We start from the raw sequence: 60,948 nt of genomic DNA on the forward strand, positions 1-60,948 counted from the left end.
ACACACCAAGTTCTGGTGCAGGTCAGGCTGCTCCCATCTCTGTTTTTGAGGTAAGTGGGGTAACCCTGGAGGGAGAGAAGCAAGTTGGATGCAAACTGGCCAGAGATGGTTCTCCTTCAAAGCTCTGCCTACGCAGCTCTTCAGTCTGCTCCCCTGTCCTGGAGGCTGAGCAAGTACAGGTCATCTTCACAGGAGCTCCCCCTCTCCCACACCTCTGTGGGCTCTTTGTGTTTCAGTAGCAGGTCCCAGAGCTGCCCTGGAACACCTCTGTGCTCCCCAGCAGGAGCCCTCAGGGGAGCAGGGCAGTGAGGGTAAAACAACAAAAGAGTGGTTGCTGCCCGAGGGATCTTTCTTGAGCTTGATGGGCTTAGCAAAAGGTCGCCCTGGAAGATGCTTTCTGCATGCTGACAGCATCTACCATGAATCTCCAGCGTGGTTTCTTCTGTGTAGGGTAAGGCTGAGCTCTGCCTCCCCTCAGGCTGCCCCTGTGAAGCCTCGTTGGGTTGGAAGTGTCTTGGAGCCCTTGGCCGCCTCCAGGCAGGACCCTGCCGGCCCCTTCCCACCTGCCACGCGGCTGAGGTGGAGTTCCCCTGGCTTCTCACCACTTTCTTTGTCACAGAACTTGCAGGGAAAGTGTTTTCTCCCGAGTGGTGTTGGGAGGGAGGCGCAGGACAGAGCACTTGGTCACAGGCCTCTCGTTTCCTTAGGAAAAGGGGCTAAAAATAGGAGAGGAACAGAACGGAGGCTCCTTGACACCCCCCCTGTGCCTTCCACAGCTGGGAACAGGCTTTGTGCTGACATCTGAGGTTTATTGCTCTTGCTGGTGTCTTCTGGGCCCCAGATGCAGCCCAGCCCTGCAACGTGTCTCGGCAGCTTGGCGAGGCAGCGCGGGAACACGGCGGCTGCGAGCGGCTCATGCCCAGAGGGACGTGTGGGGAGGCACATGGCAGCCTGTGCTGGCCAGGGCAGCGCCTGGGGGGCTGTTTGCTGTCCCAGGGCTCCCCTGCTCCAGGCAGAGCCCTGCCCTGGCACCATTAACAGCCCCAGCTCTCCGCTGGCAGCAGCACTGTGGTCTGGGACCCTTCTCCCCAAGGTGAGGCACCCACTTGGGTGCCGGTTGGGTGCCGGTTGGGTGCTGGTTAGGTGCTGGTGTCTTCTGCCAGCATCAGAAACATTTCATTTTCGACTCCTGACACAATCTATCAACGTGGGGCAGGTTTTGTGTTACCCTGAGCACTGTCCAAGGCGGTGTGGGTGGTCTGTGCACCCGGGATGCTCAGGCAGAGAGATCCTCGTGCCAGAGAAATGACTAAAGCCTTTGAAAGGAAACCCAATGCTGAGCACAGGCATTTGCTCTGGGCCCTGGCTCAGGTCTCTGACAGAGCTGGCAGCGCTGGTGGCATCTGTGTCCAGGACAAGCTGTGTCCTGGGGTGTGCTGAGGACAGTGGAGGTGTTGCACACACCCCCACACACCAGCCCTTGCTCTGGCTGCACCCTCACGCTGTTGTTTAACAGCCTCACAGTGCTGCTTGCACCAAAGCACAGGGGAGGTTTGGGTCCAGGCCTGATGTGAAGTCTCAGCTCTTTGGTGCTGGTGGGGATTTGGTCCCTGCTCTGTGTGGAGCCAGCATGCTCTCCTGGCCTTGCAGTGCTCCCAGCCAGCCCTGTGAGGGGAGCTGGGGCTGCACCTGAGGGATGGGATGAGAGGAAAGGCTGGGGGCTAAGCCAGCTTCTCCGGGCTTGGCTTCTTTTGCTGGGACCCCATGCAGGGCTTGGGGGCCAGGCAGCACCCGTGTTTCCTTGTCTGAGGAGCTGCTGCCCTGCTTCTCCACTCTTTCCCCGCTTTGTCCCTTTGATGTGAGCAGCTCCCCGCGGCCCTCGCAGAAGGACTCCCCCCGCAGCTGCCGGTGTGCGGGGAAACTGAGGCACGACGCCCGGGCTGCCCGGCGCCTGCGGAGGGGTGGGGAGGGAAAATGAGGAGGAGGAGAGCGGCGGTTGGGAACCGCCTGCACCGAGCCCGGGGCTGAGCCCGGCCCGGCCCTCGGGGCGGAGCTGGCGGAGCAGCGCCCGGCGGAGCGGGGAACGCGGCGGAGCCCCGGCCCCGGCCCCGGCCCCTTCCCGGCCCCGGCATGAGCTTCCCGCGGCCGCTGCGCCGCTCCGTCAGCCTCAGCCCGGGCCGGACCCTGCGCCTCGTCGTGCTGGGGCAGAGCGCCGTGGGCAAGACAGGTAGGACGGGGCTGTGCGGTACCCCGCTGCATCCCCCTCCCCGGGCGTCCCCCCGGGTCTCCTTCCCCGGGAACAGGCTCCGAGCCGCGCAGGGCTGCGGCCGCGGCGGAGCAGCCCCGGGGGTCGTTGGAGAAAGCCGGGACGGGGCAGGGGCTCGGCGTCGCCCTCGAGCCCGGGGCGGGGGCCCGGGGCGGCTCTGGGGAGCGGAGGCTGAGCTCCGGCTCGTGCTTTGCCGTGTGCTTTGGGTTCGCCGCCTGCGCGTTTCGGGGGGCGCGGGGTCTGCGCCGCGTTGGAGCAGCGGCTTTAGTTCCGCTCGAGGAAAAGTCCCTTTCCCAGCGCTCCGCTCAGCGCTCGCCAGCGGCGAGGATGGGGATTTGGGATGCCGACCCGGCGGCACCCGAGCTCCCTCCTGCCCGGGGCTCACCCTGCCAGCCCTCCGCGCTCCTCCGTGCCGGGCTGGGAGCGCCCCGGCCCCGCAGCATCCCCCGTGCCGGCGGCGGGCGAGGACGGGGGGCGCGCACGTCGGTTTTACCGCAGCGGGACGGGGAGTTGCGCGGCTCACGGCCGGGACACCGCGCCCTTGGGGACAGGGCATCGTCCCGCTGGCATCGCGCCGCGCTGGGGGCACCTCAGCGGCACCTCAGAGCGGCAGCTCTGGCTCTCGGCTGCCCTTGGGAGTTGCGTTTTCCATATACAGTAACCAGCGGAGCCTCTTGCCCGGCGCTGGCGAAAAACCGTCGTTTCCCTGATGAAATTAAAGGAGGCGACTCCCAGCTGTCGATGGGCAGCTCGGCACCGGGGAGGGGGAGCACGATCGGGGGAGGGGGAGCACGATCGGGGGAGGGGGGGCCCTGGGCAGATGGAGCCACCGGCGACGGATGTACAAAGTGTACGAAGCGCTTTGGCTCAGCCCGTCCCCGCCTCCCCCCGAATCCTCCCCCCGCCCCCCGGCCCGAGCAGCCGCGGAGCCGGCGCCGGGGGCTTCGCGCCCCTCCCGCGGGCTGGGGAGCGGCCGCCGCGTCTCCTCCGGACCGTCGCATCCTGCTGAGGGGCTTGCCAGGACCCTCCAGCCGGGCTGGGCCCCGGTGCCCTCCTGAGAAGCGGGGGTGGGCATCGTGTGGGGCTCGTCGGCAGGGTCTGCCCTGCGACCGCCGGGCCCTGTGCGTGTCTGCAGCTGCGTGTCCCGCGGCAGGGCTCGCTCTTTGCCATCCCCTCGGGCTGAAGCCGGGGCAGAGGGGAGAGGCAGGGCACTGCAGGAGCGGGGAGCAGCCCCTGGGAACGGCGGGCAGGCGATGCCCCGCGGGCTGGCCGCTGCCCCGACGCGCGGCTCCGCCGTCCCCGAGCCCGCGGCTGCTGCCCCGCACGGCCCGTCCTGCACAGGGACAGCGTGTCAGCCTCACCGGCTGCTCTGCCCGGCCTGGCGGGTCTGACCCGCTGCTGCTGAGCCAAACCGAGCCAGGGGAGAGGAAACCTCGCTTTTAGGACAAGGGGAAACGGGCTGCAGCTGCCCCAGGGGAGGCTGAGGCTGGAGCTGAGGCTGAGCTGTTTCCTTGAGAGGGGTGTCAGCCCTGTGCCAGGCTGCCCAGGGAGCTGGGGCAGTGCCCAGCCCTGGAGGGACCCCAGAGCCGTGGGGCTGAGGTGCTGAGGGTCAGTGCTGGGCTGGGGGTGGGCTCCAGCAGGGTGTGATGTGTAGGGATCCCCTGTTTTAGGGAGGGGAAGCAGGGGAGGCTGAAGGTGGGTTCTGTCTGAAGCCATCCCTGAGCTGCCAAGCTGCTGGTGTTGGCAGCAGGTGAGTGGACCCTGTGCTGGGGCATCAGCTGGGTGACTGTTGGCATCTCCCCCCTGGGAAGCAGAAGCTGGGTTAGGAGTGCTGAGGGGTGAGGGTGTGAGCGACTGAAGGGGTGATTAAAACTCAGTCAGCTGCAACGGGGGAAAGACCCCACAGTTCTCAGCATAAGAGTTCGAGGGTTTGGAGCTGTTGGGAAACCTTCAAGATGTGGTGAGGTCCCAGGTCCTCTGAGCAGGGCCAGGTTTGGGCACAGCCCCTGTCAGCAGCAGGAAGCTTTGCTTTGGGCTGTGTCAGTCACCTGCAGCAGGCTGCAAACATCACAGCCAGAGCTTGCCTCAGCTTCTGCCTTCTGCTGTTGCTGCTGGCTGGGGCAAACTCTGCTGTGCTCCAGAGAGAGGTTCTGCTTGTGAAACACACCCTGGGTGCTGGGAGCTGGGTGCTGGGAGCTGGGAGCTGGGTGCCATCCGTGTTGTGCAGAGGCATAACCAGAGCAGCATGTGGGCGAGCCCAAGCCCGAGCCTGGAGCTGCCCCAGCCTTGCCACAGCAGCTTAATCCCAACCTCATTCCTACAGACCAAACCCAAGGCACAATTAACCCTTTCAGCTTTGGGCACTTGGGTTACTGATGTTCAGGCCTGGGGGTGGGGGGGGAAATTCCTTCCTCCCAAGGCTGTGTGGAGGTGCTGGTGCCTTTCTGCCTCCATCCACTGCTTCCCATTGGCAGCTCTGCTCCTGTTGTTGCTCTCCAGCCAGTTTTTAATCAATGTAACTGGCTCCTCTTCTCACACACCACCATGAGCTCGGGCTTTGGGTGTCTGCCGAAAGCATGACGCACAGTCAGGTGCTTTCTAGAAACTGAGCCCAGCCCGTCTCCATCATCTGGGGGCCTCTTTGAAGATGCTGATAGGAGCCTCCTGCAGAACCCCTGGGCATCTCCACAGAGCAGCTTGGCTAAATTACTTCCAGAAGCTAAAAGCTTCTTCCAGCAGATCCCTTCTCTGATGGGCAGGGTTTGAATCCCAGAGGCAGCTTGGCAGGTGAGAGGACAGTGAATCCCCCAAATGGGCAGGTGCAGGGGGCCAGGAAGAGCTGAGCTGCCTGTGGCTGAGGTCCCGGGGCTGGAGAAGCTCAGGGGAGAAGCCACATTCCTGGGGCACATGCAGATCCCGACCAGCACCGTGTGGGTGTGCAAGGAGCTGATGGCTGCCTGGGACAAGCTGCCCCCAAACTGGTGTGAGGAAAGCAAGCTCGGTGTGAGAGGGCATCAGTCCTGCTCAGTGTCAGGCTCTCAGCAGCATCCCCTGGTTTGGAGGGGATTTAATACCGTGTGCTGGTTCTGGTGAGGTTTGTTCTCCCTTTGCACTGCTGCTCTGTCTCCTTCCCCCTGCCGTGCCAGCTCCTGGTGTTGTGCTTCCCCATCCTGTCCCTCCTGGGCTCTGCACTCCTGCCTTGCTCTCCCTGGGTGGTTTGTTCCCCCTTCCCACTCACTTTCTGCGATTTTTCCTTCCTGCTCTCAGCCTCTGCGCTGCCTTTCACTCCCATTCCCCGACCCATTACTGCCATTAACACCTCCAAGGGCTTAAGCATCGCGTCCATTAGCTGTGCTCCCACCTCTCTCTGCGCCAGCAAATCACACCCAGGCACCCAGGATGCGTCTTCAAAGCAGCTGCACTCAAAAGCCCAGCATTGGCAAAAGGCCACGTGGAGGGTTTTGCTCTGGGGGAGCGTTTCTGGGCACTCAGGCAGCCTGGAAGGTCACTTGGATTAGCTCAGACCTCGAGGACCAAGTGCGAAGATCAGTTGTGTTGCCTCGCTCTTCCCAAAGGCAAAACCCAACGTCTTGCAAGGGGCTTTGTGCTGCTGCTGCCTTTCCTCCCTGGGGAAGACCTGAGGGCAGGAGGCAAGCTCTGCAAGGCTGGAGGGCTGCTCCTGGGGCTGGCAGCGCTTGCCAAGCCCACCCTCTCACATCCTATGGGCAACTCCCTGCAGAAGGATATTCTGGAAGGTGGGATAGAGATGAAGGTGAGTAGAAAAATGAGCCTTTATCCTTGGCCAGGGGGTCCTTAGCCAGCAGAAGGGGATCTCAGGAGCTGCAGCTGATCACCTGCACTGATCTCTTCCCAAGGCTGCGCCGCTCCTCCTCGTCTCTCCAGTGTCTGCCCTTCAGCCTGAGCATTGCAGCCCCCTCACAGCTCTCTTGGGGCTGTTTTCTGGGGTGCTTGGGGCTGTGTGTGGGGGGAAAGTCCAGTAAAATGTCTCCCTCCCTCTGCCCTTGGGATGCTGCTCACCTCCCTGCGCTCTCTGGCCTGAGCCTCTCACCAGTGGCTCAGTAGCCTCCCCTCTGCTTCTGCCCATTTCCACAAGCACCAGCCTCCTCTTGTCACCTCCCAGGGTGTGGGCACAGGTCCTGCCATGGCCCCAGGAGCCGCTGCGGTGCTGGGGGAGCCTCCCCTGTGTGCCAGCTCTGGAGCAGGAGGCTGTGATAAAGCCCTTATCAGAGCAGGGATAGATGGGGTTGTGTGGCCCTTTGGTGCCCTGTCAGCAGGAGGGACAGGCTTGGCACAGCCTGATGCCCTGTCAGCAGGAGGGACAGGGACCCTCTGGCTGCCTCCCTGCCCCTCTCGGGCCAGCAGCATTTTCAGCACCTCCAAATCGTTTTGTTGCTTAGAAAGTCTTTGCTTTTCCCCCTCATTTGCCAGCTGAGCTCAGCCCTCTCTGCTAACCCCAGGGCTGGAAATACCCACCTGGAGACCTCTCAGGATGGCAAAGCTTTTGCTGCCCCTTATGGAAAAATACCAGGAGCCTCTGGTTGGGGTTTTTATTGCAGAGAGCCTGCCCACCTCAAACAAGCCCTGGCTCTGGAGCTGAGTCCTGGCTCCTTCAGCCTGGCCTGATGGAGAGAGATGATGAGAGGCAGCACTTTTCCCCAGCCAGGAGAAAGCCTTTGGCACGTTTGATGGAGCTGTTGGGCAAACGTCCAGCGTGGGCAGCGCTGCCCCCAGCCCAGCATTAGAGGCTAATTGGGGCTTCTCATCTCCCAGCCTCTGGCACAGGGAGATGTGGGAATTGGATGAGAGGGGATTAATTGCCAGTGCTGCTGCTGCTCCTGCCTTGCCCTGCCCTTGCAAGGAGGAGAAATTGGGCCAAATGCTTGTGTGATCTCTGTCTTGCTGCTGTGCTGGCAGATGGAAGGGCCAGGAGGGGTTTTGCAGCCGGGAGTTCCCTCATCCCCTGCCAGGAGCAGCACTGGCTGCAGGGATGGAACTGAGCCACTGCTCCCTGCTGCCCCTTGTCCCTGTGCTGAGGAGCTGAACTCCTGGCTGGGTCCTGTGTGCCCTGGGCAGGTTAACCAAGCAGTGCTGCAGTTCCCTGGGGCAGGTTAACCAGGCAGTGCTGCAGTTCCCTGGGGCAGGTTAACCAGGCAGTGCTGCAGTTCCCTGGGGCAGGTTAACCAGGCAGTGCTGCAGTTCCCTGGGCTGGGGCAGGTTAACCAGGCAGTGCTGCAGTTGCCCTGGGCTGGGGCAGGTTAACCAGGCAGTGCTGCAGTGCCCTGGGCTGGGGCAGGTTAACCAGGCAGTGCTGCAGTGCCCTGGGCTGGGGCAGGTTAACCAGGCAGTGCTGCAGTTCCCTGGGCTGGGGCAGGTTAACCAGGCAGTGCTGCAGTGCCCTGGGCTGGGGCAGGTTAACCAGGCAGTGCTGCAGTTCCCTGGGCTGGGGCAGGTTAACCAGGCAGTGCTGCAGTTCCCTGAGGCAGGTTAACCAGGCAGTGCTGCAGTGCCCTGGGCTGGGGCAGGTTAACCAGGCAGTGCTGCAGTTGCCCTGGGCTGGGGCAGGTTAACCAGGCAGTGCTGCAGTTCCCTGAGGCAGGTTAACCAGGCAGTGCTGCAGTGCCCTGGGCTGGGGCAGGTTAACCAGGCAGTGCTGCAGTTGCCCTGGGCTGGGGCAGGTTAACCAGGCAGTGCTGCAGTGCCCTGGGCTGGGGCAGGTTAACCAGGCAGTGCTGCAGTGCCCTGGGGCAGGTTAACCAGGCAGTGCTGCAGTGCCCTGGGCTGGGGCAGGTTAACCAGGCAGTGCTGCAGTGCCCTGGGGCAGGTTAACCAGGCAGTGCTGCAGTGCCCTGGGCTGGGGCAGGTTAACCAGGCAGTGCTGCAGTTGCCCAGCCCCGTGCAGGCTGGCTGCAGTGTCGGGGCCGGCCATGCAGCACAGTTGAGCTGACACACTGAGCTCAGCGCCGGAGGCCAGCGAGGGGATCACTCACCCGGCAGAAAACTTAAGCCTGGGCATAAATCTTTGCAGGATCAAAGCCAGAAAATGCCATTTATCAGCCCCAACCACGCAAGGCAGTGAATTCCACGTGTGAGCAGCCGCCCTCGCCGCTGCTGACGCACGGGCAGCTTTGGGCAGAGGTGCCACAGGCCTCATCCTCTGCCCAGGGCATCCCCTCGCCTGCTGCGTTCCTGTCCTCCGTGCAAATGCTTGCAAAGCACCTGCAAAAGCCATCCAGGCTTTTCCAGGGGCTTCCAGTGGAGTTTTGTTGGGATGCTCAATGCCTGTGAGCTCTGGAAGCGTTTCAGGCTGTGGGGGGAGCTGGCAGCAAGGCAGGTAAAGCAAGACCGGGGCCAGCCTGCACAGGGCTGTGTGTCCACTGAGGGCTTTGGGGGCAGAGAAGAGGGCTTGTAACAGAGAATCACAGAATCACTTTGGTTGGGAAAGCCCTTGGAGCTCCTGGAGTCCACCCCCTGCCCAGCCCAGCACTGACCCACAGCCCTCAGCACCTCAGCCCCACAGCTTTGGGGTCCCTCCAGGGCTGGGCACTGCCCCAGCTCCCTGGGCAGCCTGGCACAGGGGCTGACACCCCTCTCAGGGAAACAGTTCTGCCTCAGCTCCAACCTCAGCCTCCCCTGGGGCAGCTGCAGCCCCTTTCCCCTTGTCCTGTCACTGACCCCAGCTCCCTGCAGCCTCCTGTCAGGGAGTGTCAGAGAGTGCTGCTGTCTGCCCTCAGCCTCCTCCTCTGGTCCAAGGCATCCACCCAGGCAGCTGTGTCCCTTTGCCAGTCTGCTTCACCTCCAGCCTTTGCTCCAGGACGTGGCCCTTGGCTGCTTTATCCCAGCCAGGCAGCGTGCCCGCTGTGCAGCCCTGACCCAGCCTCTCTGGGCACCTTTGCAGCTGCATTTCCCAGCCCTGCAGTGCCCTGCCCTCACGAGCCGTGCCCACGGCTGCCAGCCTGTCCTCTCCCAGGAGGCTGGGACAGCTCCTTGCTCCATCCCTCCCGCCTCAGCTCCTCTGCAGTTGGATCTGACAGCTTTAACTGGGTTTGTTGTGGGTTTTCTTTCACAGCACTGACTGTAAGATTCATCACCAGGAGATTCATTGGAGACTACGACCCAACCCTGGGTAGGTAAAGTCCTTCTTCTCGCTGCTTGGGCTCAGCTCTGGTGCTCCCAGCAGAGCCCACTGCTCCCACACCCTCACCACATCCCCTGCTCTTCCTGCTCAGCCAGGCTGGTAGCACCACAGCCAGCAGCCACCGTGGCACCTCCCTGGCTTTGGCATCCTCTTTGCCCTCTCTGTTGGCTTTTGGCCAAGGGAAGCCCAGCGTGCTCAGTCAGCCTGCAGCAATGTGCTGTGACTTCAAGGGGGCAGGAGGTATCTGAGCCACTGGAGCAGTGGCTGATGCTTTCCTGTCTTCTGGGGTTTGGGGTTTTTTTTTTGCCCTTGGGTTTGGGGTTTTTGAGGGCACTGGAGTCACGTCCCTGCCGAAGTGCCCCAGCAATGAGCTCAGGCTGCCTCTGCGTCCTCCTGCCCAGCTCCTGCAGCCACCCAGGGGCTGGGACTCTGGGGAAGTGTCTGTGTTGCTCTAACCCGGCTGGGTCTCGGTTCGAGGCGTGGGCTCAAGTAAAGGCTCTGGGGCCGTGGGTTGCAGCAGGTGAAAAGAGACCTGTCCAGTGTTTGGGAGCTGCTGACACACTGCCCTGTCTGTCCTCCCCCAGAGATGATTTACAGGCACATGGCCGTCATTGACGGGGACATGGTGCACTTTGAGATCCTCGACACGGCCGGACAGGTGAGCTCACGCTGCTGCATCGCTGCAGCCCTGGGGAAACCACTGGGGAACAGAGGAAGAGGAGGCTGGGGGGAGGCAGGAGCTCGCTCTGACACTCCCTGACAGGAGGCTGCAGTGAGCTGGGGGTCGGGCTCTGCTCCCCAGTAACAAGTGACAAGAGGAGGGCCGGGGGAGGCTGAGGCTGGAGCTGAGGCAGAGTTGTTCCCCTGAGAGGGGTGTCAGCCCCTGTGCCAGGCTGCCCAGGGAGCTGTGGCAGTGCCCAGCCCTGGAGGGATCCCAGAGCCGTGGGGCTGAGGTGCTGAGGGCCGTGGGTCAGCGCTGGGCTGGGCAGGGGCTTTTCCCTCGGGAGCTTTTCCAGGCTGTGCTGGATCTGGGAGGTGGTGTGTCCCTGCTGCTCACAGTGTGTGTGCCCTGGCAGGAGGAGGATTCCCTGCAGATCGAGGAGAAGATCAAGTGGGGCGATGGCTTCGCTGTGGTGTACTCGGTGACGGACAGGTGCAGCTTCGACGAGGTGATGCGGCTCTGCTTCCTCATCAACCACATCCACGGCAGCCCCAAGCGCAGCGGCGGCAGCGAGCAGCCCCCCGTCGTCATCGTGGCCAACAAGAAGGACTTGCAGTTCGACAGGATGGTGTCCACAGAGGATGGGCAAAACCTCTCCAAAGCCCTGAAGCTGCCTTTCTACGAGATCTCCACCCGGGACAGCTACGAGGAGACCGTGGTGGTGTTCAACAGCCTCTACCAGGAGCTGATGAGACAGGGGCATTTCTCCCCGGGCTCCTTCAAGCGCAGGACGGTGTCGAAGCTGATGGAGAAGATCCCCAAGATGCAGGCCAGCTCCACCCTGGGCTCGGCGGGCAGGAGCCTCAGCTTTAACTCCTTCAGGGACTACATCCCCGAGTGAGCGTCCCGGGGCGAGCTGGGACCGGGGCAGGACTCTCGTGGGGCTGTGCTGGCTCCCAGGAGGGGCAGGGGAAGAGCTGGGGAGGGTGGCAGTGGGGCACAGCTGCCTCCTCAAGCCCGTGGGTGTTCAGGCTTTGTGTGAGCAGGGAAGATGTTCTTTGTCCGTCACAGCCCCCTGCTCCCTCTGCACGGCCCAAGGCAGGAGCGAATGGGACTTCAGTGACGCTGTGTTGTCCTTTGGAGGCTCAGAAGTGTTTTGGTGGGGATCAGACCCAGCACAGACACGTCTGTGTGGGTTTTCTCCCTCCCTAAGGAAGCTGGCTGGGCCTGGCTGTGCCCCACACTGTGCACCCACAGGCTGGGGGGACCCCAGGGGCTGTGCTGGCTCCGGGCTGTCGTCAGCCGTCCCTGGCCTGGGGCAAACGGGACGTTGCTTGTGCTGCTCGCTGGTGCTGGTGGGTAAAATCTGCTGCCTGCTCAATTCCTGACAATTCAGCTGGGCTGGGGGTGGGGGGCAGCACCCTCCTCCACAGCAGAGCTGGGGCCCTTCTCCCTCCTGGGCTGGCACCGAGGTTAAAAGCAAAACAGGGATCTGTTTACACTGGGAGGGGAACAAAAAGGCCTGTTAATCCCTGGCTTCACTAAAAGCCATGTTTTAAGGTTTGAGGCTCCTTGGCACACTCTGCTTTAACAGCACTGTCAAGAGAATCCCGGGCAAAGGGCAGCAAAGGCAGCAGATGCTGCTGCTCCTCGGCGCTGTGCTGGAGGTGCTGCGCCTTCCCTTTGCATCTCCCTGTGGCTCAGGGCAGCCCGTCTCCCAGGGGAGGCAAAGCAGACAGGCAGAGCTTCTGATGCACAGTGAAGCCTCAGCCTGAGACCTCCCTTCTCCCTGCTGCAGGGTCTGTACTCCCAGGGCAGCTGCCCCTTTGCCCTTGAGCCAAACCATGGGCAGCAGTTGGAAGCACAGATGCAAGGGAGCTGGTGCCAGGAGGTGCGAGCGGTGCTCCTTGCAGGGATCCCCTTCTCTGCTTATTAATTGGCCCATCCCTGAAGGGAAAATTGCTGTGGCCTGAACATTTGTGACTTGGCAGGGAAGGAGCAGGAAGGAGTGGAGCTGGCAGCCAGTGGCACCTCCTGCAGCATCCTCCCTGTCCTGCTGATGGAAGGGACTGGGCTGTAGGACCTGAGGGGTGACCCATGTCACAGCATCACAGAATCAGAGAATGGTGGGGGCTGGAAGGGCCCTGCAGAGCTGCTGCAGCCCCAGCCCCTGCTCCAGCAGGTTCCCCTGGCTCAGGAGGCACAGGAACGTGTCCAGGTGGGGTTGGAAACCTCCTGAGGAGCCTCCACACCCTCCCTGGGCAGCCTGGGCCAGGGCTCCCTCCCCTCAGCACCAAAGGACTTGCTCCTCCTGGGCCAGGGGAGCTGTTTGTGTCCCAGCCTGTGCCCGTTACCCCTTGCCCTGGCACTGGCCACCACACCCCAAACACTGGCCCCAGCCTCCTGCCACCCACCCTGTAGGGACTGAGCAGCATTGCTGAGGTGCCCCTGAGCTCAGGCTTCTCTCCTGCAGCTGAGCAGCCCCAGGGCTGCAGCCTTTGCTCCTCACACACGTGTCCCAGCCCCTCAGTATCTTGGTGTCCCTGCACTGGCCTGTCTCCAGCAGCTCCCTGTCTCTCCTGAGCTGGGCAGCCCAGCACTGGCCACAGGGCTCAGGATGAGGCCTCAGCAGGGCAGAGCAGAGGGGGAGGAGAAGCTCTCTCACCCTGCTGCCCACACTCCTTCATGCCCTCCGGGATGCCTTTGGTTTCCTTGCCCACGAGGGCTCGTTGCTGCTCATGTTTACTTTGCTGCCCACCAGAACATTCAGATCCCTCTCCTGGAGCTGCTCTCCAGCAGGTCACAGCCCACGTCCCATCGTCTGCTGCTGCAGCCTCTGACAATAAAAGCCGAGCTGGTGCCTGCCTGTGATGCTCTTGTGCCTGTGCCTGTGGGGACGGGGTCATTTTATCCAGCTTTCCCCTGCAGGGACACTGCCAAAGGGGTGCTTGGCAGGGAATCACCCTTTAGATCAGGCTGGGCACCTTCTGCCTGAGCCCCAGCACCGTGTGCCTCCCCGGCTCTCTCCCTCCCTCAGTGATGGGGGAAGGGTGACAGAGCTGTGTCTGTGTGTGCAGCCTGTGCAGGGGCTTCCCCCGGAGCATCACAGCCCAGGCAAACCCCTTACCCCAAAGCCCAGGGAGCCCCTGCCCACCTTTCAGCCCACAGCCTCTCAGCTGCTGTAATCAGCAGGAAAGCACAGCAGCAGGCTCAGCTGCTCTCAGAGGCCAGGGGCAGCTCCTCAGGGTCACTGCTCATTGGTGGAAGTGACTGCTGGGGCAGTTTCCCTCTGCAGATAAAAAGTCTGGAGGGGAGCAGGTTCATCATAGGTGGGAAAAAGCTTGGTGGGGAGAGTTCCTGTGTGGGGATGTCAGAGGTTAAAGGTGCCCTTGGGGGGCTGCCCTGGGGCAACCCCATAAATCCTAAGTCCTTGTGGTGGGGCCTGTGCAGGGCTCAGGCAAGAGAAGAGGAGGAGGAAGAAGAAAAGAAGAGGAGGAAGAAGAAGGTCTCTGCCTTCCTCAGAGCAGAGCCTGCAGCTTTAGAGGCTCAGGAAGGTGGGTTAAAGCCAGGTCCCTGGAGAGGAGGTGCCCAGACCTCTGCTTTGTAGTTCCTTTGGGACCCTGTGGGCATGGATGAGCTGCAGCTGCCTCCTCGCTGAGAAGGGCAGCCCTGCCAAGATAACGTTGAAGGTGACTTTTGGGCTGGGTTGTGGGGAGGGAGAGCTGTGCTTTGGTTTGCCTCAGGAGAAAAAGCAGCAGCAGCAAGCCTCACTGTATGGGGGACCAGGGCTGCTTGACAAGCCATGAGAAAGGGAGAGGGATGGAGCCAGAGCATCTCCTGCTGACCCTCTGAGCGTGGGTTCCTGTGTGGTGGTGGAAAGTGCCACCCCTCTGGGGCCCCCTGGCTGCCCAGGAGGTTGTCGTGCCCCTGAGGACCCTCAGCCCTTGGAGCCCTGTGGCTGGGTTCAGCAACGTGGAGACAAGCTGAACGGTTTTGGTCTCGTCATGCCAAAGGCATCTCTGGGGCTGTGGCTTCATCTGGCGACTGTGTGGGCTGCAGATCTGCTCACCAGATTTCTGGGGAGCTTGGAAGAGGCAAATGAAGCAAACATCCTTCCCAAAAGCTCCCTCAGCCCCAGCAGCTCCCTGGCACACCAAAGCTCCCCCTCAGCTCCCCTCGACCGCCTCTGCAAGGGGCAGGAGCCCTTTGTGCTGGTGCTCCTGCCCTTGTGGTACCTGCTCCTCTGCTTACACACCCTACACACTTTTGGGGGGCTTCCTCAAAAATTAAGCCAGCTGTGGGGCTGAGCCTCAGCTGCAGCAGCTCCAGCCTTGCTCAGGGAGCTCCAGCCTTGCTCAGGGAGCTCCAGCCTTGCTCAGGGAGCTCCAGCCTTGCACAGGTAGGGGTGGGGTTCAGTGGGAGTGTGATTGCCTCTTGGCACAGGGCACAGAAGGAGTGGGAGCTGCTTTTCCTCTGCACCCTTTGGCATCTGTCTTCTTTATATTTTTTATAAAGAAATGAGGAGGTTTGGGGTTTTTTGGAGGCTTTGCTGGGGAGCAGGGTGTGGATCTGGCCTTGCTGCAGTCCCTGGGAGTGAAGGGGGAGAGCAGAGCTGGTAACGGGACGTCCCAAGCAGCTACTGCTTTTAGACCCCCAAAACACCCTCTGCTCTAGCAGATGGCTTTGGTCTAGTGTCAGAACAGCAGAAATGAGATTGTCTGTGTGTGGCAATGCTTCCTGGCTTTAAGATGCCCAGCCTGGGCACCTGGGAGAGGCAGGGTGTGAGGGTGCAGGGGGGCACGTGCCCCTCGAAGGTGATTTCCCTCAGCACAGCAGGCTCCTCTCTCCACAGGTAGCAGCTTTAGGCATCTTGTGCCATGACTGTGTTGGGCACAGGGGCTCGATCCCTGCTGCCCTAGGTGTTCCCTAAACAGCTTTTCCTGGGGTGAGAGGGGGGCTGAGGTGTAGGCAGGAGCTGTTTCCATCCCTTTGCCTGCTGCTGTCCCCCAGCACACCCTCTACCCAAAGAACTGCTGCTCCCTGACCATGCTCAAAGCTTGGAGGGGCTCTGGGTGGGTGCAAACAACTCACATCAGGTGCTCCTGGCTCCAGAGGACACAAAGAGGAGACAGACAATAGTCCCACACGGTCCTTTCCAAAGGCTGCTGCTATTTCTGTGCCCACGTTTCAGTGGGAGTCCTGCTCCTCATTTCAGTGCTGTTATAAATAGCTGCAGAGCTGCCTGGGAGCTGATGGAAACTTGGGATTGCTTTCCAGGGGGAAATGTGGGGCTGAGACGCCGGGTTCGCAGGAGCTGCCTCTCTTCTCTTTCTCCCTCTCCCCCACTGCTCAGTAGCTTTGCTCTAACGAGCAGCACAGGGCTCTGTGAGGCACAGACGAGTCCAGCGCAGCCAAAAGCTTTGGCCGGCCCTTGCGAGGAAAGGCTGGGAGCTGCAAAAGGGAGAAAGGAGGAAGGAAAGCAGCCACCAGATCAAGTGCCTCGTGCTTGTGTTTGGGGTTTAAGGCGTCTCCTCCACGGGCAGGGGGAGGTGAGGGGCGGGAGGACGGGCACGCGTGTGCTGCCGAGCTTCAGCCCGTTTCTCCTGGCTCATTGTGCCACCTCCTGGCGTGGGCGTATAACGGACAAAACATGGGCTTTTTGGGTGTCGACTTTTAAGGTAATGTAGGCTCCATCCCCACAGTGAGAGCTTGGCCAGAGCCGGGGGGATGAGGCTGCTTCCCCCAGGGAACATCGAGGAGAGGCGCCAAGTCCTGGAGGCACTTTGCTGCTCCCACCGCTTTGCTTTTGTCCTCGGCCAACCCACACTTCTCCTCCCCCTTTGTCCTCTCCTATTTTGTTGTTTTCAAACCCAAGCCCTGATGATACCAAAAAAGCCCCAAAGAAGCCTCCCCAGGGTGAGCTGGGCACGCTGCTGGGGGGCTGTGCCTCTAGCCCCTGGTGCTCTGAGGCTGCTGATGGAAAGGGCTGGTTCCCCGTCCCACGTGCAGCCCTGTGCTTCCCAGCTCCACGCTCCTGGGGCTGTGTGGTCAGCAGGACAAGCTGTGAGGGGCTGGCCACCTGCAGTCCCGTGGCAGCAAGCCTCAGCCTCCGATTTCTGGGTGTTTCACCAAAAAGCTCGGTGGGTTACACGCCAGCTGCCCACCCCATCAGCACAGCAGCAGCCCAAGGGAATGGGGAGCTCAAGGTCTTGTCAGGGCTGCAGAGCCAGGAAGGGGGGAAAGATGCCTCGTTTTGCAGAGGGGGAGACTGGAACCAATAAGCCCTGCAAGAGGAGCAGCGGGTTGTCCTGCTGGAAACCGGGCAGACCACTCCAAAGTGTTGTTCCTCCTCTGACCTGTCAAGGAGAAGCGGTTTTCCTTGGCAGGCTGGGGAAGACTCGGTGAGGTGGGGCAGGGCTTCAAGCTGTTCGGGGGGAGCCAGGTCGTGCTGTGATTTGTGATGGGCAGGAAAATCAGCAAAACCCTTCCTCCGCCCCGAAAAGGAGCCGATGGGAGGGCGGGGAGGGGTTCAGCCCATGCCCCCTGCAGCTGCCTGTTTGCACGGCTGGTGGGGGGCCCCGGTTGGGCAAACCACTGAAACCCCCCCTCCCCTCACCCCGTGTAGGGAGATTTGAGCTGCTTTTTAAGAAAAGCAGTTGAGAAATGCCCGTTTCCCGGGTGTGCAGCCCCCAGCCCCCTGCATTGGCATCGCTGTGCCCACAGCAGCCCCCACAGCCCCGGGGCCATTCCCAGCCCCTCTGCCACCCCACAGCCGAGTCCTAATCGTGTGCCATGTGACAGAGCTTTGCCTTGAGCTGCTGCTGATGCCAAACAACTCCATTGGTTGCTTCCCCCCCTCTCCACCCCCCGGGCTGTTTTGGGGCCAGGAATGGGGAATTGCCAATCCCTGTGCAGCTTTCTGGGGCTGCTGCCGTGTCCCCGTCCATCCCTCTGCACCCCGGGCTGCAGGATCGAGCCCTCCTGGTGCTGGGGCCCACAGCCCCGGCCCACACGTCGCTTTTGCTGCCCTCCTCTGCCCCCTCTCTGTGTGGTTTGCAGCCAGCCCAGCCCCTGGCTGGGGCCAGAAGCCTCGGAGGAGCAGCGTGATCCAGCCTGGCTCGGCTCGGTGCTGGGGGCGAGCAGCTTGGGAGCACTGGGGCATTTCAGCAGCTTCTGTTTGTTGCTCGTGGGGTGTGTTGAGCAGCTGGAGTCCCGTGACCTCCCCCATCACTCCCTTGGTGGCAGAAGCTCCCCTTCTTCCTGCCTTTGGAAGGTAACTTTCCCTCTATTTGAGCTTGCTTTTGGCCCATAACTTCTCTGTGGCCCTGTGGGAGCCGTGGCCTCTCTCACCTGGCAGCTGCAGAGAGCCTTTTGCCCAGCCATCCCCTGTCCCTTTTTGGGGTGGGATCATTGCTCCTCGTCTGCAGGCTTTGGGTGAAGCCTCCCTCAGCCTTTCTCCTGACCCTGGATCCAGCCTTTTCTCCCTGCTCTGCAGCCCCACACCATGGCTGTGAGATGCTTCTCCTGACGCCACGGGCTCTTTTTCCCCTCCATCCCGTGCTGGGAACTGCCCCAGCTGAAAGCAGAAACTAACCCTGGAGGTGCCTGTGGGAAAGGGCCCAGCAGGGGCTTGTGTGGGCCACAGCCAAGGACCTTCTGGGTGGATTCATCTGTCCTGAGACCCTCCTGAAGAGCAGCATCTCCTGGGGTGAGTTGTGCTGCTTCTTTGGGGTTCAGGGCTTGGGGCTGATGGGGTTTTGCCTCAATGCACAGTCGGGAACCTCTTTGAAATGTCTTTGTTTAGATCTAGCTTGGCAGCCAAAAGGCTGTAATATTGCAGCAGGATGAGTGTGTGGGGCATGGAAAAGGGGGTGGAAATCCCAGGTTTCCAGAGTTGTTCTGGGCTGGAGGGAGTTGCAATGGTCCCAGGCAGCAGCCACTTGCCTCACAAGGGTGTTCTGCCTTCAGCAAAGCAGCCCCCTTTCCTGTAGCACCCCAGCTCACTGCCCTGGGGGTGCCATGAGGGAGGGCCCCAGCAGCTCATTTACTGTGAGGCAGGAACAGGGAGGAAATCCCTGGTCATACTAACCCAAAGCCCAAGCCCCAGCAGTGGGATGGGGAGCTGAGGGCTGCCATTGCCTCCTTGGGTGAGGATTCACATGTGTCTCAAGGGCTCAGCTGGAGCCACCTCCGTGGCTTTGTAAAATAATCCCTTGGAAATGATTCCCCTGTAAGGAAAAGCTTTCAAAAAAGACTGTTTCTAAAACATCTCCTGCCTGTGTTTGCAGTGTAAGTACCTGGGGATCCATCCAGCCTGCTGGGGAGCAGGGGGGGAGCACAGCCTGCCTCGGCTTGGGTAACGCTCCTGGGCCACTTTGGATCAAGTTGCCTCGGCTATAAAGGTCACTGACGTGGCCGGGAGGAAAAACCGCCCTGGGGAAAGAAGAGAAAAACCTGCTGCCGAGCCCCACGGCGGAAAAGGAACCGGGGCTTGAGCGCTCAGCCGGCCGCCGTGGAGGGCTGCTGGAGCATCTCTGAGCCCGCCTGGAGGTAACGAACGCAGCTGCGCCTTCGGGAGCCGGTGGCACAGGGGGATGCGATGGGACAGGGTCCCCAAAACGCCCCCGCTCTGGGTGCGAAACGGGGTGGAAAGCCGGCATTGTATTCCCTCGCTCTTTCTCTAACCGCTCGCACCCCCCCCTCCCCGGCTATTTACCGCTGCTGTGCGAGCCGAGCAGCTCGGCGGAGGCTGAGCCGGCTCCCCGGTGCCCGGCTCCCCGTGCCCCGTCCCGACCCGTCCCGTCCCGTCCCGGGGCTGCCGGCGGGACCGAGCGCGCAGCAGCGAGAGGCTGCGGGAGATCCCCATCCCCTCGGGCTCCTGCAAAGGGAAAAGAGCTGCGGGTTGAAACTTTGTCTTTAAAGACTCTTTGGGAGCCATCAGAGAGGGCTTTCTGCCTTGTGCCGCTGCAGGAGGGGAGGGAAAGAGGAGCCCGAGCGCCCGCACCATGGCCCCCGCCCGCCCCACCCGCCAGATCCCCGAAGCCGCTTGGACGTCGGGTTTGAGGGAGATGACGGAGCCCTGGAAAGGAGCGCTGGGCTGCTTCGGCGTTGCCGTCTTCTTCGCCATGACCATCGGCATCATCTCGTGGCAGGCGCTGGAGCAGCCGCCCGAGGAGTGGGTGCTGCGGGGCCGCGGCGGGGGGCTGCTGTGGGAGCGGCGGCGCGGGGCGCTGCTGCTGCGGGCGCTGCCGACGGGGCGCACCGTGCTGGCCATCGCCGTGGCCGGGGTGCCGGCCGCCGAGCCGCCGCCGCCGCGGGACCGCTGCTGGCACGACGGCGAGCAGTTCTGCTACGCCTGGGAGGAGGACGCCGAGCTCCGGCTCTCCCTCGAGCCCCAGACGGCCCCCGCCACCGAGTGCTACAGCGTGCACTGGACCCCGCTGCGCCCCGACGTGATGCTGAAGGTAACGGCGGCTCTGAGCGGCGGCACTCGGGGTAAAACGAGGCAAAGCGGGGCGGGTCCGGCCCGAACACGCCGTTTTGCAGCGGTTGCGGGGTCGGGGCACCCTGCTGTCACGGTAACGGGGGTAAGCTCCTCAACCCCAGCGTAGCATAAAGCAGCCTCGTCCCTTTATCGCAGCACCGGGTGCCCGGGGCGCTGCTGCACCCAAGGGGAGATGGAAGAGCTCTCCCTATGTACATTACAGGGGGATGAAGCAGTTGTTTTCTCTTTGAACACCGTGGCCTTGCTGAAACTGTTTTGAAGCCGTTTTGTTTCTGCTCAGTCCCACAACCTACAGCCAAACCAGAGCTGGCTGCCGGTGTGGAGCTCTTCTGCCTCCTCTCAGGCTGGCTTCTAAGGCCTCTGGCTCCAGGTGTCTGCACAACAGATAAACCAGCACTGGCACTTTTAAGCACTTTTAACTCTTTGCCGTTTCACCTCGGATCACGCTTGTGCACAACAGCGAGTGAGGGTTAGAAAAAACACCAGAATCTCTCTGTGGTGTCAGCACCTTCCAAAGCCCCCAGGGGCTGGCTGGGAAAAGCCACCTGGGAGCCTCCTGCCCCGATGCAGCTGCCTCCTCCCGGGGCCACGCTGCCCACCTCAGGGTGAGGGGACTCTGTGTGGGGAGGGAAGAAACAACCCTGCGGAGCACAATGTCAGCGAGAGGCGCCAGGAGCCCGCGAAGGGCCCTCTGACCACAGACACAATGCAGCAGCTCCCTGGGGATGGCGTTGATCCCTCTCTGCTGCTCCACAGACGCTTAGGGGGGCTTTTTTGGGCTTGCTTTTCTTTTTTTAGTCTCCTTCCCAGTTTTCTCCCTCGGTTAAAGAAAAGCAGACTGAGAACAAGCCTTAGGGAGGGGAAGGAAAACCCTGCTGTGGGGAGCCCTGGGGGCAGGGGATGGGACCCTGTGGGGATGGGGAACTCTTCCCTTCAGCCATAAATCTCTGATTGATGCCGCTTTGGGTCAGGGGAAGGTGTTGCCTGAACACAACTGCTGCCTGTGGGGCTGGTTTTCATTTGCTGCCATCAGCTGGGGGCAGTTGAGAGGATGAGGGAGGTACAAGAGGTTCTTTCCCTGCTTCTTATCTGAAACAAACCCAAACTGTTGGAAAACACGATCCAGTGGAATTTAAGGGTTAAAACCAGACTCTTCACCCCCCTCCTTCCTTTCCCAGCTGGTGTAACTAGTTCAGCTGACACCCAGTACAGCTATTCTGAGCCTCCAGGGTTTCCACTTTAATAATTTACCTCTCTTCTCCCCACCCCTTGGTGAGACTTAACCTCTCTGTGCCCCCACAGCAGGAACAGGCTGCTGGGAGCAGGGTGAACAGAAGGCTGCTGTGCGGAGCTGGGATGCTGTTGGGGCCCTCTCTGCCTCCCTCCACAGCCCCAAATGCCCAGGCTTTGGGGGAAGCCCGTCCCTGCCCGTGGAGGGATGCCACGTGGGATGCTAAGCCCTGCTGATCCCTGGCTTTGGCAGCAAGGGGAAAGTTTTAGAGGCTTTGAAGGGAAAACTGGTGGTTTCTGAAAGGAGGGTGGATCGAGGATGGGGCTGTCCCTCAGGATCAGCGGCTCCTGGAGATGCCTCACTGCCCCCTTGCCCCAGCAGCCCTACCAGAAACACCCCAAATGCTCCACCTGATCCAGTCTCACCGAGGGAAGAGCTTGTTATGAGCCCTCAGAGAGGGAGGCTTTGCCTTGGGAGAGAGCAGAAGCCCCTCAGGTTAGCTGGGGGATGCTGTGGGGCTATTGAGGTGACTTTGACTTTAAATAGCAAGTTCAGACTCTCTTTTGGTTTTGTCGTTGTTGTTCCTCGAGGTGAACAAAGCACAGAGCCTGCACTTTGCCCTCCTGCTGTGGCTTTTGCCCTTCTCTCTCCCTGCTCTTACACTGTTTGGTAGCGCTCAGCAGCTGCAGGGTGAGATCCCAGGCGGTCGGAATTTCAGCACTGTTTGAACCCTGGAAGCTCAGCTCTTGTTCTCATGGAGGAAAAACTGAAACACTCAAGTCTTTCTTGCCAGGTTAGATGGAGAAAGTGAAGTGTAAGCACCTGCTGCTTCTTGTATAAAGCACCTGGATCTCACGGGGTTGGGGCTTTTCCTCCTGGGAAGAGCTGCCGGCACTGCTCACACAACAGCTTGTAGGGGGATTGTCTGGCCAAATGCAGCCGTCTGTGTGTTCATCCTCCCCCCGAGGTACTTCTTGCCACTGATGATGCTGTCTCTGGGCTTCAGGATTGCTTCTCCATGGCCAACGTGTCGTGGTACGGGGGAGCGAGCCTCCGGGCGCAGCGCTGGCCCCTCAACGGCGCCGACAGCCACGCGCAGCCCTTCGTCAGCGGCGACTTCAGCCAGAGCCCGGCTGCCTACGGGCCTGTGCTCGACAGATACTTCTTAGGCTCGACAGGTGATCGCATCCTTCCCTGTGTGACCTCCCTACTGCTTTAATCCCTGTGTTTCTCCATCCTTCTCCTCATGGAATCACGGTGGGGGCTGGAGGGGCCCTGCAGAGCTGCCCCAGCCCCTGCTCCAGCAGCTTCCCCTGGCTCAGGGGGCACAGGAACGTGTCCAGCTGGGGTTGGAAACCTCCTGAGGAGCCTCCACACCCTCCCTGGGCAGCCTGGGCCAGGGCTCCCTCCCCTCAGCACCAAAGGACTTGCTCCTCCTGGGCCAGGGGCACTGCCTGTGTCCCAGCCTGTGCCCATCACCCCTTGTCCTGGCACTGGCCACCACACACCAAACACTGGCCTCTTGACACCCACCCTTTTGGAACTTGTATGGATGAGATTCCCCCCTCAGCTGCTTCTTCCCCAGCCCTGGAGGTGCTGACACCCCTTAGTCTCTGCCCCAGGCAGCCCCCTCCCCACGGCCACCAGCGCGGGCACCGAGAGCAGCCAGGCGCTGGCTGAGGCACCACTTTCCTCTTGTCCCCAAAGGCGTGACGGTGACAGTGGCCCCGGACGTGCCCCTCTTCCTCTCTCTGGAGACCAACCATCACTTCTGCCTGGGGACACCGGCAGGGGAAGCTGCAGCCCCTCTGCGCTACCTGCTGTGTGTCAGCCCAGACGTGGCGGCAGCGCAGCGACACGCCGGCAGCCGGCTCCCCGCGGGACAGACCCGGGCGCTGCCGGACCTGGCCCTCCTGGGGTAAGGCAATCCCTCCCTCCTGGAGTCTGAGCCCTCACCCTGCTCCTGGGGTAAGGCAATCCCTCCCTCCTGGAGTCTGAGCCCTCTCCCCGCTCCTGGGGTAAGGCAATCCCTCCCTCCTGGAGTCTGAGCCCTCTCCCCGCTCCTGGGGTAAGGCAATCCCTCCCTCCTGGAGTCTGAGCCCTCTCCCCGCTCCTGGGGTAAGGCAATCCCTCCCTCCTGGGGTCTGAGCCCTCACCCCGCTCCTGGGGTAAGGCAATCCCTCCCTCCTGGGGTCTGAGCCCTCTCCCCGCTCCTGGGGTAAGGCAATCCCTCCCTCCTGGGGTCTGAGCCCTCTCCCCGCTCCTGGGGTAAGGCAATCCCTCCCTCCTGGAGTCTGAGCCCTCTCCCCGCTCCTGGGGTAAGGCAATCCCTCCCTCCTGGAGTCTGAGCCCTCACCCCGCTCCTGGGGTAAGGCAATCCCTCCCTCCTGGGGTCTGAGCCCTCACCCCGCTCCTGGGGTAAGGCAATCCCTCCCTCCTGGAGTCTGAGCCCTCTCCCTGCTCCTGGGGTAAGGCAATCCTTCCCTCCTGGAGTCTGAGCCCTCTCCCCACTCCTGGGGTAAGGCAATCCCTCCCTCCTGGAGTCTGAGCCCTCACCCTGCTCCTTGCCCTGAGCTCGGGGTGTGAACCCCCGCCGCGGGCTCTCTCCACCACGCAGGTTGCCCATCTGGAGGTATCGTGGCCCAGGGGGCTCGGCTGCCAAAATCCAGCGAGGTTTGAGGGCCCTGGCCAAGAGGCTGAAGCGGCATCGCCTCCAGGATGGGGTCCTGGCCCTGGGTGAGCGCTGCACAGCCGTCCTCGCTGCCACGGTAGGTCCGTGGAGGCAGAGCCTCCCCTCCCCGAGAAGGGCTGCTGGCCTCGGGGTTCCCCCTGGCGCAAGCAGCGGCGCCGAGCATCCGTCCCGCCGCAAACCGCGGCTTTTGTGCCTCTCCGTGCCCGCAGGAGCAGCTGCCCCGGGAGCGGCGGCAGGCGCGGGGCCGCGCCGGGGGCCCGCCGCTGCTGTCCGTCACGCTGTCCCCGTACGCCGCCGTGGCCTCGCCGCTCTTCCTGCGCTCGCTGCGGGACCGCGACACCGCGGGCTACTGGCTGAGCCTGCGGCCCCGAGCCGGGGGCTGCTCGGTACGGCTCCCTGCTCCCGCCCCGGACCTGCTGCTGCCGCCGAAACACAAACGGGGGCCCCCTCGCCGCCCACCCGGGGCACGAGCCGAGCCTCCCGTGCCTGGGGGCAGCGACCCCTGCGGCCGCGAAGCGGTGCCCCGGGGGGCAGCTCTCAAGGGTCCCCTTCCACGGGGTGCCCGTTCAGAGTCTGCCCGAGTCCTTTTCCTCTGCAGCCGTTTTGGGGACGTGCCAGTCTGCCGCCAGCTGCGGGGAGGGAGGGGGGAGGGCTGAGAGAGGGTTTATGCATCACAGAGCCATGCTGCAAACCGCTGGTGTGGGAGGGGGGCAGAGGCCGGGGCTGGCGGGGCGCTCGGTGCGTCCGACGAGCGGCTCTCCCCCGCTGCAGGTCCCGCTGCTGACGGCCTGGAAGGGGCGGCTTTGCGCCCGCCTCAACGTCAGCAGCGCGGCGGCGCTGGGCTGGTACCTGACGCGAGCCCGGCGCCTGCGGCACGACCTGGGCGCTGCCTACGTGGTGTTCGAGGGTGCTGAGGGCAACGCCTTCCTGCAGCAAGCTGTGCCCCCCCCGGCCGAGCTGGCGGGTGACCGGTACACCGAGGCGCTGGCGGCGGCGCTGGCGACGCTGGGGAACGCCACGGTCATCAGCGCCGGGGCACGGTGCGTGCCGGGGAAGGGGCCTCGCTGCAGCCCGTGGCTGGGGCGGCTGATGGGAGGGGGGCCTGGGGGGATGCCCCTGGGAGACGCACACCAGGCTCAGCACAGAGGGGGTCTAGGGCCGCAGGTAGAGAGGGGTTGCTCTCGTTTCACACAGTCACAGAATCGTTTGGGTTGGAAAAGCCCTTTGAGGTGCTGGAGCCCTCCCACTGCCCAGCCCAGCACTGACCCACAGCCCTCAGCACCTCAGCCCCACGGCTCTGGGATCCCTCCAGGGCTGGGCACTCCCCCAGCTCCCTGGGCAGCCTGGCACAGGGGCTCACACCCCTCTCAGGGAAACAGCTCAGCCTCAGCTCCAACCTCAGCCTCCCCTGGGGCAGCTGCAGCCCGTTCCCCCTTGTCCATTTCTCCTCCTGCTCTCTCTCAGAGCATTTTAATAGTTTTTCTAAGGCCTCAGAGCACAACAATGCTTAAATGCATGGATGCCAGGGGCAATAACAATGCATCTTGTCATTCACGGCCACTCAGGCTCCAGGTCGATGCCCCTCGGGTGAGCTCTGGCATCTCTGCCAAGTCCCCGTGTTGGTGGTTGCTGGAGGTGCCAAAGAGCTGCAGTTTGTGGCTGCTGGCATAACCCAGGTGGTTTGTGAGCATTTTCCCCTCAAGGTCAGCGTTGCCAGACAAGAAGCAGCAAGAGGATGGCTGCAACCCACAGCGTGGCTGTGCTGCCATCAGGGTGGGCCACCAAATGGGGGTCCGTGGGGGAGGAAAGCTGGAGAAGGCTGGCTTTGAATTAGGGGGTGTGGGGAGAAGGGAGGAGGAGTTGGGCCACCAAAGTTGGCAGGGCAGATGCATTGGGTGGGAGAGGTGTTGGGGAGCACTGACTTCCAGCATCTCCTCCAAAGGAGATGTCAAGTGGTTGGAGAAACCCCTCTCTGAGCACAGGGACAGCCAGGCCTCGGGGGCCTTTGGCTCCTGCAAGCCACCTAAAAACGTGGGCTCTGTGCTTTATTCCCCCTCCCTCAGGTCCAGCCACCTGCCCCTGTTTGTCCAGATGAGCCCCCTGCACTCAGACTGGAGCCACGCTGGGCTGAAGGGGCTCATTCCCTCCGTGCTGCACTACAGCCTCTTGGGCTACAACTTCTTCATCCCCGATGCAGTAGGTAATCGTTTCTTTGCTGGCTTCTCCCCTCCTGTTTCCTGGCTTTCCTGCAGAGATTTGTGCAGCAGTGGTTGAGGCAAGAGCAGCACCAAGGGGTACGTTTGACCCACCTGGCTCAGGTGTGCTGCATGAGGCGCTTTGCTCCCAGAAGCCAACCTCCCGCCGTGCTGACAGGGTTGGGTTGGGTGCTACCAGGGGAACGGATGGAGGAACTGGAAACAAGGCACCAAGTATGAATAGGCAGCCCCAGAACCAGCCAGATGCCCTTCGCAGGGCTCCTCAGCCACAGTCAGAGGGCAGCTCTGCTTGAGCTAACCCCCTCCCTGGCAGAAGCAAGGGGGGAGCCTGCAGCCAGGAAAGGGCAGCCTGGGACAGAGCCACTCCTGCCACGGCAGCAGCCCCGCTCCAAGCTTGCGTTTCTGCTCCTAAGCACAATGGCTTGAGAAGTCCTTAAACAGAAACACAATAAACTGAGAAACAATCCTTTAGCTGGGGCCAAGCAGCTCGTTTTCCCTTTCTCCTTGGAAGGGACCTGGGCTGCTTGTGCTTGAAACGTGCCCCAGACACGCAGAGGCTGCACGTGAAGGGTCAGACACAGAGAGCAGTGCTGCAGAGATGGTGCTGGAAAACGGGGGTAGTTGGGCGATTTTTCAGTTTGCTCTCTATCTTTAGCCGCTTTTCCTTAGGCTGAGGCAGTGACAGCATGGCAGGTCCCTCCCTGGAGGGGCGCTGGACCCGTGGGCTTGTTTCAGCCGAGCTGGATGAGGGAGCAGATCCTCCCCGCACGGAGCAGGCTGTGGCGACAGCCCCAAGGGCTTTGCTTCCCTCTCCCTGCCCCATCCCACCCTCTCCTGTCCTTCCCAAGCCCCTCTCTGGTGTTTCAGAGGGGAGCTGGAATCCCCTTCCCCTGCAAGTTTTGGGTTAGCGCTGCTCTGCTTTGCCTCTCCACCACTTCTCACGGTGGCTCTGGACTGACCCAGATTGCAGCAGCACTTTCACATGCTGCTGTGTCTTTGCACATCCAAGTGAGGCACGTCCATCCCTTTCCCAGCGCTTCACAGGAGGGAAATCCCTCTTTGCAAGGTTCTGCTAAAACTCACAAGCTCCTGGGGCATCATCCCAGCACGTCTGGTCCCAGGAAACGTGGCCAGAGCTGGATGTCTGCTTGGCTGATGGTGCTCAAGGATGAAAAACGAGGGTGGGTAGAACGGGGCCCCTGTCTGAGCAGAGAGCAGGTCGCTGGGGACTCACCCCACCACGGGAAGCCCCCGAGCAGCTTTGCCCAGCCCCTGGTGCCCGCAGGAGGGAGCCTGGCCGGGGACACCCCGCTGGACCCGGAGCTGTACGTGCGCTGGCTGCAGATCGTGACGTTCCTGCCCGTGATGGCCTTCAGCACGCCGCCCTGGCTCTGCTGCGACGCCTGGGTACGTGCCCTCCTGCCCCCCTGCTGCAGGGGACTGGGGGACCCTTGTGACTAGCACCCCCAAAAGCCAGCAGGGTCCTGACTGGGGAAAGCTGAGAGTGAAAATCACCTCCCTGTTCTTGCTGCCCGTGAAATCCTCCTCTCTGCCCCCGGCACCAGCTCCCTGGGTGCTCTCAGCAGTGGTTTTGCTGCAGAGTTTGGGGGGTTTATGTCTTCGATTTATAGTGGGAAGGGGGCGGCTTTTGCAAGCACAGGGCTGGTACCTGCAGCGCCTGTAGCCACGACAGCCGTCAGGACGTGTTATTCTCCCTCCGTTTTGCTGCTGGAGTTGCTTAACCCCAGTTTGACCCAAAGGTTAATACCTGCAGCAGAGGAGAGCCTGTGCACTCAAGTCCCAGCTCAGGTGGAGGTATTTTCCCAGGGATGTTGCATTTAGGGCAATAATTAATGAGCAACTAGGGGAGCAAAGCCCCCGTGTCGGCTCTGGTTGCATCCCCTTAGCTGCCATAACTCCCCTGGCACCCTGCGCTCCACAGATGTCTCTTCCCAAAGCAACACACGCATCATTTGTTTTCCTTCTGGCTTGCTTTGCTGTGTGTGGTATGAAGGACTTGTCCTGGCTTTCTCCTCCTTGCCCCCGGCGCAGGTCCTGAACCTCACCCGGCAGTGCGTGCGGAGGCACCGGGACTTCGTCGTGCCTCTCCTCGTCAAATACAGCGAGGAGTGGCTTCGCTTGGGCTTCCCCATCTTCCGGCCCGTGTGGTGGCTCAGCCCCACAGACCCCAGGGCCTTCACCGTGGAGGATGAGTTCCTCATTGGAGATGAGGTAGGGGACTGAACGGCTGGGTTCCCGCAGCAGCGCGTCTGTACGCGGGGACGCTGCGAATCGTCTCCCTAAAACCCAGGCCCAGAGCCAAAAGCAAAGCTCAGTGGGAGCTTGTTTCTTGTCTTAACAGAAAAGCAGCTCGTGCTGCAGAGTTTCCCCTTCACGTTCCGCTTGCAGCCTCCAGCAGACGCTGCAACACCTGATTTCCAAGCTTCAGCTTCTGAAGTTCCGTGGGTCCAACTCCTAGACTTTGGTTTCTTTGTAAAAGGAACCTCTGACTGCAGGAGGCTGCTTTGCAGAGCAGCAGCAGAAAGGTGTTCTAGCAGAGAGCTCAGGTAACCAGGCAGGAAGCACAAATCCTTGGCTCAAGGGAGTTTTAGACCAGCATTGTGCAAGTTGGAGGGAGCCAAGGCACTTGTGGTGCCCCAGCGTGAGGCAGTCACAGTGGCGTTAGTTACAGCTGTGAGCAAGAGGAAACTTGGTTCCTTCCCCCCCAAAAAACCTCTCAAACTGAAAGATCCCTGAAGCAGTTGCATCAGCCAGGGCAGAGACGTGGCCCAGGTCAGTGAGGTGAGAGCCTCTGCAAACTCAGGGAGGTTAAAAAGGGATCCAGAGCAGCTTTAACCCTCTGTCCCAGGACAGGTTTGGCTGAAAGCTCCTAAAACACAGTAACATGTGCTGTCTGCTCCATAAACTCACCAGGGCCAAGCGTTTCCCATAAAGCAGGATGTGAGGCTGGCACAGAGCTCACCTGATTTGCTTTTTGTCCTTTGTTGTGTGTGGTGAGGGAGCCCAGACAGGGCTCGTTTTGACTTCCAAGCTGGCTTTTTGGAAGCTGGAAGAACAGAAATGCCCTCCAAAGCAACGGGGTTTGGTGCAATTTGGAGCATCATTATTAATAATCCAGTGGCAAATAGGCAGGGTGGTGGTGTCCTGGTACAGCCTGAGGCAGGACTACGTGTTAGCACACCGGGATAAACCTTTAGAGCATCATCCCCCAGCACAGGCAACTGCTGCAGGGTGCTGATGAGCACAGCCTTGTGCTGTTGCTGAAGCCCTCATGGCTCTGAGTTGTGCCCCTGGCTTTTTTAGGGGGGGTAACTCTGAGCTGGGAGGATAGCCCTGCCTTGAAATCTGATTTTTCCAGCTGTGATGTGCACTTGCATCGCTTGCTGATCTCTGTTCATCCAGATCTCTTGGCAGCAATGTGTTCAGCCTGAACGGGGCCAGACCATACGTCTGGTGAGAGTGCTCAACAGCACGCTTTATGGCAGGTCTTTGCTGGCTGCAGAGGGAAACAAATACCTGCTCCCTTCGAGCAGAGGAGACAGCAACAGCTTTGGGTTTCTGCAGGTGCTTCTGGGGTGTGCTGGTGTGGGACTGCAGCAGTCAGGGTGTCTATTCGTCCTCGACTAGAGTTTCCCACAGCACAGCCAATTATCCAGCGTTGCTCACGAGCAAACTTCCACTACTTGGGGAAGGGAACTGGAGCCGGCTGCTGTGGAATCCTCCCAGCAAAGCACGTCGAAATCGATAGCAGAGAGACGAGCTGTACTGGTTTGGCAAAGAGACCCCAGCCCGTTGCGCTGTGCTGTGGCTGTGGCTCAGCATCGCTGCTTGTCAGTGCCATCTGCCTGGCGGCAGCGGGAGCTGCAAGGCGCAGAGAGCCCGGCCCCTGCTGCCAGACACTCACAGAGGCCAGGAGGGCCCAAATGCGTCCTCCAGAACGTGCTGAACACCACGACATCTCCCTGGGCTGCTGCTGCCGCCTTGCAGCTCAAGGAGCATCCCTGAGCGGTGCAGGGGTAACGCCCCAGCACTTGCTCTTTGCTGCTGACGGGGTTTCAGAGGGACTGATGCATAAGTTTCATACCCAGTGCTCACTGTTTTGCCTTTTACCCTCCTGTAACGTGAGGTTGTATATGTCTGGTTGTACATTTTCATCACTCTCTGCAACTGCCTGGCAGGAGGCTGGAGTGAGCTGGGGGTCAGTCTCTGCTCCCAGATAAGAAGTGACAGGACAAGAGAAAAGGGGCTGCAGCTGCCCCAGGGGAGGTTGAGGCTGGAGCTGAGGCTGAGCTGTTTCCCTGAGAGGGGTGTGAGCCCCTGTGCCAGGCTGCCCAGGGAGCTGGGGCAGTGCCCAGCCCTGGAGGGACCCCAGAGCCGTGGGGCTGAGGTGCTGAGGGCCGTGGGTCAGTGCTGGGCTGGGCAGGGGATGGGCTCCAGCAGCTCAAAGGGCTTTTCCAACCCAGATGATTCTATGAACATGAGCTGGATGGACTCTGGGGGCTACTGCAGGGCTGGGTCATCTTCCAAGTGCTAAATGCCTTTCTTTTTTTCTCACCTCAGGTCCTGGTTGCCCCAATAACAGAAAAAGGGCAAATGTGGAGAGATATCTACCTGCCTGGAGCAGGGCAGGCGTGGCTGGACCCCAGCACTGCCCGTGTGTTCGACGGAGGCACCGTGCTCAGCAATTACTCCGCCGGCCTCGCAGACGTGCCGCTCTTTGTCAAGGCCTCCTGAATCCCCACCCAGGCTGCTGCAGCTCTCGGGCTGCTGACCCCTGCCACGGCAGCGCTGCCCAAACCTGCTCACTCTTCCTTGGGACTGTTTCAGCCTTTTTGCACTTTCCCCAGAACCCTTTTGTGATGATGATGATGATGATTTTTAACGTCAGCAGAAGCTCTTTGGATCGTCTGCTTTACTGGCTGTTCTTCTACAGCAGCAGCAGCAACAGAGCCTTGGAACACATCCAGCCACACAGAACATCCACCACCTGTGTCCTTCCAGTGGAAGGATTGTGTGTGTTCAGATGGGCACCTCCAGCATTTCCAGGTCCCTGGCACCTCGCTCTAAGATGCTGCTGCTTGTCCAGAGGCTGGATTTTACAGGGCACAAACGAACATCGGCTCATTCACAACGGGGTGGTTTGCACTTAAAAAGTATAGGCAGGGGAAACTAAAGATGGAAGCTCTAGTCATGGACGTGACGTGAAGCTCCTGAGAGCAAGAGCCTGACTCTGAGGATAACTGGAACACTGGGTGAATGCCAGGTCTGTTGCAAGCCGGTTTCTGTGGAAGAACAACTTGATCAAGCAAAGGAACGGCTCTAAGAGAGCAGGGTATGGACAGACAGGATCATTGTCCCCCTTTGGAATACAAAGTCCAGGGCTCAGCATCGACACCCTGGGTGCTCCAGCTCGTGCTTTTGCCCCACTTGCTGAATCCTCTGTGTTGTCCCCAATGATTTCTTGCAGTGCAAGAGTGATCCAGTGTGACCAGCCTTCTTCTGCAGCAAGGATACCCAGGGGCCAAAAGCAGATGTCCCCTCGTGAGGATGCATGTAGGGAGGTGATTAGCTACTCTGGTAACCCAAGCTATCAACTGACAGGAGATTATTATGCAGGTTAATGAGGTGATTTCAAAGGCTGGTGTTTGAGGGCAGGGACTAGGGGACAGCATGGAGTGAAGACCAAGTAGGGGAGAGCAACCAGAGGAGGATGATGCCTGCAGAGGGCAACCCGAAGCGTACCTGGGGGCCTAGGCCATGCCAAAACACTTGCGAGAAGGTTCTTGAAATAAATAAGAGGGCAAAGCTGGTTTATTTGGAGGAAGGTCAGGGTCTGGAACAGGTTGCTCAGACCCTGGAGGCTCCATGTTTCAGGATCATCAAAGCCCACCAGGGCATAGGCCTGGGCCACCTGCTCTGGCTGCCCCTCCTTGAGCAGAGGCATCTGCAGAGGTCCCTTCCCACCTCCTCCAGTCCATGACCGAGATGGCAGGAAGGCTTTCTGCCGTGGGTGCCAGTCCTCACCAGGAGCAGTGGGGCTGCTTCCGTCCTGTTTGCTGCCACTGACAGAGTCAGAAACATGTTGTGGCCGTGGACTCCTACGCTGGGGGCTTTTAATCTCTGTGCCTGACTTAAAGGAAACACTGGAGGGACCTTGCAGAGGCGTGGCCAGGAGTGAGCCTGGTGCTCTCCTCGTGGGCAGGGTGAGTTAGGCATCCCTGTGGCAGGCAGGGCTGCGGGACCTGTGCTGGGACCGGCTCCTGAACTCATGCCTGTCCCGGGAGCCACGGCCTCCCTGCTGCCTGTGGCTCGCTCTGCTCCTGCCAGCACCAGGGACTTGTCCTTGGGGGCTCTGTGCTGGGCATTCAGCCTGATCCCTCTCGCTGTGCTGTGCTCTGTGGCCCTCGGTGCGGTGGGACCTGTGCTGGGACCGGCTCCTGAACTCATGCCTGTCCCAGGAGCCACGGCCTCCCCGCTGCCTGTGGCTCGCTCTGCTCCTGCCAGCACCAGGGACTTGTCCTTGGGGGCTCTGTGCTGGGCATTCAGCCTGATCCCTCTCGCTGTGCTGTGCTCTGTGGCCCTCGGTGCAGTGGGACCTGTGCTGTGCCTGGCTCGTGGGCTCATGCCTGTCCCGGGAGGAGCTGTGGCCTCCCCGCTGCCTGTGGCTCGCTCTGCTCCTGCCAGCAGCAGGGACTTGTCCTTGGGGGCTCTGAGCTGGGCGCTCAGCCTGGCCCCTCCTGCCGTGCTCTGCACCGTGGCCCTCGGTGCTGCGGGACCTGTGCCGGGACCGGCTCCTGAACTCACGTGTGTCCTGGGAGGAGCCGCGGCCTCCCTGCTGCCCACGGCCCTCGCTGCTCCTGCCGGCATCAGGGACTCCAGGAGGGCTTTGAGCTCGCCCCGCATCCAGCTCCCTCCCTGAGGCTGCTGGGACAGCCTGCTGCTGACTCGGAGCTGCGCCGTCATCACGAGCAGCGTCCCAAGCACTCCTCTCCTGCGGCCCCCTGCTTCTCGGGTCCCATCCCTGAGGACGCTGGTACAGCCTCACAAGCGTCCTTCGGTCCCTTCCCGTGACCACTACCCGCCCCTCGTGCTGTGTGCCGAGAAAGCTGGGGTGCCAGCGGCGGACGGGGCGCCAGCGCCGCTCCCTCCTGCCCCCTCCTGCGGCGGGGAGCTGCGGGTCCCGCGTCCCGCGCTGCCCCACGTCGTGCACCTCCCGCCTGCCGCCCCCCAGCACGCGCAGCACGCTGCGCACGGGCTGCCGGCAGTTGGGGCACGAGGCGTTCCTGCTCACCCACTCCCGGATGCAGGGGAAACAGAAGCAGTGCCTGCAGCCGCTCACGCGGGCTTTGTTGGTGACGGTGTCCTGGCAGATGGTGCAGATTGGCCCCTGTGCTGTGTCCTGCGGCGTGTCCCGTGGCACAGCCCGCAGAGCGTCCTGCGGCGCGTCCTCAGAGACAGCGCCGGTGCTGGCAGCACAGGAGTTCTCTTCCCGTTCTGCCAAGTCCCTCTCCTCCAATGCCATCTTGCCTGGCAAACAGCACAGCACCTCGGGATGAGGCCCCTTCGTCCCCCACCTGCAGACACATCTGTCTCCCACGGAGGAAGACAGCGCTGTGGCCCTTCAGCGCTGCCCCGGGCCTTAAAAGGGGTCGCAGGGTCAGAACGATGCTCTGTGACATCACAGGGCTTCACAGCTCCCCACAGCCACCCCCCACAAGCCCCTGCCAGGAGTTCCCTGTCCAGGGCTGGGGTCCCCAGTACAAGATGGGAGCAGGCAAACTGTTTTTGGGTAGCTTTCCTCAAGTCTCTTCTCGCCAGGCTCATCCTGAACAGACCAGACTGGTTCAGTTGGAAGGGACCCACAACTCCAGTCCCAGTGCCCCACCACTTCAGTGCTGACCAAACACTCGGTGACGTGCAGCAAAGGCTCCTCTGCTTTGTCTCTGCTCAAACCCCTGAGGGCAGGGCAGGGACTGACATCTGTGACACAGGAGTTGGGAAGGCAGGAAAGTGATTCCTGACCTCTCCTCAAGCCTGGGAATGGACTCCCTGCATAGATCAGGGTGCTGAGCGACTTGTTTTAGCGGCGGGCTTGGCACCGTGAGGTTAGGGGCTGGACTTGATCATCATAAAAGGTCTTTTCCAAGGGAAACGATTGTGTGGTTCTCTGGAAGGGGCGTCCCTGGGGCAGGGTGGTGCTGGCTGCTGCCAGCCCCTGGTCAGGCTGTGGCCCTGGCTGTGCCTGTCAGTGCCTGTGTGCCACGGAGGTTCCTGTGCTGGGTTTGTGTGGAGCTGCCTGCTAACAGGGGAAGGGGCTGCGGTGCTGCTGCATCAGTGGTTCTGGAAGCTTCTCCTGGCTCTGAGCTGGACCTACCCCTGGCCCAGCTGAGCCACTCTGCGAGCACTATCTAAGAAGGGAAATCTGCAGCAGAGGGGGAGGAGAGGGATGAGGTGGAAGCTGTCATGTGGGCCCTGCAGCCAGAGGAGTGGTGCCAGACCAGAGACCCCCAGGGAGCCTGTGGAGGTCCGTGAGGATCCTGTGCTGGGGAAAGCAACTGAGCCTCACGAGGTGGTGAGTGTGCCTGGGTGGGCAAGGCCTGTGTGAGGAGGGGCCATGGCACAGGCCCGTGGGCCACAGACCCACAGGGGAGGGGACAGGAGCTGCAGCCCTCCGGATGAATGCCCATGCAGGGCTGCATGGTGTAGGGGGCCCCTGTGCTGGAGCAGGGGAAGGGTGAAGAACCCTCCTCCCCTGAGGAGAAATGAGCAGCAGGAACCATCAGTGAAGGACTCACTGCATCCCCTATTCCCTGGGTAAGCAGAGATACCAGGATCAGCTGTGTGAGCCCAGGAGGAGGGAGGAGTGGGGAAGTATTAGAGGGCTGGTCGTGCTCTTTGTCATCATCCCACTCTGTTTGCTGTTTGTTATGGTTTTGGCTGGTGGATTAAATGGGTTGGTTTTACTTTTCTTCCTCAAGTCCAGTAGCCCTGTCTGTTTTGCCCAGGGCCAGGAGTGGTGGGTGAGCTCTCCCTGGCCCTTTGGGCTTTCCACGAGGCAGATGGGGGAAAGTATGCCATACAAGGTAACGTTCAGCATCATTTGGGTGGAGAGTTGAAGGACATAGCCATATGTGTTTAGCATGTTCTTTTAGCTCATTATCATACTTAGGGGTATCAAAGGGGTCTTAACTGTGCTGTTAATTGTCTCGAGTCGGGAAGCAAAGGGCTCAGTCTGGGCACTGTGGCCTTGCTGAAACTGCTTTGAAGTTGTCTCATGATTTATAGCCAAAATACAACTGTCTTGCTGCTCTGAGGCTCCCTCCTTAGGCTGCTTCCCGGGCTGATTTTGCAGCCTCCCACTCAAGAGGATCTGCTTTAAGCCCTTTTATTGCAATTCTCTCCCCATTCATCACTCAAAGTCCAAATCACGCTTTTAAATGAGGAAAGGTCTACAGGAGTGTTAAACCTCTAGAGTCTGGTATCATCTGAGCAAAGAAGAACCAACCACACACCTCTGCACTGGTAACACCAGTGTCCCTGGGCAGCAGCACTCTCTGCAGCATGCTGTCCACACCTCCTGGGGAGCCTGGCCCAGGACACAGCCACCCAGTCCTTCCAAGGAGCAGTCTCCTGTGTGCTCATCCCCTCAGACACACGTGTTTGGGAGCCTGGCTGATTTCCCACAGAGCCCCACACCTTCAGCCCTAACCAGCAGGGCTACAACACACAAATGCCACGTCCCCTGCCCCTTGGGAAGTCTGGGTTACCTTACACCTGAGGCTTCTCTTCTGGGATTCAGAAGCTTGGGTGATGTTTATTTGTATGCCTTGGGCTTTCCGACTTGCATCTCTTGAAGAAAACACCTTGAGGGTCTTCTGTGTCCCTGAGCTCCCGGCACTGCCCTTGCAGGGGGTGGCCAGGAATGAGCCTGGTGCTCTCCTCCTGGGCAGGGTGAGCTACGAGTCCCTGCGCCAGGCAGAGCTGTGGGACCTGCGCCGTGACCAGTTCCTGGGCTCACGCCTGCCCCAGGAGCCGCGGCCTCCCCGCTGCCTGCGGCTCGCTCTGCTCCTGTCAGCACCAGGGGCTCGTCCCTGGGGGCTCTGAGCTCGGCCTCTCCTCCTGTGCCGTGCTCCGTGGCCCTTGCTGCTGCGGGGCCTGCGCCAGGACCGGCTCCTCCCTGAGAAAGCCGTGGCAGCTCGCTGTGGCCTTGCAGCCCGTGCTCGGCCCTTGCTCCTGTGGGACCTGCACTGGGATCGCTGGGACCTTGGAGTCCAGCCCCTGTCACGAGCAGCACCCTGAGCACTCCTCTGCTGCCTCCTGCCATGAGCACCCCTCTGCTGCCTCCTGCCACGAGCACCCCTCTGCTGCCTCCTGCCACGAGCACCCCTCTGCTGCCTCCTGCCATGAGCACCCCTCTGCTGCCTCCTGCCACGAGCACCCCTCTGCTGCCTCCTCCTGCTTCTAGAGGAGTTGTGGCCCCAGGGATGTGGAGCTTGTCTGTGACCATTTTGGTTCCTCTTAAACCTTCTTTGGCCTCTCTGTGGGCCCATGGCATGGCCAGCACCACGGTTCCTGCTGAAAGAGCTAGGGTGCCAGCGCTGTGAGGAACGTCTCCTCCTCCTCCTCCTCCTCCTCCTCTCTGCACTGTGGCATTGAGACGTCCCTCTCTTGTCCTTCTGGCTGTAGTAGTGGTGGATTCCTTGCCTGGGGAACGTGTGTCGAAGACGCTTCTGGCAGTTTGGGCACACGGGTCTGGTCTTGCCCCACTCCCACAGACACAGGAAGCAGAAGCAGTGCCTGCATCTGCTCACACAGTCTTCGTCGGTGGAGATGTCCTGGCAGACCGAGCAGGTTGGAGCTGCAGCAGCATCCTGCGGCACATCCTTGGGGACGGCGCCGGTGCTGTCAGCAGAGGAGTTCTCTTCCCGTTCTGCCACGTCCCTCTCCTCCAACGCCATCTTGCCTGGCAAACAGCACAGCACCTCGGGATGAGGCCCCTTCGTCCCCCATCTGCAGACACGTCTGTCTCCCACGGAGGAAGACAGCGCTCTGGCCCTTCAGCAGGGTCAGAACGATGCTCTGTGACATCACAGGGCTTCTCAGCTCCCCACAGCCACCCCACAAGCCCCTGCCAGGAGCTCCCTGTCCAGGCCTGGGGTCCCCGGGACAAGATGGGAGCAGACAAGCTGTCTTTGGGTAGTTTCCCTCAAGTCTCTCACTCACCATCCTGAATAAACGTTTATTTTGACCAGTGCCATCGCAGTATTTGCTCTAACTACAAAGCTGTGTGCATGCGGACCCGGCCTGCCGCATTTCAGCCTCTCTCCTGTGATCTTTCACCGGTTACCACATGAGACTCATCACAACACTCGGTGTCTTCACGGCTATACGGAGCGTGCTTCTGTCCCTCATATGCACGTTAGGGGCAGCCATCCTTGCTTCTTAATGCCTCACGAGGGTAAATGTAATGAGTGCATTCCGGTTTAATGAGTTCATTGCCGTTTAGTGAGAGCGTTCCCGGTTGCGGAGGCAAAACCGCCACAAGCCGCGACGAGATCCCGCCGCCCCGCTCTGCCCCCTCACGGCTGCCCGCCACCGCAAAGCCCGACGGGAGGCGTAGTCCCTTGTCCGCCCCGCTGTGGCGCCCCCCCCACCGCAAAGCCCGACGGGAGGTGTGGTCCCTTGTCCGCCCCGCCCCGCTGGCGGCTGCCGCCACAGAACTACAGCGCCCAGGGAGCGTCACGGCCGGGGAGCGGCGGCGCGGGCGGGAAGCGCGGGGCGCTCTGGGAGCTGCAGTCCGGGCGCGGGCCCGGCGCCGCGGCCGACCCCGTTTCCCGGCGAGCGGAGCGGAGCGGGGCTGGGCCGCGGAGCGCCGGGATGGCGCTGGGACAGGACGTGCTGCAGCTGGACCTGTACGGCCTGCTGGGCCTTGGCGAGAAGGCGACGGAGAAGGAGGTCAGGGCTGCGGGCCGGGAACCCTGGCGGGGAGGCCGGGGCCGGGCCCTCCCTCGGCGCGTCCAGCCCGGCTCCCGGCCGCGCCTCTCCCTCAGGGCCGGGGCCGGGAGGCGCCTCGGAGCTGGGGCTGCGTTTGCGGCTCCCCGCGCGTGTAGCGGGGCTCTTGCTCGCAGCGCTCTGCTCTAGCGGCGCCGCTGCTGCGTTGCCGGCTGGAAAAGCCCGTTTGGCTACTGATTTTGGCTTTGCCGCACTCACTCGCCCTCCTGCTAAAGCCTCTGGGGTGAGACCTGGCCCAGGGAGAGGGTGACGCCGCTTGGAGAGAGCTACAGGATGTATCTCGGACAAGACCTTCTCTCCTAGCGCTTGTCGTGGGCCTTCAGAAGGAAAGCTCCTGCTGTGTATGCCGAAAATCCAGTTAGGCTGAGGGTGCTGTAGGGTCCCGTAAACCCTCTTGTTAATTCCGTGGGGCTGCAACTGGCGTGTTTCCTTCTCTTGTTAATTTAATTGGTAAATCTGCCCTAAACACAGGGTTTGAGCAACTGGGCTGGGAAGGTGACGATTCAAGGGACGTAGGGCTTTGTTCAGCTACCAGTAGCTCTACCCGAAGTTAAACTAGGAAGGAAAGCTTTAATTTTCCTCCTTAGGCTTTGTCTCTTTTTTTTTTTTGGAGGGGGGCAATGTCATTTTTTTGTGTTTGGGTTTGTTTTGGTTCTTTTTTTTTGGTAATACAGCAGTGTGAAACTTGGGAGCTACAGTCTGGGCATAGCCAGGAGGTGTCTGAGGCTGCCTGGAAACTCCACACAGGTGAAGCCCCAAACAGGGGAATGAGCACAGGACTGAGTGAGGTGAAACACAGTGTGCTGATCCTGAATGTGAAACAACCCAAAGACCCTCCCTCCCCCAACCCCAATTTGTACATGAAGCAGCACGGCCAAAAGAGATGAAAAAAGGGAACAAGACCGTTGAAGTAATTTAACCTCACTGTTGAGAGGAGCCTTTTCTGAGCTTCCCAACGTTGGACACTTACTGTAATAGGTGTGACTGATGCACAGAGGGAGACTTGCCTCCCTCTTAACTGGAGCCTTGCTTTGGCAGGAGATGGGCTCAGCTGTTCCCCTTCCCAGAGCTTTGTCCAGCAGGCGGTGCCAGTGCTTATCCCCTCGCTTTGTGCAGGCACTGCTCAGCACTAGAGCAGAGCAGCGTTTCTTCCTTCCCTTTCTCACACACAAAGTGTCCCTGAGAAAGGGATATCGCTTTGTTAAAAGCGACTGAGCTCAGAAAGTTGTCATTCTTTCTTTTGAAGCGTGGGAGAGGTTACACAGGTCTTTGGTCAGAAGTTTTTCCCCTTGCCAAACTCTGATGTTGGACAGCAAATGGTTCTTTCTCTGTCCCAAGGTTGCAGCTGCAAGAATGCAGCATCTCTCTAGCTGGGAAACTGCCTCGGTGAACAGCACCTGGCTTTGGTCATGAGCTTTGATTGCACTCTGGAGTGAAACATCTGGCTTTGAAAAGTTTAGACTGATCCAGAGTACAGCTGCCAGCCTGCACAGTGCCCTGGGCTCAAATGCCTGTCCCTGTACTGAGGCTGAAGCCTGAGCCTTTCAGCATTCCCTTGCTGTCACAGTAGGCTGCTTTGCCTTTTGATGTGAGGGGTGATGGAGCTATTGGCACTCAATAATGGTCTTTATCAAGTGGTCTTTATTTTCTGGGGGGCATGGAGGCATACAAATGAGTGCTGGTTCAGTCACAGCCTTCTGCTTATAACAGGGAGGTGTTTCCCAAGGTGAGCAAAACCAACAGCAAAAGGAATCCCCTGAACAGTGGTTTTCAGTTTCTGCAGTGGATTCTTTGGTCTGTGTGTTTTGAAGCTGCTTTTCTCAGCACAGAGTGAGCAGCAGCAGCCACTCACTCTGACCCCTGGCCCTTGCAGGTGAAGAAGGCGTACAGGCAGAAGGCCCTCACCTGTCACCCCGACAAGAACCCCGACAACCCCCGAGCAGGTGAGATGGGGCCGTGCAGGCACACACAGCTCTTTGTGTCTTCACGTGGGTGGGACTCCTGCATGTGGCTCTGCTTAACCTCAGGTCTGTCTCTGTGTGGGATTAAGGGAGTTCCCGGGTGTATGCCATGAGAAGCGTGCACGTGCAGGACTAAGAGTTACTTTCATGCCTCTGGAGAGCTCTGTGTTTTGAGATGGAACATGTACATGTTGGGTTTAGAAACATCAGTGTTAAGTCAGTGCTGAAGTTATACTTGTACCTCTCCGAGTCTTCCAGCATGGTGCTTGAGTCCCAACCCTTTGGGACTCAAAACTCTTTACTCTCTTTACTCCCTTTTCTCCCAAACAGTAATCTCTTCCCAGTGTTTACTGACTGGTCACTGCTTTGGTTCATACCCCTCACAGTCAAAACTTCAGCAGCAAGCTCACAAATCATATTATCTATGGGCAATACCCACTTTTGTCTGTTAGAGACAAGGCTCTGACTCTGTGGAACTGAGTATACCCAGACTGTTAGCAAGGTCTGACTTCTGCAGCTACCCTGCATTTCAGTTTCATGGCTGCAGGTAGCAGAAGAGGATGTTGGCAGCAGAGAGAGAGGGGAGCTGGGGGCTTGGATGTCTGCTGGAGGCTGAGAAGTGGTTTGAAACAAGGAGACCTTTGGCTTACATGTGTAACCCTGCAGGAAAAGGGTCAGCAATACTGCTGCAAAATGCAACATTTCAGTGTCAGGTGGGCAAGCTGCTGATGTGAAAGGCAGAATTTGTCTGTGCCAGTGGACTTCAGGCCGGCTGCAGGCTGAGTAACACGTTGCTGTTGAATGAGTGTTTCCAGGATTTCTGTTCAAAGGAAATGGTCCCAGCTTCTGTCTCTTAATTTACACTGAAGTTTATGTAACCAGTGTTGCCCTTGAGGTGATCCTGGCTCCAGGATGCCTTACCAATGCTCTGGGAAGATTATTCTTGCTTCTGGTGTTCTGTGGGTCTCTTCCACGGGGGACTGTCTGGTTCACCTCCAGCCCACTTGCGTCATTTTCTGTTTCTTACCCTTTTTTCTTCTCATTTCCAGCGGAAATCTTCCACCAGCTGTCTCAGGCCTTAGCTGTGTTGACAGATGCAGCAGCAAGGGTAAGGATCCCCATCCTGTGGTGGTGCTGGGCTGGGTGTGGTGGTGCTCTGTGCCAGCATGCTGGAACAGTACTGGAAACTCTCTCCCTGTGAGTGTAAGTCTCCTCTGTGCTTCTCCCTGTAGTTCTCTGTGAGATGGAACAGGAGTTGCCAGATGAGAACAAGTGTTGTCTCAGATCTGATATGTTCTGCCCATCTGCTGCAAGGGCAAGATGCTGACTTTAAAAATGTGGTAGACTGGGGCATGTCCCACTTGAAAATGCTTTGATTCAGTGGTTGAACTCCCATGACAATGATAAATCACACCTGGATGTGGCTGCTAAGGCTCACAGCCTTGCTTTCCCTGGGGCACAAGAGGCTGCAAAGTGAAAAGCTGAATCATAGTTGTGATCTCCGTCCTGTTGCTGCTCAGACTCTCTTCTTGCCCTGAGAAGTGCTTGAATGCCTTACTGCTCACGGCCTGGAGAGAATCTGGACACGTGGAGGGAGAGAATAAAAAGGAGCAAGTAGCTGCATCCAGATAAACCCAGGAGAAGAGGGTGTGTCACAGCTGATACGATTTAAAACCATCAGATAACTCCTCTTTTCAAGCACCAGCAAGGCTTGTAGTCTCCCCTCCAAGGGACAATCAAGCTCTTGCCATCCAAGAGCTTTTTGGTTTCTGCACTTCAAAAAGAAAGAAGTGTTTAGCAAACTTGAGTTTATAGAACAAGAGCAGAGCTTTCCTGCCCAGCTCTTCTGCAAGTCACATTGGAGCTGGTCTGTTCTGTGTAGGTTGATGAACAGATCTCAACTGGTTTAAACGGGTGCCAGTGAAATTACCAGTTTAACCCAGTTCTTAAGGCTCTGTAGTGCTAAACGAGTGCTGGTGTGTTATTGCTGCTGAGGAGTTGTGATGCTCTTTGATCTCATGTGTTCATGAGCCAAACGTGTCTGGGGAATAAACCTTTTCCTTTTTAAACCTTTAGACCTTTTCAGTTGTAAGACTTTGCCCTAAACCAAACCTCATCTGTTACCAGTGCCCCTGAAGCTACTTCTGGCTTGTTCAGGAAAGCAAAATGTGCTTCCCACCTCTGAAGATGGGTCAGCCTTTCTCTCCAGCACGCTCTGCAGTTATTTCTGGGCTTCTTCGCCCTTTCAGGCTCCATCTGGAGATCCTTGGGCCTCTTCTCGTGTTTTCAGGGTATTTGTGTTAACTTCCAACACTTTTAGGAGGAGTGCTAGCAAGAAGCAGGAGATGCTTCACCTCCACTTGCCCCGTTTCAGTATCTGATCTCACCTTCATTCCCTGCTTTGTCTGAGCTCTTCTGCTCTCACAGCTTCACCCTGTTGTGTGGTTCTTCGACAGGCGGCGTATGACAAGGTGAGAAGGGCTAAGAAGCAAGCTGCAGAGAGGACACACAGGCTTGATGAGAAGCGCAAGAAAGTAAAGCTTGGTGAGAAAATCAAAGCTTCATTTTCTCTTGGCTTGAAGTCTCCATTAGCTGGGTTTCTTCTGCTGCCAGAGCTCACCACTGACGAACCTGCTGTCCCTTAGCAGTGCCTGTGGTTTCTTTGTGCCCACTGCAGTGCAGCGGCCATCTGAAATCTCCCTGCCCAGTCATAGCTGGGGCTGGGCCTGCTCTGGGAAGGAGTTGGTGCCTGTTAAGGCTGCTGGTGCGTTGATGTGCCACCAGGGCAGGGGAGAGGTCGCAGAGCTGTCAGGACTCTACTTACTGGTGTGGGTGTAGCCAAGTGTGTGGTCATTCCATCCACCTCTGGGCAGCAGTCAAAGTTCTCTCTGGGCTGTTGTAATTTTGTGCCTTTCTCTGCAGATCTTGAAGCCAGAGAGCGAGAAGCCCAGGCCCACGAGAGTGAGGAGGAGGAGATCAGGATAACGAGATCATTAGAACAAGAGGTAATGAGCAACTCTTAAGTTTCTCTGCTGCTTTTGAGAGGAGTTGCCGAGAGTCTTCACAATCATCACGAAACCCCCGTGATGAGATGCAGCAGATCTGTGTGTGGCCGTCCCTCAGCCTTTTGGATGAATGGGCTTTATGAAGGCTGTACAGAGAGGTGTGTAGAAGGAAAGTGTGTCAGTCTTGGGGTTTAATGTTTTTGTCTGCCCAGCAGACAATACCAGCAGCTCAGGGGTTCTCTGCTGCCTCAGGGGCCTGTGTCACTAGGGACATGAGGGGTCCAGTTTTCTCAGCGCTGGACCTGTCACGGGGGAGTCTGGGGGTGGGTTGTCCCAGGAGATGAGTGGATATACCCAAAGACAAAAGCTGTCCTTGTCAGCCTTTAGCTGGCACGAGCCAACCAGAGAGCTGTGCCCTCAGATGGCTGTGCTGTCTTCCCCTCTGCTGTAGATAATCCGCCTGCGTGAAGAGGGCTCCCGTCAGCTTGAGGAGCAGCAGAGGCTCGTCCGAGAGCAGATCCGGCTGGAAAGGGAGCAGCACGCCCAAGGTGAGGATGGGGAGCCTGCAGCCAAGCTTCATGAACGTGGGACTCCAGCTCACACAGATGCAGCCTCTGACTTGCTCACATTGCCTTATCTGGGATCCTACCTGGCACCCTTTTGGAGTGATAAGTCAGGGGGGTGGTGTTTGTGTGGGGCTGAACTTTGTGCTGAGTGCTCTTTAGCCAAGCAGTTCTCACCCGTGTCCTTCTGTCTTTTCCTCACTGTAGGCAAGCAAGAAAGAAGTGGAGCAGAAGGCAAAATAACTCCGAAGCTCAAAGTAAGACATCTGTATAAAGCTGGGCTTTGGGGAGAAGTGATAGAGCATTGTGCAGCTTTGGGGAGCAGCAGGGACACCTCAGCTGTGCTGAGCGGGCACTTGGAACAGTGGAGGTGAGGTTCCTCTGTCTAACGTGCATCGTGCGTATGAACAGCACCTCTCACTGCCTTTAAAGCACCCTTCCTCTCTCACACTTTTCTCTGCTGTTTGGCCTAGGGTTTTGAGGCTGAAGTTGAGTAGGCTCTGCTGTAAGCACAGGGAAAGATCTGCTCATTACCCTGACACAGCTCTTGCGGTGCTTTCAGGCATCACCTTTGTTGATTCCACTGAATTCTCCCTGTTGCCCAAAGAATTTGTGCCCTGTGCACGTTAGGATGCTGCAGTCCCTGTCGTGGCAGTTGTGGGAGTGTGGCTGCAGAGTGCACTGTGCAGGTGGCAGGAGCTGCACTGAGTGTGGCAACGTGTGTTCACATGGACAGAGTTAACGTGTGATGTTTATTTCCCAGCTAAGGTGGAAGTGCAGGAAGGAAGACGAGACGAGAGGAGGCTACTCAAAGGATGTTCTGTTGCAGATCCTACAAAAGGTGCTGTCTGACCCTCCCCTGCTCTCAGCAGTGTGAGAAAGGATAGTAAATTCTGGGAAGCTGCATATGGAGTGGAGTGTCTCGTTTTCTTCTCTGTTGTCCAGCTTTCCCATGCAATTCTCAGAGCTCATCAGCATGATCCATTAGCTGTGAGCTGTTCCTCAGCTGACACCTCTGTCTCGCTGCCGGCGGGGACTCCTGCTGAAAGACTCTTCCCACTGGCTGGTTCATGCCCTCTATCAAAGTTAGTCTGGCTCTGTGGTTATGGTGCACTTTTGCCTTCACTGGAAGAGCTCTGCACTAGCTACTGTGGGAAGTTCAGAGGCAGGAACAGAGAAGCCTTTGATCTGATTAATCCCAGCATATCATCTTTGATTTTCCCTTCATGCGAGTACCTCCTGTAGCTCTGAGTCTGTGCTAAGCAGCCCTCTTGCTGCTTGCTGGAAGCAAAGTGTGTAGCTGCCTGCCTCCCTAGAATTGTTTGCTGGAGGGACAGAAATGATGACAAGTTGGGATCGGTGGAAGCATCAAGAAAGGCAGAAAGGGTGATGGCTCAAGCCTCATGTCTGTGGAAACACGTGTTTCCTCTTTGCCTTCATTTCATAAGCGAGCTCGGCATCTCCTCTGGGTCTGTAATTAACTCTTCTTTCTTTCCTGACAGTATGGAGATGTGCTCAACTTGCTGGTCTCAAGCAGGAAGACTGGGAGTGCAGTCGTGGAATTTGCTACAGTCAAGGCTGCTGTAAGTCTGGTGGAGACCTCAGAAGTGTGCAGTGGGCTGGCGCTGCAGGAGGGAAGGGTTGGCAAGCTGGAGGGGCTGCCTTGTCGTTCAGGCAGTGGAGAAGGAGCAACTGGAATCTAAAGGTGCAGATGCATGAAGGGAGTGGCAAAGCTGGAGGCATAGACCCAGAGCAGGTCACGCATGTAAACAAACAGGCTGTGCTATAAAAGGCTGAGGGAGGAGACACTGCTTTACAAAGCAGGCACTGAGCTGTTTAATGAACTCTCCATAAAGGTGAGGTGGGCTTAATGAGGTTTAGAGGTTAGATCAGGCATTTGCAGTTTGGAAGAGATCAAAATATCTTGGCTTGCTGGGAGTTACAGTAATTCCTGTGGCTGTGGAAGCAGAAGTCATCAGCTACCCTGCACTTGAGCAGATGCATCAGCTGAGCCTGTGCAAGAGCCTCTGTTCCTTGGCCCCTCTTCTTTCCCTCCTGCCCACATAATCAAAAAATCCACCAGAACTGTCTGTGACCTGTTTATCAAAAGTACTGTCAGGGATGTGTTCTATCCATGCTTGATGCAGACATGAACCCTGAAGGGTGTTTCTCATGCAGGGCAGCTGTGAAATGTTCGTTGTTGGTGCCCTACTCGGGGCCTTGATGTCAGGCTGAGCTGGAAAAATGTTTGTCTGTTAGTGGCCTGTGGGGGAGCAGGGTCTGAAATTCAGGTGGTGATGGAAGAACCTCTTCATTGTTAGGAAATGGCTGTGAAGAATGAAGTTGGCCTGGTCAATAATCCTCTAAAGATTTCCTGGCTGGAGGGGCAGCCCCAGAACAACCCCAGCACTGTCCTTTCTGACAGCACTAGTCGGCCCAGGACTTCCCAGGTAAGCACACATAAGCTGCTGTTACTTCAATCTGTTTCTACAGCAACCTAAATTTATCAGTGAGCTTTGCATTGATGGGAGGAGGAGTCAGATGTCCAGTGGAGCTAAAAAGAAAGTCTCACTGGAAGGTCTGCCTTCCTGATGAGCCTTTCTGTGCCGAAGCAGCGCCTTTTGCAAAGGACCTTTTGCCAGAGCAGCAGCTCGCTGGGAACACGAGCTGTTTGGGTGGCTGGATCTTCACACAGCCTCACTCTCTGTCTTCCAAGTGGAAAATGAAAGTTGTTCCTTGCCCAAAGCCTCTAATGCCCTTTCTGTCGTGCTTTGACAAGGGGAGTCCTCAGGCTGGCAGCTGGTTGTAATGAGCCTCCTAGAAGGTTTCCTTAGGGAGGCTTGGTTACTCACTGCATTCACAGGGGGGTGACATTTCAGTGCTGAAAGGAAACCTACAGGGTCTGCAGGAGGAAAAAGGAAAACAATATCAAATTAAATATCCCTGTGGAGACCTAATTGTCTGGCTTGGGCCCTCTTTGCCAGTGTGGTTACTGCGAGTGCAGGATGTTTGTTATCTCTTAATGGCTTCCTGTTTGTTTCACCAAATAATCCCTCTGGAGCAGTTGCTCTTGAATAACAAATGTATTCCAATCACAAAGCACACAGAAGGCAGTAACATCTAGTGGTTAAAACACAGAAACCATTCTGAGGAGGTGCTGCAGCATTGGTTTTTGGCTCTGCTCCATTGCCCCTTGCTCCTCTGGCCTCTGGAGTGGGAGGTGTAGCTGCTGCTTTTGAAGCGTGTTATGTTACACTTTGCTCTGTAGCCCAGAACTGGTTTTGTGCTCCTCCTGTCTCCTGAGCTAGTTGCAACCCCATGGCCCCCAAGGTGTGAAGGGACCTGAAATCCTTTGCTGGTTATTTGAGTTTCAGGCCAAATGTCGTGTGACACATCCCCCTCTCCCCTGTGGTATAAAGATGTGAAAGATGTCCTTGCTGAGAGGCCTCCTGCCCTAGAGGTGCCCTTAGTCTGTGTGTCTGTTTCTCAGTCAGCCGTGTTCACGACCTAAATGTTTAATCAGCTTGCAGGACTCTTCAGTGGGTTCACTGTCCTGACTCTCAAAGTCCCTTACTCAGCAGAGATGTATTTATACACCAGAATGCCTTGTTGTTATCCTGGATTTGTTAAGGGCTATGTGTTTTCCCTTGGGATGCATCTTCTTTGTGTGAACAGCGTGGCCTGAGGAGCATAGTTTTCCTGAAGTCTCAGGCACAGGCAGTTAGAGCATCGTAACCCAGGAGCCAGGCAGGTCTCCATGCACAATGTGGAACCAGAGTCCTTCACTCACAGCAGGTTCACAGAGGTGCCCTGAGTGTTAGATGGCAAATGGGGTGTGGGGTGGGGTGTGTAAAAGCAGAATCCAATCCAGTTTACTTGAGTTTCTTTTGCTGTTAGAGAAGGAGAACTGGCTCGTTCGTACCTCAGGGGGTTGCTGGTGCAGTTGGACCTTGGTGGTGGATTGTTGCCTCTGTGGGTTCAAAAGCCCTGGCTTTTGACTGAGTTTGCCTTGGCTTGTTTCCATGACTAAAGGTGGTTGGTAGCCTCAAATTGGTGGGGAGTCCTGGCCAGTGACTTGCATCCTTTCCCAAGAACGGCACTGCTGATGCTTGTCTGGCCTCTCTGCTGCCTTTACCCATAAGCAGCTGCAGTGTCTCTGGTTACATTGCAGTCTTGCTGTCCAGGCTAAGATCTCCAAGCTCTGGTTCCCACTTTTCCTAGTTCCTGCTCCAGACCCTCCCCAAATCCTGTTGCTGCTTCCTCCAGGATGCTTCCAAACTCCATAGTGTGGTGATAGCTTCTCTTGGCTGTACTGCCTCACAGTGACTATGTCTTTGTCCTCAGCTCTTCAACTCTAGATCATGCAAAATGAGCTTTCAGATAGCTTTTGTCACTGCCTCAGCCTACTCCCTGCCTCATCCTTTCATACCCAGTCTGGCTTCCCAGCCATCAGGGTCCACTTCCAAGCTGCACCAGTCTCACTGTGATTTAAGCTGCCCTCGCTTCCTGTTTGCTGCTCCCTGTTTGCTCCAGCTCTGTGCTAATGCAGCTCCTTCCCTGCTCTGCTTCAGAGAACAGCTGAAGACCTGCATCGTTCTCATGGCAACATGCTCTCTACTCATCTGCTTCCGAGCTGTGTCTGCTCCCTGCCTGGGGTAGTCAGCCAGGAGCTGTGCTCCAGAGCCTGCTATTAAGGGACAGCCACATGCTAACTAGACTGAGAGGGCTTTGGAGGCAGGTCCCAGGTGGAAACAGGCTGATGGCTGAAAAGCAGGGCTGTGAGGAGGCACTGAGCTGGAAGATACTTGCCTCCGCAGTCTCGGTCAACTTGTTTTCTTGTACAGCAATTTGTGCAGGCTGCCCAGCAGTTCCTGGAGCGCTGCTGGAGCCCAGCCTTGAGTCCTGCTTGAATTAGAAAAGCTGTGGAATGGGCAGTGTGACTCTAGGCTGTTTGAGAGCAATGACTCTCTGGTTGCTGCAGCTCTGAGCTGGATGGCTCCCAGCACACCACAGCTGTTCCATGCTGTGAAGAGTGCGTTTTGCCACTCCAGCAGCTGAGGCACTCACTTCTGGGAGGGTCTTCCTTGCACCTTCAGTAGTGGGAGCTCCCTGCCAGTGCCCCCTGTTCATTTTGGGCTGTTCATTCAGCCACATCGAAGCCCTGAGAAGAGCCTTCTGTCTGGCACTCCTGCATCTTTCCTAAGCTCCTTTCAGCTTTCATAGAGTTTGTTCTATATTATCTGACTTTACAGCCTGAATGTGGGTCCAGGAGGTTAAGAGCTGTCTGTGCCTTCTCCAGGACGTCTCTGTGCCCTTTGCTGTAGCTGGTTATCTGGGTTGGTTTGTGTGGGCTTTTTCTTTAAAGAGAGCCCTAGGATCTAGCCCAGCTGTGAAAAAAGCCAAGGGTTGGTGAGCCACTGGTTTCTGCTGTGTCCTTTTAATAGCTTTCCCTGATCCTGGTTAAATGTTCTCAGCCTGGCAGAGCCCTTGCTGCTGGCAGCTCACGGGCTGAAGAGCTGTTCATCTCCACTCTGGGTCTTGACCTGAGCTGTGTGTGCTCCCCTCGTGGGGAAAATGAAGTACCAGCAGCTCTAGCCTGCTGCCAGCCCAGAAAAGCAGAGCCACGCTGCTTCACCACCCTGCTAAAAACCTGCCGTGGCAGAGAGGCCAGATCTCAGCCACTTACAGAGAAGGGACCCGTGCTTTTGGTGCCTGGGCTTTTTCTGGCTTGCCACCAATGAAATGAGGCAACAAGACGCTTCCAGACACAGACACATTTATTCTTCCATATCTGTACAGCTGATAGATCAGTGCATGCTTCACACAGCAGTACCTAGAGAAGTTCCTTCTCCTGCTAGCAGGGTAAATAAACTGCTGCTGCTGTATCACAAGCCCACGTGGGTGCTTACCTGCTTCCAGGCTGGCAGTGCCAACTGCACGTGAGTTTAGGGGAACTGAGACCCCCACGGGAGAAACAAAAGGAATGGCTTTGATTTGTTTCACATCCAGGTGTGGCTGGAGAAGAACCACCAAAACACCAGTTTCTGTCTCTTGACCCTTGTGCCACAGCCATGGCTTTGAGGTGCAGCGCTGCTGCCTCCTTGCCAGCTGCCTGCTTCTCCTCCAGCCGTGTGTGCTGTAGCCCTCTGCGGCGTTGCAGCAGCTTCCCCAGCACAAGGAGTCTTTTGCCAGACGGTGCCGTCCTTCCCTGAGGAGGAGATGCACAGTCAAGAGTGGGGAGCTCCCACTGTGGAGAATGGGAACGTGCCCACGGGGTTCCGTCGTTGGGCACGGAGCCTGTGAGCTCTGCCCCAAAGGGCTCCTTGGCAAGGACGAGGACGGTCCGTGGTGGGTAAGGCGAGGACAAGACGGGCCACACACAACAGGGACGCTGCAGTACCCTTCCTCCTGCTGGGGCTAGAGAAGCTGGCAGCAGCAGTAAGCAAATGGGAGGCGTTAAATACCTTCAAATGGCGTAGTCTCTGGGGTTCTGTTTCCTGAGGGTCTGCAGAACATCCTCGAGGAGCGACAGCCCCAAGTCCACTTTGAAGGACAGGAAGGGATCGGCCAGGTCAGAGAGAGCCGAGCCGTTCTGGGCACCCGCCCCTGCGGTCCCGCAGTCTGTAGCCTGGTCCTTGTGGAACTGAGTTTGAGTGGCTTTGTGGTACTGGTGAGCAGCATCAGGAAAGGAGATGTCAGAGTGAGAATCCGTGTGGTCGATGATGTTGGGGCAGCTGGAACTGTCCAGGTACAGCCGCGGAGGCTTGGGAGGCGCCTGTGCCTTGGCGAGGTTCTGCTCACTCTGACATGACAGGTAATCGGACTTGTCCTTCAGATCCCTCAAGCATTCCCTCTTCTGGCACTGCCCCTCGCTGTCCAGAGTGTGGCTGTTCTGATTCAGGATGATGACTTGGTTGCCCAGCTTTTTGTGTCTCCTGAGTGAGAAACGCCTGAAGAACGTCGTGGACTTGATGGAGCCTCTGCGCCAAGTATCCATGCCGAGGGAGGGAACTGCCGGCTCCTCTCAGTCAGCCCCAGGCAGGATCAGCAGCCAGCCATGCACCAGGAGCAGCCTCCTCCTTCCCCGTTCCCGGAGCTGCAAGGAAAACACAGAGGCCGGTGCTGCAGGAGGCGCAAACCTCCCGCCACGGCCCCGTGCCGAGGAGCGACCGGCCCGGCTTCGGATGCCGAGGAGCCTCCTCCCTCAGCGGAGAAGGAGCGGCGCTGCCTGAGCTTGGGAAGCGTGCTGCAGAAGCAGGCTGGTGGGGAACAGCAGAGGCACACAGTCACCATGAGAACGGCTGCAGAAGCAGGCTGGTGGGGAACGGCAGAGGCACACAGTCACCATGAGAACGGCTCTAATCTCGCCTCTAGAACAGAAGGGCACCGTGGTGCCATGGTAACCAGCCACCCTCGTGCTGGAGGGCACGCCATCGGCGTCCTGGTGGGTGGGTGGGAAGGGAGCCGGTGACTCAGTCACACCGAAGGGAACCGAAGAAACAGTCAAAGGGGAACGGAAAAAGCAACACATGGCAGGTGTAGAAAGACAGGCATTAGGAAAATGGGATGCAAACCAGACTTACGTGGTGAGGGAGCAGCACCCCGGGGCCACAGGCGGAGAGGAGAAGCTGCTGAAGCACCCCAGAGCCCCGACCACCACCTTCAGCAGGGAGCGCTGGGACGGGGCAGAAGCGAGTCCAGGGAGGGCTGAGCCAGGCTGGGCCCGGAGCGCTGCGAATCCACAACGCCTCCTGCTCTTGGTGTGCCTCCTGTCGCTGCTTCCCAGGCTGCAGTTCCTTGTGTGGATCTGTTTGTTTTGAGCCAAGCCCTTGCTGAGTCAGCCACGTCAGGAACTGGGTTTTACACCATTGGTAATTGCCAGGATTGCAGGAAGTAGGTGTGTGGAGCGGCAAAGCACCAGCCCACGCTGCCACGGGAGAACACAGGCTCCCTCACAGGCTCCCTCACAGGCTCCCTCACGGCTTGAGAACTGCCAAGGGGAACACAGACCTGAAGCCCATCTTGAACCAGGCTGCTGCTTGTCCTGGTGCTCTCCCCTCTGCCACTTGCGTGGCTTGGTGTGTCAGCAGGGCTCCCAAATGAGGCCAGGAGCAGCCTCCTGTCTTGTTTTACATGGAAACCCCGAGTGAGGTGGTGATTCAGGTTTGGAGGGGTGATTCATCTGCGTGAGTCTCAGGCAGGCAGCTTCATTCAGCCGAGCAAGTGACGGTAGCGCTCTGTGGTTAGTGGACAGGAGCTTTGGAAGAAGCCTGCTTGTGCCACTGAGGGCTGATACAATCTGGTGCTTTCTCTGCAAGTCTGTGCTGCGTGGTGCTGAGAGGCTGCTCCATTCATGCAGCTCCTCACATGCCAATTAGGCTGTATTAGTCTCCTAATTTCCCTGAGTCTCTCATCTCTTGTGGGCTTGTTTTGGCCTCGCAGCCAGACACTGCAGCTGGAGGAACCGCTTTGCTGGCACGTGGTAACAAACCTGCCCTCTCCCCATTTCCATGCACACTCTTACTTAGCTATCCTCTTGCCTTCCCACCCCTCCTGGTTGCTGCCTGAGGCGTCCCGAAGCCACGGCTGCGTCCCACAAAGACGAACGTGAGCTTTTCCTTTCGCTCATTCACCCTCTGCCGAGATGCTTTTGTTTCTACCTGAACTGTCAAGCAGACGAGATGGATGTTTCCAAGCATTGCACTGCTTTGGGTACACCCAAAATAGTCAGGCCACCTACTAGTGTTCAGTGGCTTTTGAAAGCAGAGTGCCAAACCCACCGCTCTGCTCTGAGATAGCAGCCGGCAGCTGCTGCCTACGTTCATTAGGCAGAGTCTGCAATCAGCTGGGTTGATGTGACAGCTGCTACCACAGAGCAGCAGAAAGGCTCTGAGAGCTTTTGAGAACTAAAACAGGTTTGAGAACGTACCTGGTGGGGGTGTTTTTATTCTCTGCAGCCACTTCCATGGCTAAGCCACGGGGAGGTGTGATGATGGTTTTTATGGCGTTAGCCCTTCTCACGGATGAAGCGTCCCCTGGACTTTGTGCAGCAGCAGAGCCAGCTTGGCAACCAAGGCAGCCAGCCCCAGGCAGCAGAGCCCTGCTTCCCCACACCCCACCTTCCTCCTGAGCAGGGAGGAGCTCCAGCAGCAAGGGGGGAATTCTGGCTCCCACTCCTTGTCCTGGAGCCTGCAGCACAGGCAGCACCTCACCTGACGTCCCTGGGGTCACACGGCTGTGAGGCACCGTCCTGACTCGAGTGGGGCTGCAGCTCCAGGGCTGTGCCACAGGGACACTGAGGGGCTGCAGCGTGGCCAGAGCCAGGCACTGGAGCTGGGGAAGGGGCTGGAGCACAAGGATGCTGGGGAGGGGCTGAGGGAATGGGGGTGTTGAGCCTGGAGAAGAGGAGCCTGAGGGGAGACAGCAGCGCACTCTGATACTCCTCACAGGAGGCTGCAGGGAGCTGGGGTCAGCAACGAGTGACAGGACAAGGGGAAACGGGCTGGAGTTGCCCCAGGGGAGGTTGAGGCTGGAGCTGAGGCAGAGCTGTTTCCCTGAGAGGGGTGTCAGCCCTGTGCCAGGCTGCCCAGGGAGCTGGGGCAGTGCCCAGCCCCCAAAGCTGTGGGGCTGAGGTGCTGAGGGCCGTGGGTCAGTGCTGGGCTGGGCAGGGGGTGACTCCAGGAGCTCCAAGGGCTTTTCTAACCCAAGTGACCCTGTGAGTGTGCTGTGGGAGGGGGCTGGGGCGTTTGCTGTCCCTGAGGGGCTGTGTTTGCTCTCTGCTGCCAGGGCTCGGTGGTGTCGGAGCGGGACTACGAGAGCCTGGTGATGATGCGGCTGCGGCAGGCGGCCGAGAGGCAGCAGCTCATGGAGCAGCTCCGGCGGCAGGACGAGGAGGAGTCCCAGTCCCACACCTAGCACCCAGGAGCTGGCATCTCCCTGCCCCAGCAGCCTTCAGCTACAAAGCTGGTTCTTAAGTCAGTAAACCTCCTTTTTTAAAGCTGTTGTGGGCACACAGAGGCTCGGTGAGGGCGGCCCTGCCCCTGTCCAGAGCCAGGCAAGAAACGGCTGCCCACTGCCACAGGAGAGGGGTGAGAGGTGCTGTCACAACACTGAACCTTGGGCCTTCCCCAGAGCTTGCTCAGCGGCTGTGGATCCAGAAGCCTTTGGCAAAAGCTGTTTGAAACAACCCCCAGAAAGACACTGCTCTCTTGAGAGAAAGGTTTTATTGGTGTTTGCCCTCCAGCAGGACTGGTGCACAGTGCCAGCGCCCCAGCCTGGAAACGCTGCTGCTGTGTGCAGAGCACACACCTGAGACCTTCACAGCGCCTCTCCCTGCTGCCCCAAGGCTGCCTCAGGACAAGCTCTTGGGCCTGAAGGGCTGCTGCTGCTGCTGCCAGCGTTCCCACCTGGGAGCCGAGGCAGCCTGGCTGCCGAGCGCGGGGGTGCTCCGCGAGCCCTGCGTGGGCCTGGCAGTTGCCGCTTGCGTTTTGGGGCTGAGGCTGTGCCAGCCCTGCCCGGCCTCCCCTCTCTCCCCACGGCCTGGGAGAAGGCGTGTCCTCGCCCCACAGCTCCCCAGGCCGCTCTCTGGGGCAGCCCCGGGGAGGAGACGCTCTGAGCTTCGTCCCAGGCGTGCTGCAGCAGAGCCGATTCCAGTGTACAGGGATGGGATTTGCCACTGAGCCCGAGGCAGGGACGGAGCCATCTGCCCTCAGTGCAGGGTCCTGTCTGGTCTGGGCATTGCCCGCTCCTGCTGGGCTCCCGAGGCAGCAGGGAGGGGAAGCTTCCTGGGGTCAGGCTGTGCCTCTGCACCACCCCCCACCCCCACGCCTGCAGCCTGGCTCGGAAAGGAGTCGGGAGGGGTTGGGAGGGAGGGGGGAAGAGAAAGCTTTCTGTGGGTCCTGTGTGAGCTGATCCCCAGCAGGATGTTGCCCAGGAGGAGCTGGGAGCTTGGTGGCTATTCCTTGTGGAGGCACCAGACGAGGGTCTGTCCCACGCCGGTCATGCTCACCACGCGGTACCCGCGGCTCTCCAGCTTGTCCAGCACCACCCGCGGGGCCTCGTTCACGTAGTACTCCCAGCTGCCAGCAGGAGACAGGGAACGGTGAGGAGGAGGAAGAGGAGGAAGAAGAGAGAAGCATTTCCCCGTGGAAGTGACTGTGCCTGGCTCCGAGGCACCGCAGTGAGCTCGTCTGACCCCGCCTGCGCCAGAGCGCCGTGAGCTGAAGCGTGCTGCAGGGACAGATGTGCATGAAGCAGCCCCAGAGAGGGGTCCCAGGGCCTCCCAGCTGGGAACTGGTGGGAAATGGGGGTGATCTCTGCAGAGCAGGGAAGGTGCTGCGGGGCTGAGGGGGGAAGCCCCCTGCCCAGCCTGTGTCAGAGCGCCTCTGTCAGCTGGGGCGGGGGGTTGAGAGCCAGGGCTTGGAATCTGGGGAGAAGAAAACCCCTCAAATGCTGCCTTCAGGCGGGTGTTAACCCTTTGGAAACCCAGGAGCCGTCATTCCTCCAGGGAGCTGCCAGGTAAGGCAGAGCAGAGGCTGCTCTGTGCCCCGGCAGTTGTGTGCTGTGTGTGCCCAGGGACTGAGCCGTGGGCTCTCGGGGCTTGCTGGGGCTGTGTGTGGGGCAGGAGCCATCCCTCCCTCTGGCCCCGAGGCTGCTGCACTTCCCCCCTTCCACCCTGCAGAAAACAGGCTGGAAGAGCAGCACAAGGCAGGCACAAAGCAGGCAGGATGAGGGGGTAGAAGCGGCCCGCTGAGCTGCCAAGGTAAGTGTAGCCCTCAGTGCTGGGCTTGGCAGGCTCTGAGCTCCTTCAGCACAGGCTGTGGGGCTGCAGCATTTACTCAGACAGGAGAAGCTTCATAAGAGTGTAGCTCTTAGATGACTCAGTGTGCCAGATAAGCTGCTAATGATGGGCTGCAGGATCATCCCTCATCTTGTTTGGGCACCTTAACAAAAGGCTCTCCTGGTTTTCATGCTAATAACAATCAAAAAAAGACCCAAAAAGCACTTCCAGAGTTGCTCCTGCTGAGACTGCAAACCATGAATGCAGTGGTGAGTGCTCCTGGAGCACGAAATGGCACCAGGTGGGGGGAAGCTTCTCCTCACCCCCCCAGACAGGCTGTGCTTTGCTCTAATGACACCCGTGGTGCACAGATAATGTGTGTTATTATAAGTGCCTTTGAACTTGGTGCTTTCTCCGAGAGGCTTGCCACATACCCTTCAGATTCACAGGCTGGAGCTGGTAAATGTTATTGCCATGATGCAGAGGCAGGAGGTGAGGCAGGGACTGTGATGGAGGGACCTGAGGAACAGTGGCTGAGCTGAGAGCAGCAGGAAAGCTCCTCAGCACGGCTGTGCATGGTGCAGAGCTGAAGGATCCCTGCTGCCCCTTGTCAGGGGCCTCTGAGCACTTGAGCGGCGTGTTGCAGTGCTGCAGCAGGTCCCTGCTGCTCAGAGCCCTCTGTCAGGCTCCCTCTGAGGTGATGGTGAAGGTTTTGGAGCCCAGGCCGTGTCCTGCAGCTGGGGCCTGGGAGGAGCCGTTGGGCCATGGCGCGGCCCCAGGAGCTCCCAGCCCCGGCTGGAGGGATGTGGAGGGTTGTGGATGGGTGGCAGAGGCAGCCTCTGGGCTGGCAGCAGCCACATTCCAGGCAGGTTGTTTTCTCCACCCACTTGTTGCTCAAGAGAAGGGGAAGATGTGCAGCAGGGACAGAGTGACCCTGGGTGATACCAGGTGGGGCAGGAGGGAGCTCCAAATGCCTGTGGGCAGAGGGAGGGAAGCAGGGTGGGGAATCCACCTGGGAGATGCCACAGAAGGTTCAGATTCCTTCTCCCAAACAGGCCAGCTGAGCTTCCCTGTCGCTCTGTGTCTCCTGCTGGGCTGCAGGGGCAGATGCCACCGAGGCACTTTACCCTTCTTTGCCTTTCTTTTCCACCTGCATGCCAGGGATCCTTCCCCCTCTGTCTCAGGAGCCTGCAGCACTTCTGCCTCCCTGGAGCCACTTGTGTTCCTCCCCCCTCGTGTCTCCCTTCTCCCATTGCATAAGTCCTGCCTGGGCAGGAGCTCAGGCTGCTGCCAATCTCCAGGCCACCCACGGGGCTGGGAACAGGAGCCTCAGCCCATGACTGCTCAGGGGGCAGATGTGTGACAGGGGGCTGTGAGAGGGACCTGTGGGGTCAGGCACTGGCCTGAGCTTGCATTTGGAAAGCTTTCTCTTCAACAGGGGGGGTTATCTCTAAAGTCCCTCCCCCCCTCCATCAGCCAGGAGCTGAGGGCTCCCTCGTTTGCCAGCCTGGTGCCGAGGAGCTGGGTTTTCCCAGCCCTGCTGGTGGGAGCTGGAGCACATGCTGGGGCTGAGAGGCCCGTTGTGTTGGCTGCTGGTTCCCCTCCCACTGCTCCCCTGCACCACAGCGCGAGTGGCCAAGCCCGTGCACAGAGCTGCCTGCTCCTCTCCCTGGTTTCAGCCACAGCTGGGGCTGTGTGACGAGTTTTTGCTCAGAAAAAAAACCAAGGGAAGTATCAAACAACAACAGAGTGGGCCAAGATGTGGGGAACGTGCTGGTACCTTCCCCCAGCTGGCTCTGGTGAAGGCTGGTGCCCACCGTGGCGTGGGCAGGGAGGCAGGCGGGCACAGGGGCCAGGGACTGGCCTCAGGTGTGTCCAGCTTGGGAAATGCAGCTTAATGGGCTGGAGTCAGGCTGCACACAGGGGAAGCAGCCCAAGGAAAGGCTCCAGGAGCTGCTGAGAGGGGCTGTCTCAGGTGTCAGCACCAGGGAGAAACCTGGAGCTGCACCAGACACCGGTCAGGCAGGGCTGGTGCTGAGCGTGGCGGGCGGCTCAGCACCCGAAAGGGCCCAGCCAGAGCAAGGCTGGGGTGAGCACTGCTCCCCTCTGCCCACCCCGGGGCTGGAAGCCCTAGTGAGCCAGAGGTTTGTGTTTCAGGAGTGAGGCTGGGGTGAGGGCAGGCAGAAGGGTTCAGATGCTGGCTGTGCCCCTTACACGTGAGGCAGGGCACGGGGCAGGTGAGCCAGGGCCAGCCCTGGCCTCTGAGGGAGAAGGAGAAGTGGGTCAGGGAGGGGAAAAGGAAAGCACCAAATGAAACACCAGCATCTCCTTGGCTGAGCATTAGCAGCACGTGCAGCAGCATCAGACCAGTCCCAGGCCTCGCTGTGCTGCTGCAGGCGCCTGGTGAGGGCAGGGGCTGGAGGTGAGGAGAGGGGGGAGCCTGGCACGTCGCAGAGATGGACTTACAAGTGGTTCCCCAGCATGTTCCTCTTGGTGGCCCCCAGGAAGCTCATCAGGCTGGGATCTGAGTGCTCGTCCCCAACCATGGTGGGTCCAACCTCCTGCAGGGAAAGGCAGCAGAGCCGTGAGCCCCCTCCGAGCCAGGAATGCCCCTGGGCAGGGACTCAGCCCAGGCAGAGCTCTGTGCCAGCTCCTGGAGGAGAGGAGCCAGGAGCCAGCTCCTGGCAGGGCTGATGGCCCTGCTCTGTGGAGCCCCCACTGGGATGTGTGTAGGACAGAAGGAGCTGCTGCTCACAGCCTCCTGCCCAAGCAGCAGATCCCTGTGTGTTCCCAGGAGAGGAGCATCCCTGGGGCAGGGGAGTGTTTGCCTGTTCCACTCAGAGGCAGCTCTGGGAAGGGCTCATGGGGAGGGAGAGGAGATGAGGGGGGAAGGTGCCACAAAGCAACTGGGGCCCATGAGCACCAGGGGATGTGGGATGAGGAGGGGAAGTGACAGGAAGAGCAGAGGAGTCAGGGACATGGGTCACTTCCCCAGAGGACAAGGCTGTTGCTGTACAGTGCTCTGGAAGTGTTATTGTCTGAGATGTTCCCGGCTGGAGCACTCAGCACCAGGCCAGAGCAGATACCACCAGCAGTGCTGTGACCACTGCCATGGTCACTCCTTCCCAGCCCAGTGCTGGGGAGGAGCAGGGCAGAGCAGCACCCTCCTGCCTGCAGCACCCTCCTGCCTGCAGCACCCTCCCCCTGCAGCACCCTCCCCCTGCAGCACCATCCTGCCTGCAGCACCCTCCTGCCTGCAGCACCATCCTGCCTGCAGCACCCTCCCCCTGCAGCACCATCCTGCCTGCAGCACCATCCTGCCTGCTGCACCATGCTCTCTGCAGCACCATCCCAGCAGGGAGCAGCACAGCCCTCTGCACCCTGCCCGGTAGCAGAGACACCACTGGGACCCACAGCCCCCCACTAATGGGGCTGCCAAGACCTACCCCTTGCTCAGCACACAGCCCTGCTGCCCAAAGCACAGCAGCCTGAGCCCCACGGAGACATGCCTGGGGAGGGGAGTGGCTTGTCCCTGCCCCAGTCACTGCCTCGAAAAAGCAGCCAAGTGCACCCTCCCCTGCCAGGGCAGGACAGAGTGTTTCCAGGCACAGCTCCATGCCAGGGTTCAGGTTGGAAATGTTTGCCTTGGCCTGCTGAAGTGCAGAGTTTCCCAAGTGTCTGGAGGGGAAACGTGCTGCGCTGTGATAACACGGGCTGCCCTGTGTGTGCCTTCCCCTCAGGGGCTGCAGCCCACAGCCACGTGGCTCCTTCTGTCCCTCAGTCCCTCATCAATCAACGGGGAGGAAGCCAAAGATCGCTGCTGCCAACAGACACTGTGGTGCCACAGCATCTCACACAGCCCCAGGGCCGCTCTCTGCTGCTTGTCCCGGCAGCAGCACCTTCCACCGGGCTCCTGCCAGCTTCCTCTTTCCACCATTGCCCCCTTCTGAGCACAAACCCACCTTGTTGGGGCTTTCAGACCTGCGGGTCCCCTTTGTAAGGGGGAAAGGAAGAACACCCCCCCCCCCAGCAGGCTCGTGGCTGGCTGCTCCTGCAGCCCTGGCAGCACAGGGCAGCCGACAGCAGGGATGGCAATAACGTGTCCTTTGTGTCTTTATCTGAGAGTAACAGGCTGTGCTGCAGCTCAGGTCATGGCTGGAGACCTCTGACACTGCTCTGGCTGCTGCACAACAGCCCCATGGCCGTCACCCCCTTCCCTGTGGCCATGGCTGCATTTGCCACCGTGGCACAGCCATGCAAGGATGGGATAAAGCCAAGAGCCAGGACGTGTGGCCAGAGATGAGTTTCTTTGACGTTCATGGGATCCTCCCAACAAGTTTCCCCAGTCCCCTGAGGTGCTGTTCGAGAGGAGAGGGGTTTAGGGGGACAGCAGCTGGGGCTGGGTGCCCAAATGCTCTGCTGGCCCCCCGGGGGAGGGACAAAGCGTCGGGGTGTCGGGAGGTGCGAGGGTGGTTCTGTGTGTTCATGATGGGCACCGGGGGTCCCTCAAATCTGCTCTGGGGCATCGTGCCCCCAGCCTCACCCCCCGCCCCCCCGCCCCAAGCAGCAGCTACGACCCTGGACGGCAGCACAGGCAGCCAGAGGCAGCGCTGCCCGTCGCACCCGGGGGCTCAGCGTGTCCCTCGGCTCGTCCCGGCGGCGGCTGCGTCCCTGTTCCCGTCCCGTCCCATCCCATCCCCGTCCCGTTCTCGTTCCATTCCCTCCTGTCCTGTTCCCATCCCGTCTCATCCCGTTCCCATCCCCGTTCCATTCCCTCCTGTCCCGTTTCCGTCCCATCCCATCCCATCCCCGTCCCGTTCTCGTTCCATTCCCTCCTGTCCCGTTCCCGTCCCATCCCATCCCGTTCCCATCCCGTTCCCGTCCCATCCCATCCCGTTCCCATCCCGTTCCCCGTCCCATCCCGTCCCGTCCCGTCCCCGTCGCATCCCGTCCCGATCCCATGCCGTTCGCACGTCGCTGCCGGCCCCATCCCCGTCCCGTCCCCGCGGGCAGCAGCCCCTCGCCTCACCATGCGGATCTGGGTGCTGATGAGCACGTACGGCATCCTCCCGCCGCCGCTGCCGCCGCCGCCGCCGCCGCGGGACCGTGCCCGGGGGCGGCCCCGAGCGCCCCGCCCCGCGCCCGCCCCCCGCCCTGAGGTCCCGGCGGCTTGAAGGGGCTCGGAGCCGGGGGTGGGGGGTAACCCCGAGTCGTGGCTGAGTGACGCGGGAGGGGGGCACGGCCTCGTGGGCACCGTCGGGCACCCCGAGCCCCGGGACGGCGGCTTTGCGGGCGGGAGGCGACGGGCAGAGAGGTGACAGACGGGGCGGGGGGGAACAAGGGGCGGGAGGTAACGGAGTGGGAGTGAAGGACAAGGGACAGGGAAATGATGGACCGAGAGATGAGCGGGAGGGAGGAGGTGGGCAGGGAAATGGGGATGGGGAGATGACGGAGCGGGAGCCCCGGGCCCTGCGGAGCATCCCAGGTACCCGGCTGGGACCTTTCCCAACGCTCCCCTGCGGCAGCGGCTTTGCTGTACCCCGCGTCCTGAGGAAAGCCCCCATTTCCTAGGGGCTGCAAACACGGGGGGTTAAATCCCTTCAAAAACCGGGCAGGTCCTTTCCTGAGCCCGGGACAGACAGGTGCTTCCTCTGCAGGTGCTGGTGGAGTTAATTCCTCCCTCAACACCCACTTGAGCACTTAAAGTGACCAACATTTCCATAAACCACCAGTAAGCGTTCCCCAGTCTGCACGCACCAGCAGAAACCTCTCCGTGCAGCTCACCACAAACCCTCAGCAAGCTGTGATCAGCTCCTAGTGCTGTTAGGAACCTCCAGAACCAAACGACCGCAGGAGGAGGCTGTTCCTGAAAAGCCCGGG

General features: G+C 59.5%; 4 protein-coding genes across 7 annotated transcripts; 3 read left to right on the top strand and 1 right to left on the bottom strand.

The window, feature by feature from the left end:
• Positions 1-2,092: 2,092 nt before the first annotated feature.
• LOC104561791 (ras-related and estrogen-regulated growth inhibitor) lies at positions 2,093-11,060 on the top strand. The gene is made up of 4 exons (XM_061999902.1): positions 2,093-2,227; positions 9,354-9,410; positions 10,007-10,080; positions 10,499-11,060. Exons 1-4 carry the CDS (start codon positions 2,131-2,133, stop codon positions 10,982-10,984), a joined length of 714 nt encoding a protein of 237 aa, XP_061855886.1. The 5' UTR covers positions 2,093-2,130; the 3' UTR covers positions 10,985-11,060.
• An 8,028-nt stretch (positions 11,061-19,088) lies between these two features.
• LOC133625706 (SITS-binding protein-like) lies at positions 19,089-30,482 on the top strand. The gene is made up of 10 exons (XM_061999050.1): positions 19,089-19,547; positions 21,826-21,997; positions 22,527-22,737; positions 23,437-23,587; positions 23,721-23,897; positions 24,283-24,551; positions 25,575-25,711; positions 27,013-27,134; positions 27,780-27,959; positions 30,309-30,482. Exons 1-10 carry the CDS (start codon positions 19,089-19,091, stop codon positions 30,480-30,482), a joined length of 2,052 nt encoding a protein of 683 aa, XP_061855034.1.
• Positions 30,483-37,521: 7,039 nt separating this feature from the next.
• On the top strand, positions 37,522-53,507 carry DNAJC17 (DnaJ heat shock protein family (Hsp40) member C17). Of its 3 annotated transcripts, none has more exons than XM_061999212.1 (11): positions 37,522-37,703; positions 39,634-39,703; positions 40,771-40,829; positions 42,178-42,265; positions 42,644-42,726; positions 43,178-43,274; positions 43,497-43,546; positions 44,053-44,130; positions 44,792-44,872; positions 45,611-45,739; positions 53,076-53,507. In XM_061999212.1, exons 1-11 carry the CDS (start codon positions 37,626-37,628, stop codon positions 53,202-53,204), a joined length of 942 nt encoding a protein of 313 aa, XP_061855196.1. In that variant the 5' UTR covers positions 37,522-37,625; the 3' UTR covers positions 53,205-53,507. The 3 variants fall into 3 exon arrangements, with proteins under 3 accessions (XP_061855196.1, XP_061855193.1, XP_061855195.1); XM_061999209.1 differs by lacking the exon at positions 53,076-53,507 and adding an exon at positions 50,125-50,706 and having other exon boundaries at positions 37,531-37,703; XM_061999211.1 differs by lacking the exon at positions 53,076-53,507 and adding an exon at positions 49,299-49,385 and having other exon boundaries at positions 37,531-37,703.
• GCHFR (GTP cyclohydrolase I feedback regulator) lies at positions 53,281-60,174 on the bottom strand. Of its 2 annotated transcripts, none has more exons than XM_061999214.1 (3): positions 60,098-60,174; positions 57,535-57,629; positions 53,281-54,367 (listed from the first exon to the last, which is right to left on the bottom strand). In XM_061999214.1, the coding sequence occupies exons 1-3, from the start codon at positions 60,131-60,133 to the stop codon at positions 54,244-54,246; spliced, it is 255 nt and encodes an 84-aa protein (XP_061855198.1). In that variant the 5' UTR covers positions 60,134-60,174; the 3' UTR covers positions 53,281-54,243. The 2 variants fall into 2 exon arrangements, with proteins under 2 accessions (XP_061855198.1, XP_061855197.1); XM_061999213.1 differs by lacking the exon at positions 53,281-54,367 and adding an exon at positions 55,527-56,042.
• Positions 60,175-60,948: the final 774 nt, after the last annotated feature.

This window comes from Colius striatus, chromosome 7 (genome assembly GCF_028858725.1).
Source record: "Colius striatus isolate bColStr4 chromosome 7, bColStr4.1.hap1, whole genome shotgun sequence".
In the NCBI taxonomy this organism is placed as follows: Eukaryota; Metazoa; Chordata; class Aves; order Coliiformes; family Coliidae; genus Colius; species Colius striatus.

Excerpts from the sequence above, each read along its gene's own strand:
- LOC104561791 (XM_061999902.1), top strand. The coding sequence starts at position 2,131 with ATGAGCTTCCCGCGGCCGCTGCGCCGCTCCGTCAGCCTCAGCCCGGGC. Across the intron at positions 2,228-9,353 it reads GAGCGCCGTGGGCAAGACAG|CACTGACTGTAAGATTCATC; the intron begins GTAGGACGGGGC and ends TTTCTTTCACAG. Across the intron at positions 10,081-10,498 it reads TCCTCGACACGGCCGGACAG|GAGGAGGATTCCCTGCAGAT; the intron begins GTGAGCTCACGC and ends GTGCCCTGGCAG.
- LOC133625706 (XM_061999050.1), top strand. The coding sequence starts at position 19,089 with ATGGCCCCCGCCCGCCCCACCCGCCAGATCCCCGAAGCCGCTTGGACG. Across the intron at positions 22,738-23,436 it reads CCGGACCTGGCCCTCCTGGG|GTTGCCCATCTGGAGGTATC; the intron begins GTAAGGCAATCC and ends TCCACCACGCAG. Across the intron at positions 27,135-27,779 it reads GGCTCTGCTGCGACGCCTGG|GTCCTGAACCTCACCCGGCA; the intron begins GTACGTGCCCTC and ends CCCCCGGCGCAG.
- DNAJC17 (XM_061999212.1), top strand. The coding sequence starts at position 37,626 with ATGGCGCTGGGACAGGACGTGCTGCAGCTGGACCTGTACGGCCTGCTG. Across the intron at positions 40,830-42,177 it reads TGACAGATGCAGCAGCAAGG|GCGGCGTATGACAAGGTGAG; the intron begins GTAAGGATCCCC and ends GTTCTTCGACAG. Across the intron at positions 43,547-44,052 it reads AAATAACTCCGAAGCTCAAA|CTAAGGTGGAAGTGCAGGAA; the intron begins GTAAGACATCTG and ends TTTATTTCCCAG.
- GCHFR (XM_061999213.1), bottom strand. The coding sequence starts at position 60,133 with ATGCCGTACGTGCTCATCAGCACCCAGATCCGCATG. Across the intron at positions 57,630-60,097 it reads TCAGCACCCAGATCCGCATG|GAGGTTGGACCCACCATGGT; the intron begins GTGAGGCGAGGG and ends CTTTCCCTGCAG. Across the intron at positions 56,043-57,534 it reads AACATGCTGGGGAACCACTT|GCATTTGGAGCTCCCTCCTG; the intron begins GTAAGTCCATCT and ends CTCTGCCCACAG.